Source organism: Numida meleagris, chromosome 2 (genome assembly GCF_002078875.1).
Source record: "Numida meleagris isolate 19003 breed g44 Domestic line chromosome 2, NumMel1.0, whole genome shotgun sequence".
Classification (NCBI taxonomy): Eukaryota; Metazoa; Chordata; class Aves; order Galliformes; family Numididae; genus Numida; species Numida meleagris.
The window spans coordinates 21159913-21232001 of NC_034410.1; the positions used below are offsets into that span (position 1 = coordinate 21159913).

A 72089-nucleotide genomic window follows, 5' to 3' on the forward strand; every position below is an offset into this window, starting at 1 on the left:
CAGTAAACCCGATCACATAAGAATTGTTTTATTAGTTTGTGTCGGTCAAGAGTATATCTAGAAATCTGTTATAAAAAATATGGGTCCCCTAAGGCCAGAAATCTATATATAGCTCTACAGACTAACCACTAACCAGTAAGAAATGGCCAATCTGTTACACGGAGGAGAATGTACCCAATTCGATAGGGTATACTAGAGCTTAAACCAATTAATCTGAATGGGTGATTTAAGTCCTACTTGTGTCTTAAGCATTCTTAAGAATGTGTCTCTACAGGGCAGACATTACTGCAAGATCCTATAGACAATGTAGTAGCAGAAATATGCTGTTTATAAGGGAAAGCAAAAAGGTAAAATCTTAACCTGAACTGAGGGGCAGATGTGAGCTATTTCCAAGCTAGCGTTTGCTACGATTTTGACAGACCTTGGGGAGTATAATGAGTCACTATATTGGAAGAGTTGATGTATGGTTTATGACAAAAATAAAAAGGTCTCAAATAAGAGGTTCCAACAACATTCACAAAAAGTGGATCTGTAAGAGTAGCATGTTCTACTTGAAAACACAATTTTTGCTAGAAGTGGTCTGTCCAGTCTGACACGCAGACTTCACCTTTCTCTAGCAAAAGTTACTCGTAAGCTTAGATTTGCTCTCATAACGATAGCTCCCCTGTTTGTATAATTTTCTTTGCTGGACTGCCCTGTCAGCTTTCAGCACCAACAGTACCTGTAACAGCCAGGAAAAGAATCAAATGTTTAATGATCTGAACAATGGGGTAATGTATATCTTCAGCAGGCTTGGAGGTGACACAAAACTGGGAGTGGCTGATAGGCACTCCAGAAAGTTGTGTGTGGTGGGGGGGCCTAAACAAGATAAAGAAGTGGAATGACAAGAACCCTGTGCAGTTCAACAAAGGGAAGTGCAAAGTCCTGCACTCAGGGGGGAAACAGCCCCAGGCACCAGTATGTGCTGGGGGCCGCTCAGCTGGAAAACAGCCTGACACAAAACCTGGTGGACACCAAGTTGACCATGAGCTAGTAACATGCCCTTACTGCAGATAAAGCTAATGGTATCCTGGCATGCATTAGGAGAATTATTGCCAGCAGATGATACTTCCCCTCTGTTCAGCACTAGTGAGGACACACCTTTTCTAGGCTACAAGTACAAAAGAGACATGGACATACTGGAAAAAGTCCAACAAAGCACCATGAAGACCATGAAGGGACTGGAGCACCTGTAAGGTGCTCCTGTAAGGAAAGACTGAGAGGGCCGTGGGTGCTCAGCCTGTGGAAGCAGGTCAGGTGGATCTCATCAATGTCAATAAATACCTGAAGGGGGAGTGCAAAAAGAGTGGAGCCAGGCTCTTTGCAGTGATGCACAATACCAGGACAAGAGGTAATGGACACAAACTGAAACACAGGAGATTCCCTCTGAATATCAGGAAACATTTATTTAGTGTGCAGGTGAGCAAGCACTAGCACAGGTTGTCCAGAGAGGCAGTGCAGTCTCTATCACTGGAGGCATTTGGGCATGGTTCAGGAACGCTGGCTGTATGAGACACCAAATCAGGGATTTGGAAGGTTTCTTTCTTATATAAAACCACTCTAATACTGGTTCAGAGACTGTAAGGACTTCCAGGAGCCCCCTGCCATCGACTGTATAGGCAAAGATACTAAAGACTAACTGGAAGTTGTGCTATGAAATGTGGAACAAATTGAACTCGCTGTTGCATGCACTTTCATGTAGTATCATACCTCATCTATTTTCTTTTACTTGCTGTGTAATATCTTTAGCTATGCTACTCTGTGATTATTGTTTTATTTCCTTTTATAATTATACATCATCACCAGTGTTCAATGGCAGAATAAAATTAGGGACGTAATTAATTCTTTTTAGGCAAACAGCTATATTGTCAGCTGCCATTTGGCCATCATACTAAAAGTGTCTCGGCAGAATGAGATAGTGCTATGTTGAGCTATGATGTCTGGTACATCAGGTCAGAAGAAAGAAGGAGGACCTATGGGGCAAGACTGGGCAGAGTTGCTTACTTATCGGGAAAGGGGAGCACCCAGCACCTGCCAGCCCTCTTCTGTGTGCTTGGATTTCAGTTTCAACAGACTTAGGCATATAAACATGCAGGATACAGATGCTCGGTAAGAAAATTTATTACATAGTGATGTGTTTGGAATAATCTTCTAAAATCAAGGATTCCCACCTTTGTAACTGAGAAACACTTAGCTCTGTGTTTTGGAAACCCAAGTAATGGATTTAAACAGCAGTAGTGTGTAGCCATTAGCTAGCAGAAACAAGCAGTCTCATAAATGATACTTTCTGTAACGTGAAGTTGCCTCGACATATTATTCCAGTTATAGCTCCTTATGCTGCTTTTAAAATAATTGGAAGGTCACATGAAAGGTGGGACACCTTAAGTAAATAATTTCTAGTTTTTCAGTTCTCTTCTGCCACTGCTTGGAAGGGATAGCTTTTTCAAGTCAGCAAAAAAAAGTATGATAAAACTGTCATCTCTTGGAATTGAATTGCCTTCATGGAAGATTGAACATACTGTACAAGGCTGATTAAAATACAAAAATTCAGGAGGAAAGCTGCTCTATGTCTAAAAGAACATGTGGTTTTGCAAGCGTGCTTTTTCTTTAATCTTAGCTAGAATGTGTTTGATGGAATAAATGCTGAAAGTTTGATAAAAGCCAGATCAATTTGGTTTTGTTTTCTGGCTAATAGTTCTCTGGAGTAGTCACTAGATGTATACACGCAGCTTGTTACTCCTGAATGTGCATATTGTGAATAAAAGCCTGGGAATTACAGTTTTTGAACTTCTGAGTGACAGGTATACATATTTTATCCTCATTGCAAGCAGAAGACAAAATTCTGACAAATTTGCCTGCAATTTGCAGAGGATGTAGTCTGTAAAAAGGTCCTTCGACATTCATATTTAAAGGTATATGAAGTTGTCTGTAAATTTAGGGTACTGGTAGGAGGATATGTGGGAGGAATGTCATTCTGGATATGAAAAGCTTAACCAAAGTCCTTGGACTCTCTTATTGCTGTGAAATAGAAATGTTTAGAATTTCAGGCTGTTCTTTAAGCATTCATTAATGAGACATTTAACAAAATGTTTTTCGTTCAATGAAAATAGAAATTCAGATCTACATAATGGAGCCCATCACTTCATCACTCTTCCTCCCTTCCCTACCTATCCTCCTGTGAAATTCATTGGTTAGTAAACAGACAGTAACCTGGATCATTGTGTAATTTCCACACTCTTCAGATTAAGAATTCTTCTGTCTGGACTGAGACGTCATCTTCACAGACACCTTAGCACAGAATAGAAATCAAATAAAAGTAGCTAGGAGAACAGAAAACTCTGAATGGGGAATCAAATTCTGCTTTGTAGCCCCTATGTAACTATTGCTTATACAGCAAGAGTCTCTTAACATACATTTAAATCTATAGTGGATCCATAATAAATATAGAAAATGAAACAATTTGTTTTTATCTATTTCATAACAGCACAAACAATTTCATATACAGTCTCTGAGACTATGAAGTAAAAGCGGATCCTTTCTGGAATATAACCCTTCCAGTTACCTGCACCTGCAGTAGTATTTAGGGAGAAGCCTGCAATAGATTAAGAAGCTGTTTTCTCTTTTTCAAGGACACAGAAAAGCAGATAATGGGATATACCACGCCACCACGTTACTTTCCATTCAGGGAAAGGTTGAAGCCCTGTACCCAACCTGGACGAGATGCAGCTGTCTCAGACCAGGACAAGGCGAATCACTGACCCCCTGCAGAACAGCAAGACTCCTACTGAACTCAACAGGAAGGCAAAACAGCGCTGATCACATTTGCTCCTGGGAGATACTGGGGTTCCAGTTTCTGTAGAAATAAACTGCAGCTCTGAAAACTACAAAAGGAGATAACAGCTGACATACCATACCGTACTAGGTATGTACTAGGTATGTGCTAGGCAGTACTGGGAAAATGTGTGGGGTGAGGCAGGTTTTTCTGGGGCGTCGTTTGCAGTACCCTGCCATTTGGCAGGCTCTGCCAGCCCTAGGGATGGCCTCGAGCAGCTCAAGGTTGCAGCATGCTCTGGGAAAATCTTGCCAGATGTCTGCACTGTCTTTGTCCAGCTGCAAGGGAGTCACACCAGCTGGTACCATCCTTTCACAGCTGCTATGAATATGCTACATCTACAACCCCACATAGGTTGTTGTGGAAGTATTACTTATTGTGAATAACCTTTTCAAAGACCAAACTAGATTTTGGATCCTAAGGCCCTGTAGTTATTTCTACCTTGTACTTGTGCTGTTTCTGCAGCACCACCACAAAACATGACTTGTAATACATGAATTTCAGCAGGATTCAGTGCACTATATTAAATACCGTACAGTCTAACTGTAGCTTGCAACAGTACTAATGCACAACTTGTTCAATTATTTTCACTTTAAGAAGTCATTATATCCCCAGTGGTCAGAGGGACTAACAGGACCCATCCTTCCTGTTAAGCCCAGGGCATTTACATACAAAAAAAATCTCTTGAGCAAGCTTGTAAGTCCAGTTTCCTCAAAATAAAGCATTCTTTTTCTTTATAAATCAACTATCTAAGACAGGATTTCACTCCTTTTCAAAAATAGAATGACATTCTGTGGATTAGCCTGGCAGTGCAAGTAACTGGACAGGATTTTTTTTTTACTTTGAGCAGTAAGAATTTGAAAGACTCAAGAGCCAAGCACCTACAGCAAAACAGAAGCAATAAATAAACATTTTTATCTACAGTATGTAATATTTAAAAATCAACATTTTGCAGGATATTAAAAATTATCTCTTTCTTCAAGCATGTGTGTGGCAGTAAAGGGAAAATGGTCTTTCACATTTATCCCATAAGTGTTGACTTTTTAATAGCAACCAATGGAACTACCTCTACCAGGGTAGGCGAATCACTCCCCCAGCTCCGGAAATGCAGCAAATCAGATGACATTTCTTAGTAATGCGCAGTGGTGTGTGTGCATATGCATGTACATACGTATGTAGATATACATGTATACTATATGTAGTATATATATATATATACTACATAGTATATACATATATATAGTACATATATATATATATACATATATATATATATACTACTATAGATATACATGTATACTATATGTACATCTACATACATACGTATGTAGATATACATGTGCATACATATTATCACTAACATTTTAGCTGTGTAACTTCTACTTTCTCAAGACATCTTAATCCCTACCTCAGTTAAATTAACTAAACTCTTATAGATAATATCTGCGTATTTAGTTCAGAGCTTTCAATGTCCTATTCCATGACTGGTTACTCTGCATATAGCATAGAACACCGAGTTGTCTTGTGAGTACCCCATTTGAAAGAACTTAAAGCACATTTTGGGGGAACTTTTTAGTATGCCCTCATATAGGGCTGGCTTTTCTTCTACAGGCTGTTTCCCACATCAAACAATATACTATTCACACCACTGCACCTTGCTGCCATTATTACGTTCTAATATCATGCATAGTTTCCCTGTTCAAAAGCTTTTCTAGTACTATGTTCCTTTCCAGGAATCCAGGAAAAGTCTGAGATTCCTTGTCCTAGGAGGATACCTCAGCCACTTCTCTGTACAAGGTGAACATAGAGAGGCTAGCATGTATGCCGGGACCTCTCAATGCTCCCAGCTGTGGGAGCTCCCAGCCCTTTCAGTCTCTCTGGATGAGCCCCATATTGTTGATCATTTCGTTTACTCTTGTAGTAGCTTCTTTAACTCCATCGTGTCTTTCTTGAGATGCAGGGGCCAGAATTGCACATGGCACTGAAGAAAAAGATTCACTAAGGCTTTACATCATGGCAAAATGTTGGTATCTGTCTTGTTCTCAATACCCTTTCTGCTGATATCCAATATTTTGTTAGCTATTTTAGTTACTGCAACACATAGAGACAATGGTTTCAGAGAACCATCAATGATAATTCCAAGATCTCTTTCCTGAACTGTAACTGTAAAAAGGAGCATTACTTCTCCATCTGCCCATTTTACTGAGGGTATAACAACAAAGCCTGAGAGACCTCGAGGGAGGGAAAAAACAGGTTTTTGTGAGCACGTAGCACTTTCTGTCTACTAGCACAAGTCTGTCTGTGCTGGAGACTTCTAAAGAGTAAGCAGGACTCCAGCAGCCCAGCTCTTCTGGGATGCGTTGCTGAAGAAACACTCCTGTGAGCAGATCACAGTCTGTAGCACTACCTCCAGCCTCTGCCCCTCTTACATGAAGTTCACTTACAGCTGCACCCATGAAACAGCATTACTGAGGAAGCAAAACTCTTTTCTTCAAGCTGTCTCTGTCCTATCTCAATTCACTGGTGGCAACACAGTCTGCCCCTATGTTTTATTATTCTCGAAGTTGCAGTTCAGCCTCTCATGATAATTATACAGCAAATCTTCCAAAAGTCTTGCATATGGCAACTGCATTATTAGCTTTCCATTACTGCCAAAAACTATCTTAATTTAGCAACTGTCTGTTACTGAGAGTGCTACTTGACAGCAGGGCTGACATAAATATTTATTGAACTCACAGGGAAAAAAAATCTACCAAATAGGATAGAGCATTCATTCATAGTGGAAAATTAACAACTGTTTCACTAACCTGCTTCCCCTATTGATGGCATTCCAGTTAGCATGTGCAGAGGAAATTAGCATGTCTAATGACTGCCACCAGTGCCACAGGGTGAAACCACAGCTAACAAAAATAATACTGGACTCAAAAGTCCATCACTTCTTTACAGGGATTCTTATCTAACTGCTTTGGAAATGGCCAAATTACAAGGTGCAGGGAACTTCAGCTTTTCACTTTTAGTAATCACTGTATGTGCTGCTCATACTATCCAATCTTTTCTAAATTTCAAACTTATGCTGTTGGATGACAGAATAAACAATGAGATAAGACATCTTTAAAGACAAAGAAGTGCTGAGTGGGATAGTATCCAAAGAACTAATATTATAGGAATCTATACAGGGGGAAAAAAATAAATGAACACAGTTTGACTTTTCCCAGAGTCAAAGAAAACCATCCATTAAGTCCTGTGCTGTGCTTCAGGGTAACATCCACCAGAAGTCACATTTCCACTTTCTCCTGGCAGGCATTTAATATAGTAATATTCTAAAAGAGCATCTTCATTAGTTGTTTTGGTTCTCATCACCGTAGGCTTCCACAGCAGAATATCTGTATACCTGGTTCAAGGGAGTAAATCCTTCCCTACAGAAAGAGGTCACAATGTCTTATGAACTGAGGCCAGTAAAAGTAAAACCCTCTCCCTATAAAGCAGAATTGCTTTCAGAGTATCAGCCTAGAGAATACCCTCGAGATCCACAGACATTAACTTTCTAGATACACATTATATCTGATCTGAAGTATTACATACTGGAGCAATCCACCAGAAGTGAAGTTATGCCTGCACAGTGCCTGAGTACAGATCTAAGGCTAAAAAGGTAATCCTCAAAAGCCTTGAATGAGTCCTCAGACAAATGATGTTTTTTTAACTATGAAATTTAGAAAGCCTTGTTTGTATACGAACACAGAATTGCTATCACCTTTCATAAATCTCTGCTCATGTCACAGACAATGCCGGAAGAGCCTGTTCTAAGTGACTCTACTTTAGCACGGGGTTTGGATAAGACCCATTCGGTCTCCACAATTCTGTGATTCTATGATATCACAGCCCAAGAAGGATCCTGAAGTTATCATCCCTATGAAGTAAATCTCTAAATGCCATTCAGTACGCTTTCTCAGAGTGGGCTTAATAGCCACTGCTGACAATACTGCAAGGAAAACAGAACTTTCTCCAGAAGCGCAGAGGAAGGATGCTGACTCAGTTTTAATAAGCAGTTCCGTGGTTTAATGGAGGATTTTTTTAAGATATGACAGATTTGATCTTCCTTCAGCTAAAGATTCATACCCTCCTCTTTGAACAGAGCCGCATCAGTAAAGCAAAAGAATACACTTCCTGCCGCTACTTGTGGCAAAGATCTGATCTTTAGAAAGACAAGGGTCAACTGCATGAAAGATAGAAAATGCAGAAAATCACTTTGCCCAGGTGACTAAGACCCTTAGTGTACAAGACATATCTGGTTCTGGTTCCTGTTCCTAGCCTACCCTACACATTGTGCCTAAGGAGTCATTGTTCATAAAAAGTCACAGCAGAAGAATCTGGAAATCAGGGCTTTATTTCTAAAACAAAGCTTCTCTAAACAAAGTTTCCAAACAAAGCCAGGGCCTCTGCTTTCTGAAGAGGCAGGCTCAGAAAATTTCAGACATGAATCTCTATCTGATCCCATACAACCAACCCACACTCGTGTGATTTGGTTCCCAAGAGGACTTCAAGCCTATTCCTACAGCTGCTTCGTCCCACCTTTCTGTTGCATGTCATGATTTTGAGACTGTCTTAATTATCCTGACACCTTACAGTGAGCAGATGAACCTCATCTGTGGAGCTACATGTTCTAAAATGACTCTTTTTCCTGCTGTGGATCCACAAGAAAATTTCAGGGTCAAGTACCAATCTTCAAAATGTGGAGGATGAAACACTAAAAAACTTCATTATTTCTTTGTTCTATGTTTTATAAAAATAAATAGTTAATGAAAATAACTAAGGTTTGCAGGATTTAAATTATTTATCAGCTGTAGCAGTTTCAAAATGCTCAGAATTACATCAGGAAAATAGAAATATTTTCTAGGTTATTATTGATGCTTAGATTTAAGCATGATAATGGGGGACGTACATCTCCCAAAACTACAGCAGCGGTATTTTCTTTAGCAACATGAGCTCAATTTATTTTTAACTCTAAAATGTGTATGATTTACTCTGCAAGCCACAGCCATTATAAAGCATTTAAGGAATTTTCATCCAGTTATCCCATCAGATCACTCGTTTGGATAAACACGCCTAACACTATAATTTTGAAGATGCTGAATCTTTCTGAGTATGTAACTGACCGCCCTCAGACTATCCACTTTTAATGCTTTTTAAGGACCGTATAATATTATAGTCAAGTTATGATTTCCAAAACACACACAGACCTACAGTGCTGTCTCCATTTTCTCTCCCGCTGGCACTGTAATCTCCATGTGAGCTCATTTGCCTACCGGTGAGTATAACGCTAAAGACTTTTCAAAGACTTACTGTAAAAGGAATGAGTTCCTATGTCACAATTCACTGCAACAGTTGTGACTTCTTGATTGTTTAGTGAAACTGCTAACAAAGATGGATCCAGCTGAGATGTAAAAAGATACACAACAGTAGAGTTCTATCTGCGCCCTACATCCCTGGATAAGTCAGGGAAAAGACTGCAGTCTCCTATGTTCTCTCCATGTTGCCTTACACCTCTATAACGACAGGTCAAATGCTGAGGTGTTTGTGAAAGACTGATGTATTTATTAAGGCAATAAATGTCCTTTAAATAACAGGAAAAATTCAGGCCTTTCTGAGCACAGAAAGCAGTGATGCTTCCGCAAGGAGGCTGTGGCAGTTTCACACCGGTAGGCAGCTCAGCTCTCCCATGCTGCTCTCGCTCCCCCTCCTCAAAAGGTCAAGGGAGAGAAAGCACAACAAAAAAAGCCCATGGGTTGAGACTAGGCAGGGAGATCCTCACCAGTTACTGTCACAGACAAAACAGACTCAGCGTAAGGGAGATTAAAGTGATTTATTGCGAATAGTAACAGACTTAAGTAGTGAAAAACTAAAAGCAAAAAAAAACCACCTTCCCCCACCTATCCTCTCCTACCTACCTCCTCTGTTGAACAACACATGGGAATGAGGACTGAGGGCTGTGGGCAGCCCAAAACACTGGTCTCTGCCCCTGCTCCACAGGGGGTCCCTTCCACAAGATGCCGTCCTTCCTGAGCTGATCTCGCATGGGCTTCCCACAGGCTGCATCTCTCCAAGCACCACTCCAACACGGCTCTGTACCACAGAGCTCACCCTTCAGGCACTGCTCCAGCACTGCCCCACAGGCAGCAGCTCCCCCAGCCCCCCTGCCCCACCATGGGTTGCTCCCCATGGGCTGCAGCTCCGGCCTGGGTCTGCTTCCTTGGGGGTTCTTTGTGGATTGTACCTCCTTCAGCCACGTCCATTGCTGTTCTATGGGTTCCTCCATGGCTGCACGTGGAAGTCTGCTCCGTGTGCTGTCCAAAGGGTGCAGGTGGACAGCTTGTTCCTCCATGGGCCTCTCCCAGGCTGCAGGGAACTTCTGCTCAATGCCTGGAACTGCCAGGGAACTTCTGCTCACTGCCCTCCTCCTGCGCTGACCTTGGTGCCTCCTGGCCTGCTTCTGTTTCTCACTCTTCTCTCCCAGCTGCTGTTGTGCAGCAGCTTTTCCCTTTCTTAAATCTGCTTTCCCAGGGCACAACCAGTGTCACTCATGGCTCAGCTCTGGCCAGCAAAGGGTCAGTTTGGAGAGATATGTATTGCAAAGTGATGGGAGCTCTGGCTCTCACCTGACATGGGGCACCCACTGGGCTCTGCCCATAGAGATCACCTCTGCAGCCCCCTTACTACCAAAACTTTGCCATGTAAAACCAATACAATGACACAGCTCTAACCTCAGTGAACCACAGAGATAAATACACACACACACATGCACATATATACATATGCTATAAAACAGACAGCAGTAAAATCCAGACCTTAAACTCTGAGATTGCTGAATGATGTATGGTTCTTTCACAGACAGGGAGCAGGCAGGCAAAACAGAAGTTGATGACATTAGAAGAAGTATATAGGACTTTGGACTTATGTTCATCATTTTCATTTAAAGATGGATTTGCTTGCCTCTGAGCCCTCGTGGAACTTGGAAATAGGCTGAACTTTGTGCTCAGACCACATCCATAAATGAAAGGTTGGCTAAATTAGAAGGCTGTGTTAGAGGCAAGATAGAAAAGAAATTCACACATAGACTTTGTGAAACAGAGGTGAAAGGAAAAAGAAAAGATGCTATTCTTGCTGCAGATATTACAGTGTCTTTTTACCATGGAGAGATACATTTTGCAAAGCCTGTCTGTACATACATTTTTCCTTCTTTGTTCTTTTACAAAGTAAAAGCCAGAGCTACTTGTGTCACACCACAAGCTATTTTTTTTTCTGAATTTGCCTTCAAGGCCAGATGTATATATGAATAAAGACTATAAGAGAAAAGATTAAAATATCAATAATTTGAAAGCACTGTGCATGTTTAATTCCTGCTCTCAAATATTTCAGCTTACTGCATTCTGAAGTTAAGGATGAGACTATTGATTTTATCAGCCTTCTGTTGTGGAACATATTTTTCTCTCTCCATTCACTACAGTATACATAGACTACCTGAATTAAACAGAAAAGAAAAAACTCTCTCAATATGCAATCTGAAGCCAAGGTACAGAGACTTGATTTCTTCGAAAAGGGGATAGCCTCGAGAGTTTCCTATTCCTAATGCACACCAAACACAACTGCTTCATAAATTCTACTAATCTAATTCCTACTTAAAGCCAGTGGGATGCTCTCCATTGACTCAAGTGGAAACTGAAGCAAATCTAGTGAGACTGGTACGTCCTCTGATTGGCCCCACTAGGACTAAAATTGCCTTTAAAATACTGTGAGGTTTTTTGAGATATTTCTTTCAATTCATCTCACAGGTAACAAAACTACATTTTCAGTAACTTTCCAAAATATACTGAGATATATATCCAGTGCAACTCTTGAATTTAGAAAGCAAGGAGATCACTGAGGTATACACCATTCCCATTCCACTGTTTTGCCATGAATTCTAGCCACATAAGTTGTTTAAAAGAACTCTTCATGATTTTTCAACTTTCAGAGCAGCTGTTCTGGAAAAAAAAGTGAATAATCCAAGCTGTGAATTTAAGTACATAGATATAAAAAACCACCATATCACTAGATATACTACAGGTATCATTATGAGAAAATGAAGTAGAGTGCATAGACCACCAGAGGAATTACTGTATACAGTTTATGCAATCAGTGCTTTGCAAGCATGAAAACAGATCTTTCTAATTTTTAAGTAATTCTGGGATATTTTGAATAGTTTTGCTACTTATTCTTCATAAATTCCTGTGACCAGAAAAGTGAAATTTTGTCAATTACTTTACATTCATGTTTCCTGCAGTTTGAATAGAGACAGTGAAAACTGCTGAGATTAGTCCACTGATTGTATAAGACAAAATAGTGCGGGATGAGTATCTGTTCTCTGAATTATCTGTAACTCCTGTAGCAAAAAACTGTTTTAATTGGATGAGGGGACTCTATCAATTTTTCTTTGCTTGTGCAAGACAGTTTGGGTTATTTTACTAAACAAGTAAATGTGTACCAGTTTTTGTTTCAGCCATGTTTATTAACATTGCCTGTCTTTTGTGCCTGAATTGCAAAGGTACTATGGTCCCTTATTCTGAAATGCCATCAGAACTCAGCGTGAAATATTTGACATTACTGGCATCCAGTATATTACACAGCTACTGACCACAAGACTTGGAGCTACCATGGAAAAATGTTTAAAACCTTCAATCTGCAGTCCAAATAAGACCATGCAGTTCTGTATGACTACCTCAACCATATCTAAACTTTTCCAAACAATTTCAGCTGCAAATCAGGCAATGAAACAAAAGTGGAACTGGAATTACAGTTTATATGTAATTCCATTCCTCTAGAGAGCTACCCTTAGCAAAAAGATCAAAATTTAGATCTGTTTTGGATCTTCTCTGATTTTGAAAGATTTGTTATTTTGTATATCAGTTTGTCCACGGTTGCATAATAATTTTCCTAAGTATTATGTTTCTATCCTCATCTTGATGCCTAAAAGAAATGGGAACAAACTGAAAATGATGAAACCCATTCTACTGGGAAGAAAAAAATAATGCTTCTGAAACCTTAAAGAAAATTAGTTCCAGTTTCTTTCTATAATGTGAAAAACATCTAATTAAAAAACAAAAACTTTTCCCTTTTAGAGGGGCTTTTTTTTAATGCAAGTGAAAAATTATCTTTTCAACAAACTTCAAGAAATGTTAACACTGTATTCTCTACCTGAATACTGACAGTCTTTGAATGTTGAAGTCACTGAACTACCTAAAACTCTGGTAGAACTCTGGTTCTGGTTGGGAGCCCAGCTCCCGGCTTTAGGTGATGACACACATTTTCAAGTGAGTGTCTGCAAAAATGACAGATTGTATAAGGTGTTTTTTCCATGTTGTCGGTCTTTACATCCACAGGACCACACTCTTTGTTCTATAGGAAGGAAGAATTAGGAGAGCACTGTCATATTCACCTAGAATGAGTTTTATCAGTTGTGCAGTCAGTCTTAGACTGTAGGACTGCAGAAAGGGGTAATGGTTTTAAACTAAAAGAGGGTGGGTTTAAATTAGGTATAAGGAAGAAATTCCTCCCTAGGAGGGTGGTGAGGCACCAGAGAACTTAGAAACTATGTATGCCTCATCCCTGGAGGTGTTCAAGACAAGGTTGGATGTGGCTTTGGGCAACATAATCTAGCAGGAAGTATCCTTTCTCATGGGTTTTGGAACGAGGTGATCAAAGACCTTCAAAGTCCCTTCCAACCAAAAACATTCTATGATTCTATGAAAACTCCAAATAATTAAGGTTTCCAAAGATATTTGGTGGAATTTGTCAAATGTAGGAGACTAATAAGTCTTATTCTAGTATGTTTGGCCCATTGATACACTAAAGAAAACAAAGGGCAAAAAATAGCTCACACAGAATCAACCTCATCCATGATCTTGAGCCATGGTCAGATCAGGGAGATCTGATCTAACACAGTATTTCAATACGCTAAATAGAGCTGTTCTTATTGCTGTTGAGATCAAGACAAGAAAGATGACAGGTATTCCAACTGAGTTCTGCTTTCAGGTTATATTTACTCAGAAGTCACCCTTGTAGGAATAGGAGTCAATGGATTAAAATTGCACTTGCTGAAGCTTTTTCTGGTTTACAGGATTAGTGATATTATGCTTCAGGCAGCAGGGGAGCAGATCCATGTGTGGATTGGAATGACTGAATGGGCAGTGTGTGCAAGAAGCAGTGTCACTGAAATTAATGTGCTCACAAACATCAACAGAGAAAGAGGATCAGGGTCACACTGAAGGAGTATTGCCACAAACACATTTGATCTGTGAAAGCTGAAAAGTTTTTTCAGTGCATGATTTTGGATGCCAGGTTTGTTAATCACACATAAGGCTGGAATCAGTTTGACAAAGTCATGAAGAAGACATCAGGTATCAGCTGCTCCTATTTAAATTTCAGTTTGCGTTCTTATAGGACTGCTTCAGAGTCAGATGAAGTGTTTGACCCCTGGAAGGCCTTGAGTTTGGGTTCTTGGGTGCTGGGACCCAAATTACACTTTTCAAATCTAGGAGCTTCATTGAGATACCTACTATTAGGCTGTAGGAACTCAGACCTACTTAGCAGCAGAGAACATGAAGAGGAAGAGAACAGTTGGAAGGGACCTTCAGAGATTAGGCCAACTGCCTGACCTCTTCAGTGCTAATACAAAAGTTCAAGCATATTAATGAGGTATTGAAATTGAGGTTTTCGGAGAATCTTCTCTTGCTAACCGCTAAACCAGCTCACATAGAGAAAAGACTGCATCCTAGTATGGGCAAGTTTCATCATAAATTACTGATTTTATGGCTGCATTATTGTAACCAAGCACTGAAGTCTATTAATTGCTTACAATGTGAGCATGTTTTAGACATTTATTGCCCATCTGATCTGTTACACCCATAAAGCTGATTTCTGTCACTTAAAACCATTCCCAAGTCTATCCTTTTTTCTCCTGCATGTTTTTATCAATACCTCTTCAATACCATGTCACTGGATAGAACACTTTGAAATTACTTCCACCTTTTTGCTGTTGGACTGTAATACAAACTCATACCCAGGAAGCATCATACTTTTCAGAAAATAATCAATATCAAAAGTACAAATAATTCCTAGACATTCCAAGAACCGTGGCAGCTTTTTCTGATTTCCCTGTATCCTGATCCTGCTGAATATGCTTACAGATGTTAATAGAAATTGAGAGTTCTCAAAATGTACACAAGTAATCAGTGTCCAAATGTTGCAAACTTGTGTTTCTGATGAAGACAGGTGACAGATTTTCAAGAAGCTTAGCAGTTTAGACATTCTGTCAACGGTTTACGGGCGTTCGGTCCGGTTCCATGACGAAGGGGACGGGGGATCCACAGGCCCACACCCTGGGAAAAGGGAAAAGGGAAAAAGGGTAAGGAGATGGCCCTGAGAGCAAAGAACAGCAGCAACAATCTGAGGAGAAACAAACTAATTTACTAAATAAGATATCGGAATGCAAAACAACACACTATAATACAATATAATTACAATTTAAGCTGATAAATCCAATACAGAGAATGTCCCAAAATCAAGGTAGGCCTTACTCTACTACCAACGATAAGACGGCTGGAGAGCGAGGTGCTGCCAAGACGAGAAACGGCGGAAAAAAAGGACGAGGTCTCGTGATCTGCAAGTTTTTATACTGCGAGCTTTTATCTTTTCCCTCCGACTGGAAAATGGTAACAGAGGAGAAAAGTACCGTGGGGACTGTGGTAGTCCTTCTCTTCTGAGAACTAGGTACATCCACTACATGATGTTATGATGTGGAATACCAATAACCGAAAATCACAAAACCATGACATTCCACCCCTTATTCCATATCACTACGTCATGTCAATATACGTATGCAAACAAACAATAATTAACATGCATTACACACACAGAAATGTATACCTATATATAAATAGACTTACTGACTGCACTCCCCCAGCATCAAATTCCCTTGTGGTACACACTGAACATCCCCATTCTTCTGCATCACCCACCAAGTGGACCCAGGTCCTTGGGCAAAAACAGTGCCACGGAGAGGTTTGCCCTTCCCAGAAGCTGGAAAGACCCAAACCGCTTTTCCCAACATGCTCTTTACATGTACTACAGGGACCTTATCTCCCTCTACATTATGTAGAGAGCTGGATTGAGCAGGACCATCACGATTGATTGATCCTCTAGTGTTGACCAACCAGGTGGCTTCTGCCAAATGCTTCTCCCAATTCTTAAATGTTCCGCCACCCATTGCCTTCAACATGGTATTTAACAATCCATTGTATCGTTCAATTTTACCAGAAGCTGATGCATGATAGGGGATATGATAAATCCACTCAATACCATGATCTTTGGCCCAAGTAGTTACAAGAGAATTTTTGAAATGAGTCCCATTATCTGACTCAATTCTTTCAGGAGTGCCATGTCGCCACAGGACTTGTTTCTCGAGGCCTAATATGGTGTTTCAGGTGGTAGCATGGGGTACTGCATATGTTTCAAGCCACCCAGTGGTTGCCTCCACCATGGTAAGCACGTAACACTTACCATAGCGGCTTCGTGGCAAGGTGATGTAATCAACCTGCCACGCCTCCCCATATTTATACTTTTGCCATCGCCCTTCCTCCCAAAGAGGTTTCATCCTCTTGGCTTGTTTAATTGTGGCGCAAGTTTCACAGTCATGAATAACCTGTGCAATAATGTCCATAGTTAAGTCCACTCCTCGGTCTCTAGCCCACTTGTATGTTGCATCTCTTCCTTGATGGCCCGAGGTCTCATGGGCACAGCGAGCTAGAAATAACTCACCCTTGTGTTGCCAGTCCAAGTCCATTTGAGCCACCTTAATTTTGGAGGTCCGGTCTGCCAGTTGGTTATTTTGTTGTTCTTCAGTAGCCAGACTCTTGGGCACATGAGCATCTACATGACGCACCTTTACAACCATATTCTTAATTCGGGCAGCAATGTCTTTCCACAGTTCAGCAGCCCAAATAGGTTTACCCCTTCGTTGCCAGTTATTTTGGACAAAGTGGGTGTAATTTGAGTTATAGAGGTCGGTTATCTTCTGTTAGCTGCTCTCTCCATTTCTACAAAAGGTCTTTAAACTTGAGATCTTTAAACAATTCATTATGAAGTTTCAATATCTCTGTGTGTTATACCTGTTCTTTTTCAAGGAACCTTTAATTCATTCCGTAATTTTTTCTTTTTTTTAGGACTCTCAGGAATACACCCTACATTTTCTCAAGGTCTGGTTCCGCAAAGTATCCACCTCTAAAACTCTAAGGGGCGTATCTTTCTGCACAGTTAGAAAGCCTCTTTGAGCCATGTTTAGCCATACAGATATCTGTGTAGAATACAGGTATGATCTCTCCATTCTGTTATTTGGTGCATCTAAAGGACAAACAACAGGAACTGGAGATGACCTATTCTCCCTCAGTCCTTCTCTTTGGTTTCTCTCTTTGGCTTCTGATAGCCTGTGGCAAACCTCCTTACTAATTTGTTTTAAAGGAACCTAAGTGAAGAAATACATGTTTATTAGATTTCACAATGACACATATTATAAAGCTGCTGCTAGAGAAAATGAAGGGTCTATTAAAATTCCCTGTTGAGAATAATACTAAAAACACTCTAAAATGATACAGAGATAAAGAGCAACCAATTGAAATTCCTCCAAAAAGAGTAATTCTAAACAGTTTTCTAAGAATCTGTGGCTTATGCAATCACTTTCTGTGTCTATGTTTCTTGCCTTCTCTCTCATACATTCTTATTAGGTAACTTAAACAAGACTTGCAAAGGGTTTCTGATATCTTCCCAGTAGCCACATGAAAAACGTCTGTCAAAATGAAGCATGAGGGAAATTCAGAGGTGTGCGGTCATCTCTTATTATGCACTGGAGAACTGATCAAGGGCCCAGACCAAACTTCTTCCTTTCAGTGCTTACAGAACTATTTGTTCTTTCCTGTATTCTTGTTTAAATAATTGGTAAATTTTGCTTTGTAAATATCAAGGCTGTATAAAGCAGCTAAGTGAACATCCCCAGGGTTTAGTGGAGTCTATCAGCACCTTACTATTGACTTTACTCTGGTCAGGATGTGACCAAAGACCTTTATTTCTAAAAAGACAAAACAGACAAAAAGGTGAGAGGGCAGATCTATATGACAAATAATTTATTCCCTTCAGATTATTCTTACAGCTTTAATACATACATAGGTCACTTCTAAAGTAATACCTCCTATTTATTTCCATGGAAGCTACAATAAAGAGCATAATAACTCTACTCGATAGTGCAAATTCTCAGCTATAAAGCACTATTTTTCAGCATAGCCACCACCGCTAGCTATGCATTTTTACCAGTAATGAACAAGAGCCTGCATCCTGCACTCATAAAAATCAGCATGGCCATCCAGAACATGACTAGTCCTTCATGTCACTGTTGCCATTGGTGAAATGCACCACTCTCCATCTCACTGTGCTCACATCCACTGTTTTGTCTCCATAAATGTTCAGTAAGTGTCAATGAATGCCAATTTTTTCCACATGGAGTAATTAAATGATACATCTTTGCTTCATTCACTCTTCCACGTCAGGCGCCATTTTGTCAGAGTGCGTCTCTGCTGCCATCTGTTGTATGGCAACAAAACGTAATGGAATACTGGTGGGAAGATTCAATTTCTACTGCCATACCACCAACTTCCACCTCTGACATCATGGGCCAACATAATAAAATAGGAGGCATTATTTTTTGGAGCAGTGCTTGTGGTGTCACCATAGCTATACTTTGCTCTGAGAAAAGGTCATCAAGGACACCAGTAGGAAAGCTAGCAAGGATGATGATTTGAGAAGGAAAGATTCATGGGGTTTTCCTTTCACCACATCTTTTCAGAGGTTGTCAAAAACAAAATTAGTAATCATGCACTTTCAAAGAGAATCTGAATGAGCTCATACATGTAATAATTGTTTTCAGGCTCAAAGGCATCTATTAATTGACTGCCTGTAGAGCAGGAGAAGTTTCAATACTAATTTTGAATCTCCTATTTTATGTCCAGTGACTGGATTTCAGAAGGGTGTCCAGCCAATGCTTTGTAGGCTAGAGCTAGCCTATGGGACAGTTGTCTCTTATCTATTGTCATGTTTACACCTGACAGGTCTGGCACATTGGGTGAGGAGGAAACCCCTTGCCAACAAAGCACAAGCCAGATTACCTAGCCATCACTCAAAACCTCTGTTTTCTAAGCCCAAAAGACAAGGATGTGCCCCCTTGGAGGAGGCTGCTGTAGTCCTGGTATTCCAGAATTGTATTTTCTTTTGGCATACCCAAGTCCTAAAATTGGTATCCAGCCACTGATAAGGTCCAACTTCTTTTATTTACTACCTGCAGGGAATCAGGTTGATTTCAATCAATACTTCTGTTGTGAACTCTGACTGGAATACACAAATTTTACAGAGAAACATTATACAGAGTGTGGTGTCCAAACCTCTACAATAAATACTTACATCAATTACCCAGTGCTCCTCAGTAACAAGTAAAGGGAGGGAAAGCAAAAAGTTTCAGTCTACTTTGTATCAATTCTAGCTTGCTCATTCTGTATGTGTTAAATATCACAATGCAATCCATTTCGCCAGATTCAAGTAGCAATTTTGCTTTTACTTTCTAGGCAGTAATGGAAAACTGTCTAATTTAGCCATTGTCAGATATTAAAAATGATTCCTGACTTCAGAGCTGGCACAATATAAATGTTTACTGAGTTTGCCTGAAACAATCTGCCTTACTTTAGGATTTGATGTTAACTCCTGCTTTGTTGAGAACGTGTCATGGTAAACCGTTGACAGAACGTACTCTCTGGTGTTGGCTTCCATTGTAATAAAGTGACATTCTAAGCACAGAAAAAATTGCACAGCACATAAACAAGCTTTCCTTCCCCTTTTCAGTCCTACTAAGAGAATATCAAAGGGCAATTGCTATGCATTCAGTCATATTCATTGAGTATATAACCCATAAAGCTATCTCAGGAGACCTCAGTTCTTATATAAATGCAAACAAGGCAAATGCTGTGCCCAAAATACCAGGGAAAACACTGGCACAGTTATTAAGGGAAAGGTATTGATGAGCCTACCTCATCAATTTGCAGTACATTGTATATTGTGGGATTCTGAAAGCCAGTCCTAACAATGTGTGTATGAAATTTGAGGGTTTACCTTCACATTCATATTACTCTTTTACTTCAGTGCAACACTGGCAGGTGCTTTAATACAAACTACTGAGAAATGAAAAACCTGTATTTGTCCAAGCCATCTGAACTAGTGAAGGAATAATGAGTAACCACATTCACTAATTACCTTAAATGATAAACAAGTCTAATGGCCCATGAATATCATCTTTCCTGCAACAGAAGTTATGGTTTCTAAATAGGAGAGGTGAGGCAACCTGTGCAAACTTAATACTGAAGTAGTCTGAACAACATGTTACGTTCTCAGTGTTTTTCTGCTACTACTGTAATTGATGGTGTTCCAGTAGGCACCTACAGTGTACAGGCACAATTTTAGTTGTAAAATAGAAAGTTCTGAAGGAGAAATTGTGTTGAGATTTATAGACAAAGTGTCTAAGTGGGTACTATCACATCGCTGCTGAAAATGCATCCTTTGGCCACGGCATAAGGTGCAGGGGAAAATGTATTTGATCTGCTTTTCTAAATCACCAAATTTTCATCAAAATTTGCACTGCTGAGCAGGTATGTGGAAGTCTGGAACAGCAGTGTTGAAGCAGGTCTGAACTGAGGTGCCTTGGCAGACAAGACTCCATCTGAGCAGCTAGAGATAACTCCTACCTAGGCTTTTGGGTGAGTGCACTTCACAAATTTGGGAATAGAGAAGGGGATCATTGAGGTTATCTCTGGAAAGGAGAGGTGAGAGCCCACCTTGCAACACATCTAAGACCACTCAGCGGGTTACTGCAGGATGCTGCAGGAAGACAGAAAGCTGAGTTCTCTGGCTTCTCACTCTCTACAATGTCTCACCACAGCCAGACATCTGCCCACTCTAGCAAAGAGGCAGATGTGGCCTCCAAATCTCACAGAACGGGTTACCCAAGAGCATGAGCGGGACTCCTCAAGGAACCTCAAATAAGGGACACATGGAAAACAGAGTGGGGAGTCAACACCTAAGCACAATAAGGAGCCCTACTAGCTGCAAGTCAGTAGGATAGATGCCAAAGTAGTGAACATGTATTTTAAAGCTGCATTTGTTGTTCATCTAGCTTGTTCTTGAAATACATGAAAATTACTTTGAAAAATAATAGCTGTAATAATAAATAGTCGCTGGTAAGTGGCACTAGCTGTTCTGTTCTTGTAAATGGTGCCATTAGGATTTCACTTTTGCAGAGATAAACAAATGCATTCTTTGTGGAGTCCTTTGGTCCTTCTAAATTCTTTGCTGGCAGTTAGTATTTCATGTTATCAGAAAGTCTTGGGAACCCTTGTTATAGCCCAAGATCCCACCACAGAAAATCTCCATAACAAAACCATACAAATAAAGCCACGACCAATTTTCCTCACTGGTTCAGAGAGATAATTCAAGTGTTTTTATTTATTAATATAATATCCCACTTATTTACTTGCATTGCTTCTTTGTTCAGCAAAAAGCATTAAAAATGAGTTCTGTTTTCATTTTAAAGTACCTGAGCTTGCTTTGAACTGAAATTACCCTCATGGTCCTTCTGCCTGCAGAGAAGTGCTAGCAAGTGCCAGTTATGTTTCAGGACTTAAAAGCCACAGGAGTGTGACATGACCTAACTGATGAGGTAAATTATGCTGACTCAAAGCATTCTAAATTATTAATATCCTTACCAAGTTCAGCTTGCTGACCTCTTCTGTTCACTGGTGAGCTCACCTCCTGAAAGGCCAAGAGCTCAAAGGTTTGACATTTTCTTTCTTCTAACAAAATAGATACTGTTTATTCTTATACAAAAAGCCAAATGAACACAAGAAAAACACTGATGCATACATAATTCTTATTAAGCACTTTCTGAAAGAAGTTCTAGGTCCCTTCTACTTAACAATTTCATCTCCCACAAAAACTGCAGGCTTCTTTTTTTTACTAGGACATCTCTTCAAGTGAAGAAAAGCCCTATCAATTCTACTGATCACAGACTTTTTCATAAGGAGACCATATGCACAAATTTGAAGAAATAAGTTTTTATACCCTGTAAGATATCCCACCTGTGGAGTTCTGAGCCCATGCAGTACCATGAGGAGGTGAGCAGAACTTGACTGCTTACCCTGTTGCACCTTCACAACTGGTAACATCTCAGAGGAGAACCTGATCTTGCTGAACCTGTGCTATGCACGTCCCTTTTGGCACTGACGAAATGCACCAGAAAGCAGTATTCTTTTTACCAGATCCTCTGGGACACAAAATAATGGTTCTACCTCTTTTTCGTCTGGTACATATAGCTTTCTAGGGTATACCAATTTCTGCTTTTTAGCATTCTGATATAGACTCTCCCCTAAAACTTCAGCCTATGCTCTTGCTCATTTCTATTGAGTGAGACGAATAATTTGTGAAGAGTTTGAGCTGAGCCTTACAGTTCTTAGTTACGGTTTTCTCCCTAGATTAAATAAGTTACTAATGAAACCCTCTATTTAATTTAACCAAAAGATTTCTCAGCTCTCCACCTGACTTCTTTTAATAACTCATCTATCATATAAAATAGTAGATCACTTCTGTTAATTCTAGAAGACTGCAATATGTGTAATCTTTATATAAGACTGTTCATTTGGCTATCAAGAGCAACGTAATTGACTTTCATTTCAATATCAAGGGTAACATAAGTAATTTTCTTATTGACAAGGATAAAAAATGTTCATCTGTTCTGAGACTCAGACTGAAGAAAGCAGGCATTAGTTTAGATGATGGATTCATCTGACTATTGATATAATATGGAATAAGATTATTAGGCAAAGTACATTCATGAGAGGTGTATCTCCACTTGGTAACAATACTTTTATCATAATCTAACCCACAAAACTTGAGCTAGCCTTTACATATTCTTTTGCACAGCATCCCTGCTTCTATGTCTAATTCTTACTGCAACAATGCCCAAAGTCAAAGAGAAAAGCAGAATTGGAAGTATTGCTTTCCAGAGACTGCCCTAGGAGAAAGCTGCCTTGTGTTCCTGGAATGACATGAAATGAAATTCACCTCACAGGAAACATATTGCCTTCTGTTCAGGATCATGTAGGAGGCAGGTTGCTACCTCTTAAAATGCAAAGAGAACTCTCAAGTTGTGCTGAGGGACCATTGGTCTCTCGGCAGCAACAGCATTTGACTAGAAAGATTTGCTCCTCTGGTGAGTAGAAAGAGTAGTTTTATACTCAAAACTATTTCAGTATATTTTCTTATATCATAAAATACTGTTTTAATCAAAATCACAGCTTTCTTCAGAATGCATTAATTTTTCTCAAAAGAAGGTCATATTTTAATAGAATGCCTTAATGTTAGCTTTACAGATTGTCATTAAAATTCTTCATATTCTATCATTCTTCTGATGATGATGAATTGTGTAATTTTACATAAAGACATTAAAATTGAAAAATCTCCATAAAAATCAGGAGTTTAGTCAAATGACTATGTAACAATATATGTAGGTCAATTTCACTTTTCTTCTGAAGTAGAATAAAATTGGAAATTTCAACATTGTCCATAGAGCAGAAGTCCCTGGCTTTAAAAGTTCCTGTATATAGCAGCCAAGCTTTCATCTTTAAACTCCAGAAGCAGTCTGTTTTGCTTCCCCTCATCTTCAACAAGTTATTTTTCTTTCTAGTCTTCACTCTGCATTACACAGGCCTCAGTGAAATATGCAAAGTGACTATCTTCTGATGAACCATGATTCTATTTTCAGTGCTGCAGTTATCATTGAAGTCTGTCAAAACCAAATTGCAACACTTTGCAAAACAAGTACAGGAATACAAGCACAATCCTCAGCTGCATATGTTATGTTGGCACAGCTTCTAATCCAGAAGGTATAGACTGGCTGTAAATTTCAAAATGGAGCAGTAATTTCTGAAGCACATTTACTATAGCACACTCTCTACCAAAATCTTTAACGTGCAGTTCTGTGCATTTCTTAATATCTTTCTTGGTTGATTTGTAGATGTTACTGGGTGAAACACTACCTCATGGCCTGGCTGACAAATGCACAGTTGAATACTGGTTGTCTTGCCTTTGGATACACAAAAAAATTTTCCAAGCATTGTGCCACTGGGTTATGCATTACATTCTTCCCAACAGATTCATAAGACTGTGAAATAGCCTTTTACCAAACACAAACCTGCTAGTAAGGGCAGAGTAATGGAGGTCAGTTTCCGGCCAGCTTTGAATGCTTTGCTGGTTACAGTGTTTTATGGCAAAAATAAATCCAGAAATTCTCTCTACTGCATTTTGATTCCAGTTCTCTGCAGCTGAGGACTTCATTACAGATCAGCTTTCTAACACTACTCATTTTAGGCAACTTTGCTTTCCTTGGAAAAGCAAAAGTGTGCATAATGAAGACTGATTATATTCATTTTAGGCACTCCATGACCTTTTTCATTCTTAGAAGTCAATTTGCAATAACTATAAAGACAATGATAGAAAAGATGAGCTACTGCATCTGAAATGTATTTGTTTTCACCACTGAGCCACTTTGTTTTCAATGCCTTTTGACACAGGTTCTGGTATTCTCCTTTAAAACAGTGTTGCAGAGACTGATAGTACCAGCTGGCCACCTTTTGTCCCCCCTGCTGACTCTGGTGTGACAGATGGTGCAAACAGCCCGGCATATAGTTCTTGGATCAATATAAGGGACAAAATACCTGCCAGATTGCTGATGACTGAAATGTTACATATTCTGGAGCCAATGGACAGCTTAGCAACAATGGCCCTAGCCTAAGGGGAAAATAACCAAGATTAATTTTTTTTTTCCAGGGTTGTTCCAGGATAACTATTATATTGTTTACAATTTGGGGAAAAAAAACTCGGAAAATCAGCTAGAATTTTGTCTCAGTAACACAGAATTATACTAAGATTATGTTTCAGTAACTTCTGTTTTATTGCAGCTGGCTGCCTTCTCATTACCTCTTCTCAGCTCCACTTCAAGACCTTAGCTACGCTTTGAGAACTCCCAACAGTTCCAAGACCGTTCCATGCAGAAGCTTTCCACTCTAAATATGGCCTGGAATATTTTTATTTTCCTCTGAGAATTTAAACAGAAGTCTTAATTCCTTCCTCTTCTAAGTACTGGATGACTCAAAAAAAAAAAGTAGATGCTTGGGGGATGTTGGCTTTGTTTGGCTTGGGCTGGGTTTTGTGGACATTCAGCAGTACAGCTGGCAATGCCAAAGTTGGCAGACACAACCTGTTCTCTTCTTGACAGCTATCCAGATGCCTGGCCACAGATTTGTAACTGCATCTTCAAAGTTTGCACATGGCTGGCATAAAGAGATAACAGGTGAAAAGCAAGAGTCCCAAACTGAGGCTTTTGTGTAAGGCTGATAATTATGTGAGATTCAAGAAAAATACAGAAGCATGCTTAATGAGGCATTTTCCATTGAAAAGAGGAAATGAAATGGCACAGACTTGTTGGAGGCACAGGAATGGGAGAGGGAACCAACAGCCATCAGCAACTGAAAGCAAGCTGTGAAAGAGCACATGACATGTTCTCATCCACCCTGTCCGCATGTTCCTGAGCACTGCCAGTAAAGCTCAATTCTGCGTGAGTTCAAAGGCAGCTGAAAGCGCCTGGCAATTCATGGCATCAGACTTCCAGAAAACCCTCTTGATATTTCATAAGGCAATTAAATATTTTCCCTTTTGTGGAAGGAAGGAAAATCATTCCTGAATCCTGAAAAGAATGCTGTTCACTGGTTTAAATCAATGCACACAAGAATCATAGTTAATTATTGAAACAGAAGGCTACTTTCCTCATTCCTCTCCCTTACATACTTAATGATGTGTTTGGGAAGGTCATTGTTTTATAAGAAAACCCTAGAGTAAATCAGAACCACAGCTGGTTGCTCCCTCCAGTGTGGTATATCCAGTCACAGTGTCATCCAGCTTAAGTTACACAGATTTTCCATATTGTAGCATAGGTATAGTGAGTTCACATCCACCTGGAGACAGAAGTCCAAGAGCAGCTAACGATTCGGCCAACGTGTGCTCTCAGCCTCAGTCTCCCTACTAAGTCAGTAAAAGTGGGAACATTATACTTGAGTTAGAAGAACACTGCGAGTTTGAAGTGTCTCCCTTCTCCTTCTTTTTCCTAGGAGGAAAGCAAGATCTGGATAATAGGAGGCATGAATTTCTTGTATTGCTCTCCAGCGTTGATTTTATAGCAAACAATCCAAACACAGCCTCTGGGATCAAACTGGTTACTGCTATGGGGCTTTCAAAGCTGCCTTTTCTGTTTCCCTTGACTGGAGTCAAGCACAGCAAATGGTGGGTGCAGAACTACTGCCACTGGCTGCAAGAAGCACACAAATAGTAGCTGCAGAGACCGATGCACAGATTTTAGCAGTCAGTAAGAGGGAACACATAACAGAAAGGATGTAAAGCAAAAGAGAGATGTGTGCAAAGATAAAGGAGAAAGAAAGGTAAGGGCAGAGAAAGTGAAATGTCCAGATGACAACAAAAGTAACAGGAAAAGAAAGCAAGAAAGCAAAAGGTGAAGAAGATTTTGAAAGAGAGGAGTCTTTATAAAACAGACTGTAAGCTGGTTTCTGTACATTTCAGTGTACAGAAAACTTCCCAGGTGCCTTTTTTTTTTCCCTCCTGTTTTCTGGTTTGAAATTAAAGTTTCCTATGAAGTTAGATTCCACTTTCCCGAAGATTTTTCTATTGGGTAGCTGTATTGAGAAAAGTATCACCTCCATAAGGATGACTGATATTTAAAATCAACTCCTATATTTTTTGCTGACAGCGTGTCTTATGATATGCATTTCCTTCAAGTCCAAATTCCTGGAATTTGTGATTTGAAGAGAATCTCATCGTTGAGTCTGAATGAAAATAGTAAATTGTCTAATCTCATTGTTACATTAAGAAACTGAAAGTCTTTCAGTTTGAATATTATTAAAAAGAGTACATTTCTTTTCTTCTTTTAAATATCATATTCTTATTTTACTGCCATAAGTGAGATGTTAACTTGGCTATTCTGAATGTCATAGAATGACTTGGATTGGAAAGGACTTCAACCATCACCAAGTTCCATCTTGAAAGACCACACAATCGTAGCTTAGAAGGCAGAGCCCTGTTCCTGAAAACAACATATATTCTTATGTAGCACATGGATTTAGCTTTTTCACACAGTGCACAACCCACTAGCCTGGTTCCACCACTTAGAAATTCTGTCAACCTCACTTTCACATGCAATTACATAAATTGATAAGTATTCATGGATTCTTGTGATCATGTGCAAGCTCACTGGGCTCCAGACTGAGATAATGTCTATTCACACCAGTGCAGACCACACTATAGACAAATAAATCCAGCTTTCCAGTGTGGTATATCCAGTCACAGTGTCATCCAGCTTAAGTTACACAGATTTTCCATATTGTAGCATAGGTATAGTGAGTTCACATCCACCTGGAAGACAGCAAGTTCAGAATTGCCTCTGCTCACAGTATCCAGCGTAAACACATCCTAGTCATAATGAAAACAAGAACTGCTTCTACAAATATATTAACAGTAAGAGGAAGACCAAGGAGAATCTCCATTCTTTACTGGACGCGGCTGGGAATGTGGCCACTGAGGACAATGAAAAGGCTGAGGTTCTCAATGCCTTTTTTGCGTCTGTCTTTAAAAGTCAGACCAGTTGTCCTCAGAGCGCTCTACTCTCTGACCTGGAAGTCTCGGATGCGGAATGAAATAAACCCCCCATGATTCAGGAGGAAACGGTCAGAGACCTACTACTCCACCTCGACTGCCACAAGTCCATGGGGCCAGATGAGATCCACTCGAGAGTATTGACGGAGCTGGCGGAAGAGATAGCCAAGCCGCTTTCCATCATCTATCAGCATTCCTGGTCAACTGGAGAGGTCCCAGAAGACTGGAGACTTACCACTGTGACTCCCATCTACAAGAAGGGTTGTAAGGAAGATCCGGGGAACTACAGGCCTGTCAGCCTGGCCTCGGTGCCAGGGAAGGTTATGGAGCAGATTGTCCTGAGGGAGATCATGCAGCATTTGCAGGACAGATGGGGGATCAGGCCCAGCCAGCATGGGTTTGTAAAGGGCAGGTCCTGCTTGACCAACCTGATCTCCTTCTATGATCGAGTGACCCACCTGGCAGATGACGGAAAGGCTGTTGATGTGGTCTACCTAGACTTCAGCAAAGCCTTCGACACTGTCTCCCACAGTATTCTCCTGGAGAAACTGGCAGCCCATGGCTTGGACAGGTACACTCTTTGCTGGGTAAGGAGCCGGCTGGAGGGCTGGGCCCAGAGAGTGGTGGTGAATGGAGTTAAATCCAGCTGGTGACCGGTCACGAGTAGTGTTCCCCAGGGTCCGGTGCTGGGGCCTGTCCTCTTCAATATCTTTATTGATGACCTGGATGAGGGCATTGAGAGCACCCTCAGTAAGTTTGCAGATGACACCAAGTTGGCAGGAAGTGTCGATCTGCCTGGGGGTAGAGAGGCCCTCCAGAGAGATCTGGACAGGCTGAATCTCTGGGCTGAAACCAATGGGATGAGGTTCAACAAGACCAAGTGCCGGGTCCTGCACTTTGGCCACAACAACCCCAGGGAACACTACAGGCTTGGGGCAGAGTGGCTAGAAGGTTGTGTGGAGGAAACAGACCTGGGGGTATTGGTCGATGCTCAGCTGAGCATGAGCCAGCAGTGTGCCCAGGTGGCCAAGAAGGTCAATGGCATCCTGGCTTGTATCAGGAACAGAGTTGCCAGAAGGAGTAGGGAAGTCATTGTCCCTCCGTGCTCAGCCCTGGTGAGGCCACACCTCGAATACTGTGTCCAGTTTTGGGCCCCTCACTGCAAGAAAGACATTGAGGCCCTGGAGCATGTTCAGAGGAGGGTGACGAAGCTGGTGAGGGGTCTGAAGCACAGGCCTTATGAGGAGCGGCTGAGGGAGCTGGGATTGTTCAGCCTGGAGAAGAGGAGGCTCAGGGGAGACCTTATTGCTCTCTATAACTACCTGAAGGGAGGTTGTAGTGAGCTGGGGATCAGCCTCTTCTCTCTTGTAACTAGTGACAGGACGAGGGGGAATGGCCTCAAGTTGCACTACTTGAATCAGGAAATACTACTTTTCTGAAAATAGTCAGGCGTTGGAATGGGCTGCCCAGGGAGGTGGTTGAGTCACCGACCCTGGAGGTGTTCAAGAAACATTTAGATATAGTGTTGAGAGACATGGTTTAGTGGGGTTATTGGTGGTAGGCGGATGGTCGGACTGGATGATCTTGTAGGTCTTTTCCAACCTAGCTAATTCTATGATTCTATGAAAATGTAACATGTACTTTAAGTATGAGAACAGATTGCTTATAACCAAAAATATTATTTGAATGGGTTAATTGTAAGCTTTCTTTTGCAAAACATCTTGGGGTACAACCAGGACATCTAAATGTTTCTTCATTAAATAATTAAAATACATTCAAATCTCCCTATGACACGTGTACAGTGCAATGGAAAATGTACTTCTTTTAATTCCTTTAATGAATATCAGTTTCAAGTCCTATTTTAGCTTTGAAATCTTTTCTGTTCTTATCCAAATGGATCGGCTGGCTTGATTAAAGATACTGCTGTGTTCATATCCTCACTAATTACAAGTAATGTGACATTGTTATTATAAATATTATGCTACCTGATGTTTTTCAGATACTTTCAGATGCCAATGATTTGCAATGAAGTCATGCATATCAATATGAGAAGACAGCTCTTCAAAGCATAACAATTCTACAGTAAGAGATACTTATGTCTCTTCACTCTCCCCTTAAAGTAATGCACTGTGTACATTCTTAATCTTTCTGCTTCTCTTGCTAGTTAACAGTGACCTGCTGTCTCTGCGCATAAAGATTAAAACTTGAGTTAAAACATTATTCAGGGACTTCAATTACCCACGATGAATTTTCTGCCCCTGGACCTGACCCACTCCCCCAGCAAAATATACTTGCTGTGGAAAAAACATCAGGCTGGGACAGGGCTGCCCATTTGGTCCCTAATACCATCTGCGAACATAATGACTCAATTCATTCTGCCCTCAGATTAATGGAGCAAGCTCAAGTATTATAAGAAGCACTTTAATTCCCTCTGATGTTTTCATTATGAATTCCTTTGTGGCAGAACTCATTTGCAATAATGCATATGTAATTTTGGAACCAAAAGGAAATCCTGTAGCCTTCAGGACATTATTAACCTGCAGAAATGCTGAGGCACACATAAAACTCAAATATGCTAGCATGAGCAACCTCTCAAAACACGTTAAGGATAAAATTGGTAAGTTAAACTGCATCCTTCGACTTGGAAGTTAAAAAAGCTGAATTAATAACACTTAAAACCCTATGATATTAGTGACAAGCTGCCTGTTCAGATGGTTTCTAAGAATTCAGAGATAAGCATTAGAATGGTCCAAAAAACTTCTAAAAGCTTATTATCTACAGACGTTTGGAAGTTAATTGCTTGCACCACTTATAGCATTCCCCTTTCTCTCTTTATTTTGTGTGGTCCATTGTATGTTCCCTTATTTTACAGCATTTACGGGCCATATGTAGGATACTTGATTCTTCTGTGCCAACTCAAGACACTGACTTTTTTGAGCTAATTTGTCTAGAAGTGCACTGCTATATTTTGATGCCAACATAAATGTTGCAAGGGGTCCAAGATGATTGTCTCCAGCAATTTTTGGAATTATGTAAAGTAGACAATGACAGATTTCAGAAAGGATCATCTTGCTTTCAGGTGGTGGTATAGCTCTTGGATTGAATTCTGCCTGCTCCATGCCATTCATAACTTTTCTGTCTTCTACTGTATTTCCCTAAGTCATTTCTTCTCCAGACCAAAAAGCCCTAGCTTGCACAGTCATTCCCTCTGTGACAGACAGTCCACACATTTGATTGTTCTTGTTACACTTCTCTGAACCTGCACCAGTTCTAATGCCTCCTTTCTGAGCACACATTATTCAGTATAAAGACAAACATGAACGTGTCCAGTGGCATAATTCATCTCTGATGTTCTGTTTCCAACTGTACTATCTAAAACTGAAAATTGAATTATCTCATGGGAGAAACGGGTGAAAACATTTGTCCGTCACCTATTACACTTTATTCCTGATAAAATTCAGCTCTCAAGTGTAAGTTATACATGATTTTACAGTCCTTTTGCTAGCATAGGTTGCAAAAACTACTTTTACTAATAGTAAATATTTTATCTCATTAGGAATGTCTTTAAGTTGTTGTCTACAAGAAGAATATGTACCAATTCCAGTTAGTTTTGCCCATGTTGTGTGAGAAAGTATTTCTAAATACTGATTTTAATTTTTACATTTGTCATCATCACTGAAGGATTGTTTATTTCTGTATTATTGCATGTAATGTGTATGAATATGTTTATACAGGTAGCAGTTAAATATATATAGATATATATAATATTTAATATCAGGAAATAATTATAATTGGATCTTTCCTAGAAAAGAGCCTGATTTTAGCACCAGCAATTACTTGAAAGAAAGCATTTACATTGGAATAAACTATTCTTGTTTGTTCCATTGGTTGTCATTTATGTTACTTGTTATTTGAAACTTCTGCAACATGTAGCAGAAGTAGTTACTTTTGTTCTGTGTGGGTATGTGTTAAAGCCTACCCTTATTAAAATGTGTTTCAGAAATTCCTAACGTAAAACATCACAATACCATGAGATATAAAATCCACCTCTGAGCTGATCATAACGTCAAAGCTCTTAAAAATACTCAAAGCCTATTTTAACTGATCTGAAAATAATCTCAAATATTCATAAATATTCATTTTGTGACACATGTTTGATGCTGTACAAGCATCACTTGCCCTCCTTCTTTATAACAAGATATCTTTTCCAAAGATATATTTGCTGGGCCTAGCTCCACAATCCCAAGTACAGTCCAGAATTCTTTTCTCTGACTTCTTCAATAAATTCAAGAGATTAGCAGCAACCATCCCTGAGGGTTCTTGAGAATCTCGAAAGGAATTTGTGTCAGAACGTTCTGAAAATTGTTGGTGTAAGAGACCGGGAGTGACTTCTGAAACTCCTCCAGTTATAATTCAAAACAGTGAATACAGTGGCATTCCTGGCATCTGAAGGCCTGATACAACTCTTGCACTGCTTTGGACAAATCACTGCCAATCCTTGCACCTGTAACAGAAGTGGCTGCTAAATACATGTGTTAAATGAACTACTACAAAAAGAAGTCCAAAATCTTTTACAGGAGGTCAACATTAGGCATGAAACTGTAAATATGCACACGTTAAAACACTAGGATAAGAGATACAAAGACAAAGGAGCCTAATTAAAATCACTGCACCATTTGCATTTCTGCAGTACGAGCTGTTTCAAAGACTGGTTGATGAAAAATAAACAAGGCCTCACCTCCAGAGTTTTGTGCTATGATTAGTCATTATTAGTGTTAGTATTAGTCATCTACAAAGATGATGTAGATTGTTCTGGTCAAAAAACTGGTGTTCTTGTTCACATAAAGCAACATTTTCTCAAAAAACAGTTTAATTTTGACATCCCAATGAAATGGAAACTTTCCCACGCTCCCTCTGAACTGAAAGCTCTCCCAATTCTCAGCTGCTGAGCACCCTGCAGGCATCCTCGGTAACCACGGGGCCTGGACTGGCAATCTCCTTTCAAGCACTAGTAGGTCATCCATTCTCCCTTTATAACCAGTGGTGGTAAATAAGTAGCCCAAGACAAGTGATGCAGATCTACCTTGCAAACCACTGCTAACCTGTCTGGACCCACCTCAAGCCTCAGGCCAGGCTGAATCCATTGTGAGAGCCTAACCTGAGGCTGCTCTGCCCAAAAATCCACCTGTGGGCTGCAACAGTTAAATGATGGATCCTGTAGACTCAGGCAATCTGTATCCACACCAGCAAGAGATGCAGTGCCACTGAGTGTTCCGAGAACCCAAATATTTGTACTGATTAACAGCGAGGAATCATCCATGGCATGTTTTTAACTCTAACTAGCACTTCCCCAAACAAATCCCAGGAAGATGTGACATCCAGTACATGAAAGAACTGCTCACAAACAGGCAGCTGCTCAGTGCTAACGCTGAAGGAACAATTAAACTCTCTTCAGGATGGTGTGGTAAACTATAGAAGCAGTTTGCCCTAGAGCCAGAAAAGGCTCCTGGGTCTGTTTAATTCACTACACAGTCGCAGCACACAGACCAAGCTGGATCCTCAGATCCTGCCCTGGATTTATTGAGGGGTCACTGAATCCATGACACTTCCAGATAAATATTTCAAGCTGACACTTCATTTCCCAATGAAAGCAGAGTTTGTCAGACATCCAAGCCATAGCTAGTGTCAGATCAGTCACTATGACTTGGAAAAAATTCTCTCTTTCAAATGCGAAAACTGAAATTTATCTTAATTCTGATAAAAGAGACCATTAGCAGTGATTTATTTCAGTCTCTCGTGTTCACTCAGTTCTTGATCCTGTCTGGAAAAGCCAGTACTGTCAGTCAGTAGTTAACTGTCCACTAGAGTTGGAAATAAATTCCTAAATTATTTAATATCGAAAGCAAAGGCAATTGAGCCTAGCTAAGCTGAAGCTGATACCTACAAGCAGTCTTTGTTTTGCTTCACTCCTTTCATTTCAAGCATCAGTTTTAAATTGCTTTATCTTAACTCTCTTTTCAATACACTGAATTTCAGTCTAATTTTGACCAAAACACTACATCACTTCGATGTCTACTTGTTATGATGTTTATTCAGGTTTAGTTCTATATCAATTAGTTCAGTCTTCAGGGATGCTGGAGCTGAGACTAAAGACAGCTTTTTAAAGGTCAGCGCACAGCAGCTCTAAGAATTATTTATACAGAACATTCACAGCTAATTAATTGCCTAAGTGCATGTACTTTTAGTAAATAATCCAATTTACACTGCTTTGAGAAATGCATGATTGACATGAATACATCTCTTGATATATTAATCTGTACTGTATAAATACAGGAAGTTGCATTTGCTGGCTTAAAGTGGCTGCAATACGGATAGGAAAAATATACTAAGTAGAAATCTAGTGTCCATGTGTGAAAATTTGTTCCTCAGAAGTCTCAATCTTGACATCATAGAAACCATGCAATCCCTTCTGGATACAGCTAACAACGTTAAAGGCAATACTCTTCCCTTCTAATGGCAGAATTACTTTCCTCTAATATTTTAGGTTTGGCTTTATTTTTGATGTATCAGTGTCTTTGATCTTTGGATCACTTTAGAGTACTTATTATGAAAAAGGAAAGGGTTTTCATTTTGAAGGAGCAATATGTGATTATCTGTCACTGGCCTCTAATCCCACAGAATAATGCTCTGGAGAGTAATGGTTTAGGGGATTTAAGTACATTGCTTTTACACTGCAGCCTAGGAGGGCATTTTAAATACAAGAAAACACTTCTAGATTTCTAGTTGGTTTATGCCAGAAAACCCACTCCAGAATTTTCTTCTGCACGCAAGCACAATAAGGTTGATAAATGCTTGCTGATATTAAGATGGCTATTTGAAGTTTAAGGCTACACATCAAATAAAAACCAGGGGACAGAAGAAAGTAGGAGATGATAGATAGATTGATATATATATATATATAAAATATTGGCCAGGGATTGGAGGCCTTCATAGAAAAAGAACAGAACTTGGAATCATTAGGATGACAGTAGATGGCATTGATGTGCAATCATCTGGGTAGCTCCACCTTCAAAAGGGCATTTTAGCTGTTCTTCCTTCAAGCACTAGGAGAAAATAGTAGCGTCAAATTTCCAGTTCTACAGAAAACGCAGCTGCCGTGTGATGATCATATTACACTGGATTTAGACACAGACTAGGATCAGAGAAAGCATTCCCCATTCAGTCTCCTCTCGTGTTATATAGAAGCATCTTCCCCATGATGTTATCACTGCTCACACTGAGGGCAGACTGGCTGCACCTACATCTACACACCAGAGGGACCAAATTTCTGCAACACAGAGTCAAAGCCATCTCCTACATCTAAGTCATACACCTGCAATCCAGCTGTATGGTACAGGACATTAGATCAAGAATTTTAACCCCTGTCCTCGGGCAGCAAAGGTCTACGCTGTGCCCTAGGCAGGGCATAAGTCATACTCTCACTCTTAGAGAACCAAAACCGTGTGCACTAATGGAAAGTAGACCTGGTACAACGTAAGAGGCCATCTCAAGGTGGTTTTCAGATGCTGACTGATCCATTCATAATGAGGAGCTTATACAGCAAGGAAAAAAACAAATAATCAGAATTTGAGACTCCAAAGCACAATCTGCAAAGACCATACCACTTCCTTGCAATTACATGCTGGAACTCTTTGCATGGCTGTGGTTTTCTTACACTATTCATCAGTGGAAATAAAGGCATAACAGATTCTGGAAAGAGATTTATTGTTAGGGTAGGAGGTTTTCACAAGATTATATGAAAAAATACAAAATAGAAGCCTTAGCTACTTGGCAGAATCCTTCACTGACAAGGGCGAGATTTATTTTTTGTTATTGCAGACTGAATCTGCTGAATGTTTAAGCACAGCTCATCAGCTTTTCACTTCTCCAGTCACTGGGTAAGCTGAGCACCTCAGAGTCATTTACCAAATCCATCCCATAACAGGATTTCCACTGGTGATACAAACTCCATGCTTGCAGCTTCAAGGTAGCATTAGGATTGCCTGCTGCTTAACAGTCCTGCTCTGGGCCAGGGCAACAGGTATCAATGTTCTGCTCCATGGGTAAGCATTCATGCATGGCAGTCCCAAAGCCACAAGGCTGAAGGAAAATAGAGCTCTGTTACTTTGGTAACAGGAAAGATGTTCACTTCAGAAGGCTTCCTCTATTTGAATTGTGGAAACGGCCCAGGGTTGATAACCAGAACACTACAAATGAAACTCAGGGACTGACACATGCCCACCAACCCATGCTCTCAGCTACTCTGCTTTCTCTGTGCCCACTCTCTCTATGAATACTAGTTCATCAGGCCAAACCAAACTGCAAGGCCAAAATAAGTGGTGAATCAAAATAGGTGGCATACTGTAAGAAAAAAAAAAAGCCTCAGGAGTTAGAATGGCTAGCTGTATCTTTCCTAAACCATGGACCTGATAAGTTTTAGCAAAATTCAAATAAAATACCATATTTATTTTCTAAAAGACCTGCAACTGAACTTATCCCAATTACTACTACTGAAACTATTATACATTATCATACAAAATATTCACACATTTTATGCTCATTAACTTTAATTTGGAAGATGCCTAAGGCTTCTTTCCACAGAAATAGGATAAATATATTGGGAAATATATGGTGAATGGAAATATATGCAAATATATTTTATTTAATTTTTCAAAGGAATAATATATGTAGTATTTGCTCTGTATATTTTAAACGTATGGATGGATGAAGCATAAAGTCATGGATAGTCTCTATTCTTACAATATAGCTTTTTCTTTGAGGCTGATAAGCAGTCCTCATGTTCCTGACTTCAATAGTATAGCAGTTATTCATATCATCATACCAATAAACACTGAGTAAACTTGGTCCTTAAATGCACCCCTCAAACACATGAAACATAAAACAATCAGTTGCATATGATCAAGCAGATGTTTAGTATAGACTTCAATGGCAGCTTACATCTCCAGTTGCAAGAAATCTTTGATCTGTACATCAAAGCACAATGGTAATGAGTGCACTCACTGCACTGTACCTTGGTACATCAGGTACATTTTGCTCCTCTGAATGTTGACGCAATTAAGCAGAATTTCAGTATTACCACTAATTAGAAAATTGCTCAAAGTCTTGACTTTTAACTGCTTGTATTAGTTCTAGAGCATCACCAGCTCTGCTCCCAAGCACTATTTCCCAGTTCAGCCTGACACACTGATAGCTAGGCATTGTACCACTCAGACTTGGGTACAGAAAAGGGAAGAAAACATCTTGTTGCTTCATAGTGATCAAGCTAGCAGATGAGAAAGAGCCACTGATAAGTCTGTGAATATTTAATAACAGTGAATGAATTGATCAGAGGAGATACCAAAGACTCCCTTTATATTTTACAGTATTCAATTCCATTGTTTAACCACATTTGCATAGTTCAGCAGTGGATCAGAAACCCTGTTTGTTTTTTTCTTTTCCAGGGAGACTTGTGAGTGGGAGATTTGTATAAAGCACTATTGAAAGATTTTGCTGTGGCAGCACTAAGAACTTACATGAATTCTAACACCAATCAAACTGGCATAGCATTCTTGACTTTAGAGTAAGACTGAGCTTGTGTTCTTCATAAGTCTGCACTTCACTGCCTCTGCACCACCTAATATGATGCCAATTTGCCATTTTTCAATTCCACTAGCACCCATTGTAAGGGCAATTTCTCCAATACTAATTTTCTTCATTTCTTCAGTATTTATATACACACATCAGTTTTTAAGCTCAGAATGATTGTTCTGATCAAAGGTTTTCTGATATTTTTCTCCTTGAACAGCATAAACGTCTTGAAGTTGCACAGTCTTTCTGACAGATATTTCTTTGTATCTAATTTTTTACTCTTGAATTCTCTAGTCTTGCTATCAGAAATCAAAGTGACACATTTCCCTATCACTAAAAAGTCCCAGAGTCTTAACAACCATGATTCTAAAGGCAACAGTATATGAAATGTGAGCCTCCAAGTCCTTTAAAATGAGAAAAGCATAACAGACACTTCCCACATAGCATTCCATGAACCTAGTTGAAAAGAGCAACTTATCTGCTGATTCTATAAGAAGGAATGTATGCTTTAACAGGTGATGATTTGTAAGGTTACAGTGCTGTACTTGATTTCCAAAGGTTTCCTTCCTCTTGCATTTGAAACCTATATTCAGCAAAACATAGTGATATATAAAATCAAGAAAAAAAAGCAATTTGCTAGTGAATAGATAACAATTGTCTGCTACTTCCAAAAGGAAGAGAATGACTTGACTCTTCTGTAAATCCTTAGCCCTGAGGCAGAATAAGAACAAAACATTATGGGGGACTTCTTCCTGCTCCCTCCAGATGCAAAACCTGTTTTGCCACATCTGTTCTGTTCAGACATCCTCCACTGCAAGTCAGCAATGGACAATAAATTCATTTGACAAATAGCTGAGCTGTATACCTACCCTGCATTTCCCAGAATTTCATCTCAATGCAATTCCTGTGTATTTGTATTTATAATGATGAAAATAAAGAATTTGGAAGACCCTGCTAACGAGCATGAACTCTAAGTTGACTAAGTAAAGCCTGTATCTGTAGAACATAATGCAGTAAGATTGATTTCAGAAAAGTGTTTAGAATAATTGATTTTTGAGACAGAAAATTAGTTGTGCAAGACTAATCATCACAAAATATAACTAAATTTCAAAATCCACAAGGAGGAAAATAGAAGGCATTTATTCTCAAACAAAACTGTATGCTGAGTAGTCCAGGGTTATTACATGCATGGTCAAAGAAGATGAAGTAAATTTTTTTTAAAAAAAAGTGTGTCTTAAAACTATGAAGATAGTTGAAAAACTACCCAGAAAAAGATTTCTTTCTAGAAAGATGTCATCAAAAACGTTGGATGATATCAAGAGGTCCCTTCCAACTCCTATTATTTTGTTATTCTCTAGAGATCTGAAGACAGTCAGATTTTCAGTTTTACATTGGAATGCAGCATATTGTAAAGAACAACCCAAAACCTTGCTTATAGCCATTTTCAATTGTAAGGATTGGTCACTGACAGCTAGCTCAAGCACCCTCCAAAATTACTACATTTTATATTGTAATGAAAAGTACATCACGCAGGATGCTCTACAACTTGTTCAGGATAAGACTCCTGCTGCAAAGAAGTGTTTCTAGCTGACAGATACAGCCCCAGGAATGTTCAGCAACTCTTCCTTTTTTAAGCTGTAACTTTGATACTTCGCCACAATGAAGAAAAATTAGATGTATAATTTAAGCAGTTAGAAAAGGAGGCACTTAAAGCCATTTCATTTCAAAAATTAAAAATAAAAGAAATATATTTTTCTAAGTGTATGTTAGTGAAAAAATAAGCTTAAACGGGTGTTTTAGTCAACAGCTATTTAAACCATAGGAAGACATGACATTTCCATGAGGAAAGTTTCTCTGCAGTCAGCCACTCATTCCTTTGCTTTCTTGTCAGACTTCTGATGATCTAACTGGCACGCCCATAAATTATACATGGGATTAAATGTGCTATGTATTATAATAAGTGCTTTATTGTTTAAGATGACTGCGGCAAATGAATCTCAGCTTTGTAAAACTCAATTTTAAATTGACTTACTGATCACATTTTAAAAGCTTCATGAAAAATATCTGCTTATTGTCTGGATAGTGTACCTTTAATAGCATGTGGCACATCCAGTATTCAAGTCCAGTAAAATGAAGACAGTGTGGAAAACAGAGAGACGAAAAACACTACAGGAAATGAGCATAATACTTTACCCCCTGAGTTTGCATTCAAAATCTTGCAATGAAACCATCAACCCATTACATTATTTGAAGCACAAGGCTGCAAAACTTGACACAACTTGCCCATAGAAGAGGTCTGAACAAATAGTGCAAGCACTTCTCATCAGGGCTGAAGCTCCAGGTTCAGGAAAGCTAGAGCACCTCCTGCAACTTGAGGGTTGATAGAAGAATAGAAAAGTGATATGAACAATATCTTAGACTGTTATTCATGACTTAAAACTAAACGTAATTATGATGATATGTTAGAAGAGTATATTCATGTAAAAAGTCCTTCAGCAATCATATATTGAATAAAACTGGTTGATGAATTTTAAATCTGCCTTTTTGCAGAAGTTTCAATGGCTATATGAATCACTCCTACTCTATTACAGAACTACAGAAGCCTTATCACTCTACTACACAGAATTGAGAAATATATTAAATGTAGAATACAACACAAAGGACTTAGGATACCACAGGAAAAATACTTCAATTTTTATGTTCTATGAAAACCACTGTAATTTCCTTTATATCAATGCATTTGTCGGAAGGAGTCAAAGGAAACCAAATTTCTCCAAATGACCTATTAAATTTGAAAGATTCCTAAGCCACTGAAATTTGGACTAGCAAACTTCTATATAGGTCCCCTGATTTTCCTGGTAGTTACCACAAAGTTAAGAACTTATGTGGAAGACCAACTTACGAGGAGTTCAAACAACAGACCTATTTATGAGCAAAAGGCTGATACAACATAATAACTGACCACACTGAAGGAACCAATGATTCTACATTTTAAGTCCTATGTTGCAGATTGCAAAGTAATTTAGTTAGCTTTTTGTATGTGAATACCCAACAAGTATTCAAGTATTACCTGAAGCAAGCTGCCAGACTGTGTTCCTTCTCCTCTAATTCCATGATGAAATATCAACTGTTTTGTTCACTGGAAAAGTCAGAAAGCAGATTAGAAGGGATAAAGGTGCACAGCTGAACACTTGGTCATTAAGACAAAAAGTGATGCTAGCATTTTCACCACAGTTAACCAAAAAAATTTTTTTTTGTAAGGCTAAAAATTAAGCCTTCTGGCTATACTGCAACACAATCCCTTTTTAATGTGCTCATCTTAGCTAGACAGCAGCATTGTAGACTGAGATCATTGTGTGTGAGCATGCACTGAGTTTCTCTTTCTACTTGCATGCACTAGAAAGTTTTTCCTGGAAGCAGAACTACATCTCAGCACCGGAGGAAGTGATTTCATAAACTTCCCTCAAGGAAAGGAAAGAACAGTGCTGGCCAAAAATTGCTGGCAAATAGTAAGGTCATAAAATAAATGTAGCATGATGTCAGTCTGGATGGAAAGAGCTGGAAATTGCCTTCATTTTACATTTGGAAAATAGCTTTAGTTGAAGACTGTTGAGAAAAGGAGATATTTTAGAAATGTTGACTCATTCTGTTTTGACATTTCATTTAATGTCATCTTTTATTTTTATTTTTGGAATGGCATTTTTCATTCCAAAATTGCCTTTTTCTAAAGGGAAGGTTAACAAACATTTCAACTTACATCTCCAAAAATGTAGTTGTTTGAGGTTCTTTTCCTAAACAGACATCAAATTAAGTAAATTTTTTTCTCACCATAGCAAAAAGTCTGTTACATCAGCAGGCTTGGAAAGTCAGTGCATGTGGAGATCTTTGAATCATCACATCAGAAGATTACTACAAGAGCATGATATTCAGTTATTACAGATTGTTCAGAAAAGGACTCGTACTCTCCCGTATTTTTTCTATTCAACTTCACCAACTTTCCTCTTAACTCAGATACATTTCTCAATTCTATTAGTAAGCAGGAAGATCTGCTTCCAAAGAACTCTTCAGTTGATATCTTCCTTCTCTCACAGTAGAGCTGTTAACTCCTTCCACTTATGTTTCCTCCATTTCAAACTCTTCCCTACTTTGTCTGCTGTTTTGGCCTGGTGGACATCTGGCCAAGAGACCTCTCCCAGGCTTATGTCAATCCCACAGCTTCTCTCCAAGTGAGATCAGGGCCCAGTTCAGTAAGATGTTAATTGTGAACAATGAAAATAATTAAGCAGTCCAAGCATCCATACACATACCCAATTAGTCTAGGAGAATCAAGAAGCAGACAATATGTTCTGAACAAGTTATATTAATGAAGAATGGTCTGACAGAGGCAATTCTAATTGCAGCATGACATGTTTAATCTAATTATGCTAATAGTTTACTTGCACTCTAAATCATTGCTGTCAGTTGAGACAGTGAAATCTGAAGTATCACACAGAGCCAGGGAAATCTAATGTGGACATCTCTATTCTGTATATATTTGTTCTATATGAACATGACTATTATGTTACCCTGAGTACTGAGCTGGTAGGGAATTCCTTGATGAAAATTCTATTTGAAGTAATTCCTTAGAAAAGATCAGTTCAAAGCAAACTCTTTGCAAGAACTTCAGGTAGGAAGTGTCTCTTACCAACTTATTCCCTTTCTGGAAAGTACTATTTACTTAGCTTTAAGTAAATCTGTTACAGCCATGACAAAAGCTGTATCATTTGCATAAGAAATATTCATCCCTGCCCTGATTACTTTTGTTGAAAATATACTCAACACCAACTCCAAAAACATTTGTTCTTCATTGTATTATATAGCACTACCTCAGTAAGAGGGCCAACGCAACATCTACCATACTCAAAGCTGGTGGAGAGAAGTATGCAGTACTTGAAAGACTAGCTCATGATTATAACAGAGGTAAACAATTAGTATTTATAAAATTTCTCAGTAAATTTTTGTATCCCTTTGATACGACCCAGATGATTACTACTTACTGCCAAAGACCAGGTTGTTTGAGAGGTACAGTGGCACATGTTGATACTTGGAATTCCATCTTCTAAATCAACTTACAAAGGGAGAGAAAGCAAGTCATGCTACAAGATTACATTCTTAATGCATAGATTGGCTGCTACCATGCATACAAAAAGAAAATCAAAAGCAAACTTCACTATTTAGTGACAGAAAACATTCTGAAATAATTCCACAGGTAGATCTTGGCAGACAAATTCCAAGAAACAGAGTTCCATGTCACGGAGTTATCTCTAGATCTGTGTCCATGACAGGGTGTCAGCAGGCCCACTGGCCCAAAAAGGGAGGGCAGGGTGTTGACAGTTTACAGGACAGTTTGGCCCAGTTCTGTGACTAATGGGGTAGGGGACCCACACGGGTCGGGGAACGGGGAAAAGGGGGGGGAAGGGTAGGGAGATGGGCCTAAAAACAAAACAGTGCCAGTGACCTGAGGAAGAAAGTTCATTTACTAAATATGATATTGGAATGCAAGATAACACAATATAATAGGAACTGAGGCTAATAAATCAAATAAAATATGAGAGAGAGATTGTCCGAACCTGACAGCCTTACTCTAAGAATAGAAGACAGAACAGTGGGGGAACGTGCATTCCCAGGCAGGAGAAAAGAGAGCATCTCGTGACTTGGAAAGAGTTTTATCTTTCCTTCCAAACGCAAGGTCCTCTGGGGTATGTAGTTCTTCTCTTCTGAGAACCAGGTACCCGGAGATCAGCAGTCCACAGAACTGGAGCACTAACTTTTTAACTCCCAGTGCACTGCATGATGTTATGATGTGGAATACAGATTAAAAAATCATAAAACCATGACAAATAATGAAACGTGAAACATAATCCAGATTCTTTGTGTCCTCTGATGAAGACATAACAAGAAGAGAATTCTTTTCACTTCAGATTTTGTTTTTGATACTTTTTTCCTGGTGCTCTGAGAAGTTTGACATACCACTAACATAATTTAAAAATAAATGAAATGAAGCCATTTCTTGGCTTTATACCTGCTAACATACACACACCAGTATACAAGTGTACTTAAGCAGTTTCACCCCCTTATCTTTTTTAGGTAAAACTTTCTCTGGGTTATCTTGAAAATTTAGATAACTTAATGGCTATCTGGAGGCATATGCAGAAAGTCTTTAGGAGAACAGACCATTCAAGGTCTTGACTATAGCGTTACTTACCAAAACTCTTCAGGCCTTCAAAATCCTTTCTGCTTAGCTTGCATATTTTTGCAGGCAATATTTTAGAGTGGGGAATAATCAGTAATAACAGGAGCATAAATAAAATCCCTCTGCATTGAGATGCTGTATTTATTCATCTTTGCAGTTTATTTCTTTATCTCTACACAACATCTGAAACTAATAATCTGAGTAAATCTGATAAAAAATAACAATTTCACACTAAAAATGAAGGCAAAATAAAAACTTCAAAATATTTCAACATCTCCAAATTCATGCAGCTGTTACTGGAACACAAGTCTCTTTGTGTTTATACAAATATCACAATCCTCAGTATTTACCAGTTTTAAAGCTGTCAATCCACATTCTTGGTTATCAATAGATGCTTATTCCTTAAGATACTGTTTCTTCAGGTTACACACCTGCTTAAACATTTCCTTTCAGACTTCACTGATACAAGTCCTAAGAATTTATTAGGAATCTCTCCAGCACAGGACAACAGCAACGAGCAAGCTGCTGTGCTCAGGAAGAATCCAGCCAGGAGTTTCTCATGGAGTACTGGAGTATTCAGAAAGATACAGATTAAGTTAACTGAAACATGAGCACTATGCCGCTACACACACTTAATAGAATCTTGTTGGTGTTTTTAGCCTTCCTTCTACTTAAGGGGCTGATTCACATGGATTGCAAATAAATGACCAAAAGCTTTACAATCCAATTCACATTACTGCTGTGGCACCATAGCCATGCACCATTCAGTGATATGCTGAATACACTGTGCAACTTCCCATTCTCTTACACACCAAAATACAAATTGCAAAGAAATCAGTGATTAGAACAGACATTTGGGTTTAAACTGTTCTCAGCCACCTTGAAAACCTGTCCATATAATAAAAAAAATGAATGATACTGTAAAGCTTCAATATTCAGCGTTCTCCCAGAACTCTTAGGCCTCTCCTGACTGTCACAATACTCATGAATTCATGTGGAACTGAACCTCAGAAACAAGTTGTATTTTGCAGATTTAGGCCTTGATTCTGCAAACAACTACTGAAGTTTGCTCAGAGAAATAAGTAGAACTACATTTGGAGGTAAATGTGCTCGCATATTTTCAGAACTGAAATTTCACTTTCGTTTTTAATCATTGTTGGCTCAAATTTTTCTTCCACAGTTATTTGATTCAGATTTTCCCCTTCTTATACAGAAGGAGCAAATATCAGAAAGCCTTTAGGAACAGCTTTCATTCTAAATATCTAGGATTGCTGCTGCTGCTATGAAAAATCTATTTCTGAGAGGGGTGAGGTCTTAATTGGAAATGGTTTACATTAATTCCCTCAAAACTTCTCATTCACATAAGTAATTTCAGTGAATTGCTGCCTCTGTTTAAAGAGGATTGACAGTAGATGAGATTCACATTTTGGTTACTTACAGTTTCACTAATGGTAACCGTTCGTTTCAGAGTCCCTCAGCACTTCTATTGTTTTTAATCTCAGTTCAATATGTCTCAGCATTTTCATGGAACAAAACACTTCTTCACATTAATAACATTTTCTAGTAATTGTACTGAGAATTGTTAGAGAGTTTCCTGCTGTGGAGAAGGGAATATTGTCCTTTGCATCAAGGACATGAATTTTACTTATGTAAAAATTCATGCAAGTTTTCATATTTTAGCCCACTCTCCCTAAAACCAACGCTTGCACTGTCTTAACACTAGGTAAGCAATATTCAGCATCTCATTCTTTACAAGTTCCACCATGTTAACACATTTCTTCTGCCACACATTTTACCAGAGAATATGGGAGTTCAACTTCATGAAGACAGCAGGATGTACAGTCAAGGAAATTTAATAATATCTGTTCATTTAGGAGTTCCAGAGTCGAGGCAAGGCTCTCATTTCCTCTACTAGCTACAAAATATGCTTCTATGCTATTTTTCCAAAGGATTCCCTGTGGGCAACAAGATGAACACACATCGGGTAATAGGATTTGTTTCTAGGATACTCGTCATGTATTATAGAAAAGGGAGTACACACTGAATGAAAAGGAAATAAAAGGTTAACGGAGTAAAGTGGTGAACTAGGTAACTAATTCTACCCATATGCCTATTACAAATGCCAAGTAAACCATTTCTCATTGAAGTGTTTGACTTGCCACCATCTTTCTTTGACGTTAAGGCTCAATTTCAGACATTAAAGACAGGGCTTGCAGAAGTACTGAATGCTCACAAATGCTACAAGTAACTCATTTCTTAAAATTTAAAAAGTATTCTATATTTCAACTGCCCTGGAGAAGAAAAAAGTCCCCATCATTTAAGAAGTCTACAGAGTATTAATTTTATTGTGTCCAGTTTATTTTGACTGTGGAGCAAGGTGCAACACCCACTCAATGGGATCCAAATGGGTCAAAATAGCGAGGAGAATAGACTCTAAGCGGTCTTTGTCTCCCCTTGGCATTCTCAAGGTGCACAACACAGCTTCAGTTGTATTAACTTTTGCAGAGTAATTTAAATAGAGAAAGAAGAAAAACTAACAATGGAATCTGGAAAAAAATCAGGGGGAATAATTCAAAACAGGAAGACTACAGGGAAGCTCAGTATGTTAACAGTCTACTATAAATCATTACTCTGCAGATGTTAGAAAACTAATTCTGGGCCATAGTTCTCATTTTAACAATTTGCTGTGGGAATTGGTAGAAGTCAGCTTAGGACTATGAATGACTTTTGAAAATTTGAGTAATTTGAGTCCTATTGTAACACCTGAGTTACAAACAGACTTGATAGTGAAAAAATTCACCCACTCAATATTCACTGAGGAGCTGAAGCCGGTGCTTCTGTGGCAAGAACACTGACCTCCACTGCTTTGCTTCAAGAGAACTCAGCTTTCTGAAGCAGTAATAAGTTCTTTTCTCCCTCTGTGGAATAGTCACCAGAAAGTAATATATTGCACTGCTTCATAAAAAGGAGCCAATACACTACACCATCCTAAAATAGCTGTAGATTGAAAGCTTAGCTGGTAAAAAAAAACATGAAAAACATAATTTCCTTAAAAAATTATTTTCCACAGTAAGTGTCTTGACATTTATTATTTTTTGTCCCCTATTTTAGTTAGGGAGAAAGACTTATTTAGATTTAGTTAAACCTAAAGATATTTCTGTTGTCAAGCTTAACTACTATTTATCTACTTTGATATACTACCCATTTTTCTACAGATTGAACTCCCTGGCTGTTGATATGGAAGACCTGTTTTCCTCCTGTTGCAGCTGAAGGAGAAAAAAATTAGAATCCTTATAGGTAATTGAATACTTAAATACAGGTATTTTTGAAAAGCACAAGAACACTTACTCGTGAGTTGTTTTTTTTTTTTTTAACATTCTGTACTTAAATTGGTTTTTATATTTGAGTCAAATGTTTCCTTTCTGATGTTTTCTAAAATTTAAGAGTTAATTAGGCTATTTGTTTTATTTAATGTGATGAATGGACTTCCTCCTCTATCTGTCCATCTGTTCTCACAAAGCTTTGAGGGGTTATCTTTCATGCTTCTATCTTTTTAGAAAACTTGACTGAAGTATTAGGGGAGGAACAGCCAGGGGAGGCAAGCAGAAAACTTGGATGAAATGGTAAGATAAACGCTGTGGTCAGAGGATAAGTGCGCTCCAAAACAAAATCCAAATCAAATAAAATCTAGCTAAGTTCCATGCATAATACATTACATCAAATCTGCAATGTTTATGCTGAAGAGGTAAACATGTTTTACTAAATATTATCAGATAACATGCTGAAACAAACAAATGCATTATTCATGAAAAACTGCAATGATTCACATGTCTCTAAATCATATTGCTTTTCCTTACAGGTGTAAAGAGATGAGTTTAAATGCATGAAGTGTAGCTTCACAAAGTTTACTAACTAATTTTAAATACATTTGACTTTGGAGGAGTCAAAGTTTCCCTTCACCATGGCTCCACGCTGAACCCATAGAAGTTTGCTGATGTAAATCAATAGAGAACACAATTTACACGGACCTGAAAGGCACAGCAGGTAACACAATTCTATTTTCAGGCAAAACCACGGAAAATCTTATTTAAACTACAGGCTACTATAGTTTGGTTCAGCTGTACTACATAATTATGTTCTTATGGTAGGGAACTTAGATAAAACAATACAAAAACAGACCAGGGCATAGACACTACCTGAGGCCTTTAGATGTTATTAGGGCATTATAACACTAAACACCTTAGCATAAGCACATTCACCTTCTAGTGTCCTTTTTAAAATTATTATATGTTTTTCCCTGAGATCACAGTCATGTAATGCCCAAGATGCAAACCTGACCAAGCCCATGGTGTTACAGTACTCCAGGCAAGTACAGATAGCTGTTCTATGTTTCTGCTCATCTGTATAGGCCAAAACTTTAGAAGCAGTCTCAGTTCATCTTAATTTAAGAGAGAAAATTCAGTCTCCAGCCAGCCACCACATTTCCGTACCTGCAGGTGGCTGTTCAGAAAGATCACTGTTTCAATAGATGTTCTTCACGCAAGTGTTCCAAACCCCTGAGCAGGATGTTCTTAATTATTTTCTTTTAAATACAGTTTCATTACATCAGCCTGTAATTTCTAGACACAGTGAATTCTTCTATAGAGTCTTCTATATATGTGCTGTCTCTGCCTAAATTGACCCTTTTGCCCAGCATACCAAGCCAAAAAACACAGATATACCATAAAATATTAAGTTTGTATCCTTTCCTTTAATTCACAAACAAAATCTACTTGATTTATCCTTAGTAATCTTTTCCCCCCAACTGAAAATTTACATTAAGTCACATAAAATCCAAGGGTACCAGTTTGTAATGATATTAAGGTGACTTCCAAGTGAGTTTTTCAGAGCTTCTTAATAGTATTCCAGGAAGCAAACATACAGTTTTGTCTTTTTCATTTCTGAACTCAAGGAAAATGTGATGTCTAATGACACATGAACTGGATTCAAGCAGTGGTAAAGATGTACCACATTACACATTACAGTAGAATGTTTATTGGCCTCACAGTTCTGAGGCTAAAACTTGCGTTTTAGCTCTGTTGTCAAGTATTCTGAAAGCCCAGACAGCACTGACATTGGCATGACCTATATTTCAGCAGGTAACTGGTACTGGGTACCAATAAGTACAATACAAAGTGAGGGCAGCATTACTCCTTGTGAGCAGCTGCTACATCAACACCTGCACTTTTCTTTGAATAGGTGAAGGGTTTTTTTTTTTTGTCCCTTCAGCATATGTTCTACAAGATAAATTGTTTCCGATCATTACATTGAAAAATTAATTATTCTTGAATAATATATGCATTACTTGACATTTATTATTCTATGAAATTTCTATATGCAATATCAAAAAACACCAGGATATTTGCAAATGGTCATTGGTAAACTATCACAGAATCATAAGGGTTGGAAGGGACCTCTGGAGATCACAGAGCACAACCCCTGCTACAGCAGGTTCCCTACAGCACATCACACAGGAAAGCATCCAGGCAGGGCTTAAATATCACTAGAGAAGAGACTCCACCACCTCTCTGGGCAGCCTGTTCCAATGCTCTGTCACTCTCACAGTAAAAAAAAAAAGTTCTTCCACATGTTGTGTGGGATTTCCTGTGTTGCAGTTTTTACCCATTGTCCCTTGTTCTATCATGGCGCATTACTGATAAGAAGAGTCTGGTTTACAAGTCACTGGAGTTCCTCTGTCTACTGCAATACTTTAGATATCTCTAATGAAAGTTGTTCAGTATTTACCTTTTTCCCCCCTCGAGACTGAACACTAAATAAGAAACCTCCACTTCAGAATATTTTCTTCTTTTGTGTGTGTATGCCATTGTGCAAAGGCAGACATGTACTGTGAAGTTCTGAAACATTTTCTAATCCCCTTGCCTCATCCTATGACCCTTCAACTCCTCAGCTTTCTATCGCTTAAAAATAACTGAGGGGAAAAAATTTTCTTCCCATCTCCAGCCTCCTCAGCACCACTGCAATTATACAAGTGTCATAAGACAATAAGAAATATGAAAGATAAGGTGGGCCACATCTTTGACAGAAGTAAGGAATTTTAACTGTACTTGAGTGTATCTAGTTATCAGGAAGAGCCAGAAGCAGGAAATAACAACAGAAGTCCAAGTCAGGCCATAAACAGTTTGAACAGGTACATCGATATTACACTTTATATCATTTGTACCAGATTTTGGCCATATGAACCAGCTCTCATGTAAGGTTTTGCATCTCAACATGAGACTCCTTTAGAACATTTCTCTCTTTAAACTAAACATTAATGTAAAGCACCAGTGGAAAACTTTAACAACAAAACAAGGCACAAAAAAAAAAAACAGAACTATTAAGCTTACTTCTTCAATTTTACTGCTAAATATATATATTTTTAAACTTTCTCCACTACTTAATAGATGCCAAGGAAGTCTTTTCATCTTTCTAAAGATTAATGAGAAGAGACTGAAGTGATAATTATCTCTTCTCTGATCCTCCACCAATTAAAAATAAACTTCTGGTTAAAAGTTTTCTTAAGAAAGGTGTATAAAGTCCAAGCTAGTTCTAAATAACATCCATAGATAAATAACAGGAATTTAAATCAGATCTTTACCTAACTGCACTAAATACTCTTTCCTGCAGGAAGAACCCCACTAAGAGTACAGTTGGTGCTGCTATACTCTAATCTCAGGAAGTTTCCTCAATGACCATTAAACTGCAATTGCTGTTTAATGATCTGTTAACGCTTTTGTGAACTTTGCTTGAGTGCAGTTTTCTGGAACTTCCCCAAGAAGTGCATATAAGATTACAGTAATGAACTGTTTGAGGCCATATCTTAAATCCATTCAGGAACTAAAACCATATCAAAAGCTCTTGGGAAAAAAATTGTTGTCACAACATACCTTCACCAGAATCTGCAAATTATTTCAAATCAAAATACTTATTGTCACTGTATTGAGTTTTATATAGCTCTGCCAAGAGCATAGAAAAATCAGGTGGGTTTCCACTGACAGATTACTTAGCCTCAAATTAGGTTATAAAAGTCTACAAAGCCTTATAAGTAGCCAAAATTCCTAGTCTTGTTGCTCTAGCAAGATCTCTTCACAGTTCTATCAGGGCTGTTGCAGAAGTAACGTCTCCCATTTTATTTTGTTTACCCACAACATCAGAGGTGGATGCTGGTGGTATAGCAATAAAGGTTGAATCTTCCCATCAATATTCTGTTACATTTTGTTGCTGTGTGACAGATGGCAGCAGAGGAGCAATCTGACAAGCAAGTGTGGATAAAGCAGAGGTGTAGAACAGAACACCCTCATGCAAAAAAAAAAAAAAAAAAGCACCCACTGACATTCATCAATACTTGCTGAATGTTTATGGAGACCAATCAGTGGATGTGGGCACAGAGAACTAGCAAGTGGTATCTTCCAGCACTAGTAACAGTGGGTCACCTCTGCTGGTACAAATTTTGAGAAGTGTAGCATGCAGGCTCCTGTTCATCGCTGGTGAAAGTGCATAGCTAATGGTGGTGACTATGCTGGAAAATAACGTTTTGTAGCTGAGAACTTTCTATTTCAAATAGTGCTATTGTACTCTTTGTTTCTGTTGCAACTTCCATGGAGCTAAATAGAAGGCATTACCTCCAGAGCAACTTACATACTTTTTCCAAACTGAAGTAGCATCAGTGATTGAGATCTCAGATTCCATGAATTGTACGCAAGCAGTGTGCTTTGCAAGGTATACTACTGTTCAAAGCAGTGCATCAACTCTTATATTTATATCCATAGCCTACTCCCGACTTCCACAGCAGCCTCACCTTCAAAAAGGAACATCCTTTAATTGCAACTACTTGTCCATTTCCAGTATAAGATACGGAACACAGAATTAATTAGCTCCACTATTTTCTCCCACCTTGGCTACACTTCTCTCGGCTCTGTGCTCACTGATTGTCAAAAACATGAAGATTACACTTTCCAGCATTTCCTAAAGCTCTAAAAACATTGGTTTTCTTCTTCACAATGAAGATTTTAAGAGTTGGCAACTACCAAGTATAGTTTCTCACCTGAAACCGTACTCCCCACCACTTGAGATCTCTGAAGTGGATCAGTTGGCTTTGTGATAGAGTTTTGTCACAGCTTCCTCAGTCTGTTTTCCTATAGAACTGGAAACATAAGTGACTTGCTAAGCACCTGGCCACCTGAAAAAGTTCTTTAATTTGGGCCATGAGGGACACAGCTGCATCCAATGAGCTTAATGATTGTAAATAGCTATTTTAGTACAAATCTGGCAAATAGCTTAGGGTTTTGGTAGTGGCCTAACCATAACCCCCTCCCCCCCTGCCCCCACACACTTCTATCACTCTTTTAGATGTAGATTCCTTGTGTTACAGTAAGGGAATTTTTGGTACAGCCTTAAATAAAACAATCACTTGTTTACCTAGAGCTGATTTTAATCCAAAATTAAAAGTCAAACTAAAATGGATTAACATAGCTGTAGCCCTTGCCAGAAACTGAATGGCAGGGACAAGATTCAAATCTGAGTCACCAATGAGGCATTGATTTAAAACCCTATCTGTGATCCTGCAAAAACTCAGCTAAACTTCCTGATGATCAAGACATTAATTTTCTCCACTATCAAGCATCAATCATTGCATTAACAAACCATATTGTATAATGAAGAAAAAACAACCTGGTAGATAAGCAGGGCATTATTCAGCGGTGCATAGGAAAACAGACATTATCTCATAGAAAAATTAAACAGTTTTACAGTCTTCTCTTGTTGAAGAGATTGCTGAAGCTAGTTGCTTTTTTCTTCCCACAAAAACGGTATCTGTACTTGAGAAACATATGCTGCCTTGTGCTACCTGCTTCACCTAACTCCATCAGGTTAGACAAGTAGCTTCTACAGTCTTCTCATTACTGCTAAATATCCTGGTTAATCACCTTAACTTCACTCATTTCAGATTTTAACAAAATTACATATAACATCAAAAACTACCACTTACCTGCAACTTATTAACCTATCTTTCTGTTTCTTAGCTAACAAAACCCTTAACTAAATGTATTAATGAAAACCTTCTATAAGGACAAGCAGCAGATATAATCACCTTTGACCACTTTTTTGAGTCACCCAAGAAAGGTATCTGTCACAGTCCAGTAACAAAGAAAGAATAACTTACCTGTTTCTGAGTGTCAAGGCTTGCTAGAAACCACCAAAGAAGGCAATCTCCAAGTAGAAACACTTCTCCTTTGGCTGCCAGTCCTTAAACGAGGTTAGGGAGGGATGAACTCTGGGTCCACCCCTTCTGGTCACACATGAATTGCTTCCACCTGTGCTCCTAGGGCTGGCCATGCCCCTTCACCAGGTGCTCAATCATTAGTTTCTGCCACGACCTAATGGTCCCCAGGCACCCTCCAAACGGTTTCATTTTTCAGCGTGCAGAACTGAATACTATATTGGTTAGGACAATCACTTATTTCCATCAGGAGTTTCAAGACTGTGCACACCTCTGGTTTAGCGCATTTCCCATTTTGGGAATTCTCTTTTTCCCTGGAATACTTGGAGTTGGTTTTGCTTTAAATTACAGACATAGCTGCTAGTCTTTCACACAAAATATATATACAGGCAAATATTAAAGTATATAACAAGTTGTATGAGTATTATTTTGAAACACATTTTATTTCCCCACCTGAGGGTATAATTATTCAGTGACTGGTAGGTCACCAAGTCCTCCAATCAGTACATATTATTTCAGAAGATGTATCAACTGGTGCAATTGAAATATGAAAGTGCGTACATGAGATTATGGGAGGGGGGAGGGAAGAGGAAAGTTATTAAGCTTTTGGGAAAGAAAAAGAAAAGATACTGAAGACCTTGTCTCCAGGTACTCAGCAGCAAAAAAAGAAAAAAGAAAAAAAAAAAAGATGAAAAAGAGACTGCTAGAACAGAGTTTTGGCATTAGGGAATTCTATCTGCAGCAGGGTCAGCTCTGAATGTGAGTAGCACACGGGAATGACAAATCTGAAGGGAAAGGAATTATTTTTAACTGAAGTGTCTGTGATAATAAGTTGAGGGGATATTGAAGGTTCTGCTCTTAACAAAGGCCAGAGCCTGACTGCCACAGCTATTGCAAATAATAGGCTAAAATCATGCCACGAGAAAAAACTCTCTAATTTCAGAAAAATTATGTCAGAACTTCAGGAGTCACAACAAGACAGGGAGGCAGGAAAACAGCGGCTGTGTATGTCCTGTTGTTGTGTGTTTAACTCACAAGGGGAAATGCAGGATGTAGTGAATGAGCTTTTATCCTGCCACAGAGCATAGCATTTGCCTCTGGCTGCACAGTGTAGGCACACAATATACCCTAAAGTATGACATCTATATTTCTTGCACAAGCCCTGCACGGGGATTACAGGCACAGCACTGCTTTCCTTCCTTGCCAGGAGGCGCAGTCAGTCACTTGTTTGGGTGAAACATAGAATCATAGAACCATTTAGGTCGGAAAAGACCTTTAAGATCAAGTCCAACCATAATGCAACACTACTAAGTTCACCACTAAACCAAGTCCTTAACTGCCACATCCACATTGCACGGGTCTCCTCTGTACCTAAGCCCTATCCCATTTCCTGAGCATGGCATACTTACATAGCTTACAGAGCACTGGTGCAGCTTGGGAGACCTTTGCTTCCCTTGTCTGGGGAAATTTTGTTCCTGCATGTTTTGTTCTCTGCAGCTGTTGCCCTGTCAGCCACTAGGAGGTCACATCCCCACATTGACCAAGCCCCAAGCTCTGGGTCTGTCCCTAGGGAAGGGTGGCAGCTGTCAAATGGGAAATGCTGATTGGGAAATGAATGATTCACCTGCCAAAGCCAAGCAGCCAGCTGTGCTGTCCAGCAGCCTCTCTCCTCTGCCAGTACTCTCAAAATGAGCACAAAACTAAATGGGAGGATCTCTGGTCTTACTGGCATCACAGTGAGGAAAATCTTCAACCACCTTTGAAAATCCAGAATATTCAATTAGCGATTAGAGCGCTGAGTTGGGAGTTACTGTAGGAAATACAGGTATTGCATAGGAGAACTGCAATCTTATACAAAGCTTTGCACCCTCAAGTTATTTTCAGCTTTTCCTGAATAATTCTTTTCTTATATCTTCAGATCTCACTACTGGAAAAAAAAAAAAAAAAAAAAAAGTGCAACAAGGACTAGAGCTTCTGCGTGAAAGCAACTTTAGTAACAAGAATGTTCAACCTTAGATTATTCTCCTATTTAATCATTAACCTTTGTTTTCCTCTGGGGAACTGTAGAATATTTTTTAAAAAGTGCTCAGAGAATTAAAGGGGATTTATTTACAGTTTAAGATAAGATAGTTGACTCAAGCTCAGGCATGTATGGAGGTGTGAAAATTTCTGATGTACAGTTCTGTCAACAATATTGGATAAAATGGCGAGAAGGAACACCCCATGGAAGACATGCAGTGACAGGAGACAAAGTCTCTGGAGACTACATTGCAGCAATGGCCCCACTGGAAGACACTAGCGGAAGAGCTAGCATGAAGTACGTTCACAGGACTTTAGGCTTTAACTTGCCGTCGCTATAGAAGACAGTGTTTTTGCATGAAATACAATCTATTTCAATTACAAAGAATAGTATTTAAGGCATGCAAACACAGGATATGAACTTCTTCACTTTAAAAATGAGTAAAAATCTAGTGTCAAGTTACAGTTGCTAAATGAAGAAGCAAAATCTCCTTTGGGATATTAGTTGCTGCCTATATAAGACACAAGTTTAAAGGACAACATCCTACCCAGCGTCAGGTTACAAAATAAACTGCAGTAGCAAGACCAGATGTGAAAGTGGCATGGTTATTAAAAAAAGGTTAACAGGGTGAGGTACCTAAAGACCAGTGGCAAAATGTCATGTTCTGCGTGACTTATCTTCCTGAGAAGAAACTTCCCACTCCTGAGAGACCTGATTTTCAGAGATGTGGTCACTAACATGCCCATCACTTTAAAGGAGACTCAGTTCCCAAAGTTAAGTTACCAGCATTAGACCTCATGCTCCAGTTCTTGTCTGACCTTAAGTCTCAGACACTGAGGAGAAAAAAAAATAATATAGTAAATAAAAATAATCTGTGGTATGATATTTTTTGATCAAGTACATCACATGTATGATGCATGAAGTACAACAGCACTTTCTTTTATTCATAGATTAAAATACATGACCTACATGCAGATTTGCTCATTATTGTATCATGAGTAATCCTACTTGACCCAGCTCCCTTCCAAAATACAGTAAATTTCCACACTTTCTGATTGTTTTCTTGTTTTCTCTTGCCTTTGTTTCTTCTGTGCAGATTGAATTGCTTTAAGGGATTTGATTTACTTTAGATGCTAAAAATTTTAAAGTGCTTCAGAAGTAAACTTTGTGTTCTAGGTAAAGGTAAGTTAGTGCTAACTAAAGGCAATTAGATTTTTTATTGATTTCAGAAGCCTTCTATAGATTGAAAAATGTTCATGAGGGTGCTACTACTGACTGCAACTGATGCTGTAAAAATAGATATACTGAAGTTTTCTGTAAACAGTAATATTTCAACCAGCTTCTTAACTTCTGATACAATAAATAAATAAATAAATAAATCCTGTGTAGCCCAATCTAAAAGAATCTATGCGTGTCTGACAGAAGAAGCCATCTCAAGCAGCTGAGCTAACAAACATTTAATTCAGTTCAGAACCAGTCCTGGCTTGCGAAATGCTTTTGAGAGTGATCTGCCCAGTTTCCAAAACTTTCTGTGCAAGGACTGAACAGGAATGAGGGGTGTGAGAAAGTTCAGCTTTTGAGAGCCTACATTTGGGTGTCCAGAAGAAGATACAGAAGAAGATATTTGGAACGTGTGCCAGGTGGTTAATCTCCCATCCTAGCTGGTGGAGCTGTAGCCAGTACAGTCAGCAAAGATACCTCCAACATAGTGCATGAGATTAAGAGTTCTCTGGACTCCATTGACTGCAGTGATTTCGTCTCCAGTGACTACAAAGGGACCAGAGACACCTGCTTCACATGTAGATATCTCCTCAAAGCTCCTCAGTGTAGGCCCTCCATTTGTGAGCTGAACCCTACAGTAAGTCTCCTTCCTTCTGAGTTGTGGCACTGTGCAGCTGGGCAAAGATGAAGCACTGCTAAATAGAGTACTTCAGCATCTACTTCCCTCATCTAATTTCTGTGTGTTCCCTGACTAATTAACTTTTCTCCTTCAGAGCTTTCAGGCTGGTACTTTCTGTGAGGAACACACTGACTTTCTAAGTAAGTCATGATCCTTCTTTCCGTTGCTTGAAAATGTGAAGTGTGGCTACATGTGACAGAATAAGTACTTCTCTATGCCTAATAGCAAGATGCCTTTCAAATCATGTGTGCCTTAAAGCTGGTTCTCTCCACTATTAAATGAGAAAACCTAGCAGGAGAGTTTAAAAAGCATTTAGCATCCAGCCTCATCACCATCTGGTCAGATCTGATTATTATACAATCAAGCAATCTCCTGCTAGCTGCACCACAGGGGAATTTCTTAAAAGGACTGCCGTTTGCCATTTGTAACTGTAGCAGGGAATAAGTGGAATATATGACTTGTGTTCTGTGCCAAAATCAGAGGTGCTTGCTTTGCTTTAGAGACACTGATGATTCCGCATCTAAACCAACAGATTTGTGTAGATTAAATAATTCGCATAAAGAAAAACAGCAGATTTGCGAAGTGTTATTAAGGCACCTGAACCAGGCAGTACATTTACACCTGCGCTTTAAATTGATCACAGGAACTCCCAGTACCAACACGTGTGAAAAATGGTTCCCTTTAAGAGAACAGATGCTTCATTGTTAATAGGAGTTTCACACATGAAAAATTAAAAGTTGTTGAAGACTGCCTGTTCAGCCCCATGTATTCACAATGAATATTAGAAGCTCTTAATTAAGCTCTATCTCATCAACTTCAAAACTCTATTCTTGTAGAAAGTAGACATTGCAAGAACACAAAAATAGGCCAATGTTTAATCATTGAGGTGTATAAATAATTTCAGTAATTATTTTGGGAGAAAAAAGCAATAGACCAGTATTTTCATACATGGTTAAATAGAAAAAAGAACATCTGTGACTATCATATATTTGGAAAGAAACAGACATTGGCTATAGCATAGATGAAAAACATGAAACAAAACACAATGTGCTTCTGTATTTGACTACTTAGGAAAGCTCACAAGCACTGAAAATCATTAAAAAGAGTGATACCTATATCAAAGTATAATAATAGATAATATGCGCTATACTTTAAAAGAGAAAAGTTTAAAGCTCTTGAAACTAGGCTCTGTTGTCACTGGAATTAGAGTAACCAATTAGTAGCAGTGGGTGTTCTTATCCTGCACAGATAGAGGGCATTAACAAAGTAACGTTCTCTTTCCCTCTCATTTCTATAACCTTCTTAACTAACAGTATTATGGTGGCTTTTTTTCTTATGGTTATGCAAAGTTAATGGTTTTACCTGTCAAGTTCATAATCTAATTTCTCAAAGAGCCAATGTCAATCACATAAAACTTAATGATTTATAACAAATCAAAGTCATCTGTATCACAAGATCATATATAATAATATGTTGAATTATTATCTTCACGATCTCACAAAACAAGATCCAGTACAGGCTGCCCAGAGAGGCTGTGGATGCCCCCTCCCTGGAAGCATTCAAGGCCAGGCTGGGTGGGGCTTTGAGCAACCTGGTCTAGAGGGAGGTGTCCCTGCCTATAGCAGGGGGTTGGAACTAGATGATCTTAAAGGTCCCTTCCAATCCAAACCATTCTATGATTCTATGACTAGAAGTAGCTGCAGACATTATAATAGATATTGATATATATCACTTCCTAGTAGTTGACTGTTCACTTACTAAAATGTCAAAAGCATCTAAAATTTGTTATCTACTCTATTAGTTACATGTTCCACTGTAATTCAGACTTCTTCACATGGCCAGGCAAGTGTTCCAGCCAACAGTCATGTAGGAATGGCATTACTCTGTTCTGTGGATTAGGCTTCTGCCATGGGAGATGAATTCTGGGAGATTAACAGCTGCAGAACATCAGGACTCTGTAGCACTTGCTAGGATCCATCTGCAAAGGCAGGAGAAATTAGGTGGTGATTAGGAATAGTAATGAGACTCTTCACATTTCTCTGGTTTAATATTACTTCATAGATAACTTGATATTTCACATTTTTTAAAAAATTCTTCTCATATACAAAGTCTACGTGACAGTCTTGAAAAGAGCAATTACTGTGATTCCTATTAATGTCATTCTCTGATCCTCGTATACTTTCAGGGCTCTGGGCTTCTGAAGAAGCAAGCAATACAAAGCACTGCCTTGTTCCCAGTGTTTTGTAATTGTAAAGAAAAAAATACCAAATGCCAAAATAAAGGTTTGGAAATGTTTATCATTGCATCCTTAATTCTGCAAACCATCCAAGTCATCTGATTTTAATTTTTTCTCAGTGATAGCATCAGTGACCTTTTCTGTAAGAGCAGGAACAAGACAGGTCTGGAGCATAAGAACCTCAGAACTTGTTTCAATATCCTCTCTCCAGCAGTGTCCAATATCAAGAAACCAAGAATATGCAGCCAGGGCATTGTGACACTGCCATTGTGTTCTCATAGCTGCTAGTGCTCATTGACTGAGGGAATCACAACAGGGATATTTGTATTTAGTGGCATCTGATATATTACATTTTAACTGAATTGGTCTCTTAACCTGCTTAAGCTTTTCTCAGCTTGATTTTGGGGGGCAGAGGGAAGAAGAAAAAACAGATTAAGGATATAGATTTGTTTATTTATTAATTTATTTTTAAGAAGGGAATAGCTCAGCACTGATAAATACTACCCACAGAAGAATTGCATGCAACCATGCTTGGCCCCCACTGTTATTTCACAAGGCAAAAATACTACCCAGGAGAGGACATAGAAATAGTGTAAATAGAAAACAGAAACACCTCTGTACTTTTTGTAAGTTCAGAGTGAACTGTAGATCAAGGATTTCCTGATATAGGTGTGACGTTTTATTCTGAATAATAGTCCTGGACTGACTTTCCCATGAGTTTGTTCCTTTGCTTTTCTGAATTCTGAAAGCTTCTAACATCTACTTTTTAGTATGACCAACTGCCCCTCAGCTGACCAACGTGTGGTGTGAAAAGTTACTATCTCCTGTTTTGAAACAGACCTGATCATTCCATTCAATAACTCCTAATTATTTCACAAGAAAAAGGGACCATGAATTCACCTCATTTATTTATTTCCTCTGTTCTTCCCACCATGTCCCTACCAGTTCTTGCTGGAGAATATCTGGTCAATCATTTCCTCAAATGATTGATACCTTTGTATTTCATACCATTGATCAGCTTTTCTTGCCTACTCAGTACCTTTTTTCCTTCTGACATCCCATTCTGGTATTATGGAAACTACTACTACATAACAAGATTCATAGTTTGGAATACAGATTTAGCTACAAACATAATGTTCCCTTTTCCTTTCCTTCAGTTTCTTTTGTAACAATGCCTGACGCTTTGCTTCATCTGCAACCAAACATTAAGCTGAAGGTTTTGAAGATATATTAGATATTCAAAAAATCACCCTCCTAAGCAGTGATGGCTAGTTCAGAGATCATCATTATTCCTGTAAAATAAGGATTGGTTGTCTCTCATATACATTATCTTTGGTCCATCAGCATTGAATATCTCGTGTCTCTTCATCATATGTTCATTCAGTACTGTGAAATTCTTCCCAGTTCTTTGCAGTCAGCTTTTTGTTTTTCATCAGCAAACCTTATTCTATCCATACTTCATATCCAGCTGTCTCATCATTTCATCCCATGTTTCATTTATATTTTAAGGTAGTTTTTACAAGCCACTCAGCTATGTATTTATATTAATATCAACTGTAAATCAATAGTTACTGACACATTGTAGACATTTTGTACCTAAATTATGAAATGCCTGATACTGAGACCACATGACCTAATCTCAGAGTTTGATTTTGCAATCTACAATGAATATAAAATCATAATTGACTATCTTTTACTCTTTTGATAATACGCTATTAACTCTTTCAGAATATCCATCAACACATTTCAAGGAGTTATACAGGTGTATATGGTGAAACAAATATTGATCACTTGCTTTGGGTTAAATATTTATATATATATTCTCAATATAGAATCCCAGAATGACTGAGGCTGGAATAATGCCCAGAGAGGTGGCGGATGCCTCATCCTTGGAGACATTCAAGGTCAGGCTGGACAGGGCTTTGAGCACATCAATCTAGCTGTAGGTGTCCCTGTTCATTGCAGGGGAGTTGGACCAGATGACCTATAATGGTCAGTTCCAATTGAAACAATTCTATGATTCTATGAATGTTCTGGCTAAAAAACTTTGATTTTCCCAACTTAGGCCAATTTAAATGAATTCAAAATAGAAATTCAAAATCTCATTTGTTAAACATTAACACTTTTTCACATAATTTTGAGTAAGTTCAAGTGTTATTATAAACATCTAGTAAGTTTTCCTTTACTCTTAAGACCCCTGTTTCTCTGCTTTTAGAAGAGTAAAACCAAAAATTAATTAACTGCAGAGCTGTATTCATGCATTCAAATATTTTAATCATTCACTTTATAGGTACGCTGCTCAGACATTTGATATCACAGGCAATAAGAGTTATCTCTGTGAACATAGAAGATCAGAGTAGAAGACCAGGAAAGACAAATGTAGTGTTTATCTTTCAAAGAGAATATGAAGGAGCCCAAAGACATGAACCCATTAGATTTCAGGTCTCAGAAAGCTGCTTGAACCGATTCATTTTAATAAAGACTTAGGAAAAAACATGAACTGCAGAGCCAGCATTTGTTTCTCTAGAAACAAGGTATTATTAGTGTTGTTATTATTGGTATTATTATTAACAGGTATTATTGGACTAGGCTTTGAGCAACCTGACCTAGTTGTAGATGTCCCTGTTCATTGCAGGGGAGTTGAACTAGATGACCTTTAAAGAGTCCCTTCCAACTCAAAAGATTCTATGATTCAATGATTACGTGCATAGGTTCTGGGACACAGGTAAGAGGGACAAGGGTACTTTAAGTATCCCAGCTTGAATAAGGATGGTGTCTTTACTTCTCATGCCATTGTAAAACAAACCATGTTCTGGATGAAAATATGATAGTGTTTGTGAAAACTGGAAAAATTGCTCTTGAAGGCTAATTTTCAGTACCTCCTGGCAGAAACAGAAGATCACAAATTAAAAAAAAAAAAAAAAGAGATGCATGAAATTTTGCTGATGACTCCAAGCTGGTTAGAACAGTCCACACACTAAAGGACAGGCTTAGGATGCAAAACGGTCTCATACAAATATGTGATATGATCTGCAAAGGATGATACTGTTTAACAAGGTCAGGAGTTCAATGTTGTTCTCAACTATGTGTAATTACTTAGATGAAAGAATGGGTGACAACATTTCTGCAGAGGATAATCTGGAGTCACTGTGGATTGCAAAGGCTTCCATCAAGGTTTCTCAGTACAGGTGAAACAAACTTCTGTCAGGAATAGCACAGTTAAAGCCGGTCCTGCCTTGGGACAGGTAGATTTCAGTCTGGAGAAGAGGAGGCTCAGGGGGGACCTTATTGCTCTCTATAACTACCTGAAGGGAGGTTGTAGTGAGCTGGGGGTCAGCCTCTTCTCTCTTGTAACTAGTGACAGGACAAGGGGGAATGGCCTCAAGTTGCGCCAGGGGAGATTTAGGCTGGACATTAGGAAATACTACTTTTCTGAAAGCGTGGTCAGGCGCTGGAATGGGCTGCCCAGGGAGGTGGTTGAGTCACCGACCCTGGAGGTGTTCAAGAAACATTTAGATATAGTGTTGAGAGACATGGTATAGTGGGGTTATTGGCGGTAGGTGGATGGTTGGACTGGATGATCTTGTAGGTCTTTTCCAACCTAGCTAATTCTATGATTCTATGATTCTATGAAATGAGCCTCTTGGCATCCTTTCCAAGATAATGATTATGTGACATATTTGTTATAGAATATCAGAAATACATCACTTGGCTAGAATTTGCACATGGCCATTCCAAACATGAAATACTGCTAGTCAAGCTTCAACCTTGATTCATGTGGAAGTAGTTCCATGATTGAAATGCAGGTGGGATTAAGTGAAGAGCTATTAAATGCTACATTCTTGGCTGTGATATCCAACACTCCAGAGCACCTATCTGCTAGCCATATGGAGATAGATGTTTTTAAAGAATGGAAGGGGATGATGGTGAAAGGTTACCCTTTACGGTATACATGCACCCGCTTACTCATTAAAAACAAGCAAACAAATAAACAAACAAACATACTCAAAACTTGTTCAAAAATTACACTTATCTCATCAGAACTCAGTGGCCATCTGGTGTGCTTAATGAGCTGATGGTAAAAATAAATTTAATCATTAACTGGACTCATATATATTTCTTATCCACTAAAAAGTCTGAGACCTTCTCAATGCCATGTGATTACCAATTTTAAATATTTTCATTAATCCAGTTTGCATACCATTTACTAAGCATCTCAGTCCTTCCTAACGATTTTTTTCTGGGTTTGATCTTTTTTCTCCCCACTGTTCTCACATCTTTTCCCTAATTGCTGCTGATTCACTGACAATTTTTAGATTGGAAGGAAGAACAAACAACTAATTTTAAGACAATTTTGGATCATTAAAAGAAATATGGCCAAATGTCTTAAGCTACTCCTGAAGCTCTCCACAACAGAGAATTAAGAAATATTAAGTGTATTTTCTAGCATGTTTTGAATTCTTAGACTTCCTAGAAAGTAGGTTGACATACTGGCATTTAATCTCTATGTTAATTTGGGGGACATACAGTTTTGCCATGCTAAAATTTTCTTGCAGTCCTTGAAAAGATTATTAAAACATTTATGAGATCTTCTACATTTTGCTTTTCTTGATGATAATTTGTCTGGAAATTGTCATTGTTCACTACCTGTTGTCAACCAAAAATCATTTTCTGAGAGCTAAAAGCAATTTATCTCTTTTGCAGCAAGATCAGGCAGAAACGTATTGACTGGTTTAACAAGAGCAGAGGCAAGCCTCTAAAAAAGACAGACTTCCTTCTAAGAGTTGTAGGTATTTGTATTAGATAACTGAATAAATTGTTTTATAATCTACCTGCCCTTCTTGAGTTCCCCAGTTGCTGCTTTTTTTCTCTTACTAGAATCACGGAAGCTAAAGGGGGTCTTGTCATTTACTTCAAATGATAAGACTGGTCAGCAGATTATTCAGTCCATCAACAGATAACAGAGAAGATAAATGTCTGAGAAAAAAAACATGTATAGTTAAAGAAAAGAAACCATCTTTTTCTGTATCTCAAAAGGCTAACAAAGGTGCTGTTTTTCAATTCATGAACTGAGAACTACAGGAAACTAATAAATACGAATTCAGATTTTCTCAGAAACAGATGTAGCAGGACTGACAGCAAAATTGGCTGCAAGTACCTCGCCTAGATAAAATTACAAGACTATTTTGCTATACTGCTACAGAACATAACATGCTCTCATAAGTCAATAAAGAAATTTCCATTGACTGAAATGATACAGTTTTAGGCTTTATCTTTGTGCAGAACTCTAATGGCAAATGAAGCTGTATGAGTGCAGGAAAGAATAAACCTATTAGTTTGCTTGGCAGAATCTTAAATGAATATCCTCTTTTTAATAAGATATTCTATGCAGAGCTCTATTAAATTGCAGTCTGTTCTATATTTTTACAGAATTCTGCACTGCATATCTGGGACATTCCAAGCACTGCATTTAGCTTAGGAGAAGTTGCTGTTAAACTAAATACATGAGCAACTAAACTTTACCTGAGCATGAAGATTGCCAATAAGTATTTTAAAAATTGTTTACCTAAACATTAAGAATAGTTGTACTCCTGCCTGCTCCTATTTGTTGATCACGTGTTGCTACTGATAGCAAAGATATATGAGCTGTAAAGGCTCATCTTTTCTGAGCTGCTTCTACTCACAAATGCTTATTCTTGTATCTACCTTATTCACATTACATTTGTTTGATAATCTCCTAAAGAAAAAAATGAGAGCAACCAAACCATGAATGAGTGAAATAACACATTACTTTCATTTATTTCTTTTATTTTATAAGAACTTAAAATCCCTCATTTACTTGTCAGTAAATCTAAGCACATTGAATACTAGAGAAATAAACATCACCAAGACTGTACATAGGAAAACCAATAAGAAAAAGTATTCTATCTGATGTTTTGCTATTGCTATTTAGTAATACAGTTTAATCTATGTAAAACCTGTATTCACAGCATAAATAATAAAATCTGAAAGTATTAAGGCTGTCTGTAGGCTGAGATAACTGTCTGTCATGGTGACCAGGGTTGTCTCTGCTTCCTTGTATTCTCATGGCTGTCATGTGTTTTCTTATTTGGAGGCTGAAAAAATCTTGAGTCTGTTTCTCTACTGCTTTAGGCTGAAAATCTGTACCACAGCTGCACCTGAGGCTGAACGTGAGCCCAGTGCTCCTTACTGTAGCTGGGGCTCTTTATCATACAATAAGCTCCCCAGTACGGGTGAGACTGGTGCAGCACCTACCACCACAGAGCTCTGGCGTCCAGAGAAGGGCTCTCAGGTGTTATCAGTGTGAAAGGAACAGCCAAAACAGGGGCATTTTGTGAAGCGTAATCACTATTTAATTTCCCAAATGCTTTGCTGATTTGGGAGACTCCACTTCACAGTGCACTTTGCATAGCTGCTTTTCTCTCGAGCGGCATCCTCCACCACTGGTCCCATCCTTGGCTAACTTGTTAATTAACAGTTTTTTTCTGCTGACAACCAGAACAGGCTCAGAGAACTCCTTAGCATCTATAGCCTAATTTGAAAACTACTGATCATTACAGTCACTGCTAGCAGGGAAAAGACCTGTCTGCGGCCTTTGAATTCCAGCCTGCCATAGAAACCAAGACATATTTTGACATAGATGTAAATAGTTGGCATTGTCCAAAAGATATCATTGACTGTATTTTTTTTCTTTAAAGTATCGATATTTTCACAGAGGTTTTTCATTGAAAACAAAAACAAAAACAAAAAAAATCTTAATGGAGAATTCAAATTCCTCAAAAACAGTTTTCTATCCAAAAATTATTAGTAAATGAAGTCATTAGAGGAAGATACTGCTTTTTCCTACATTTACCTCAACTCATTCCTTGCAATCTCACTTACAGATCACAGATGTGTTTATCTTAAATGTCTTGTTTTTCTTCACTTTAAGAGATTCTCAGCAAATACAGAATTCTCTGTAGATTGTAATAGAAATTAACTATTTCTTAGACCAAACGTTGTACAAGTAATACTTTGAGATACTGATTATTCCCATTCCTAAATGAGGACAGCAAGACAAGAAGTAAAAATTCATCAAAGCTGTAGTAAGGAATTTCTGAGTCAGCTGGATTTAATTTACAATGTGATTGATCTTTGTAATTCAAATAATTATTCTTTAAACCTTTTGAATTTTAATTGTTGCTTCTCTTCCTTTCATGCATCACTTAATTGCTTTTGGAAAGAAATAGTCAATGTGAAAAAAAAACAGATTTCATGACTAATAAAAATGTAATTTAATAAAGATAGTTTAAACTTTTGTGAAATAATCCAACTTAAAAATAATATCTTTGAAGATATCTTTGAAGAGTGAGTCTTCACTTGAATGAAAAATTCTACTGCAGTCATGGGCTTGCTACTATGACCAGAAGGAAAGACAGCTTCTACCACATTTTCAGCCCTCTCCCTTCTTGTCCTTGAAACCAAGGCATTCAGTCCAAACCCTCACTTGTTCCCTGCTTTCCTTTCCCTGTCTTTCCCCTATAGAGAGCTGTTCAGTCCATATTTGTCTGAGCTTCCCCCACCCCTCACATCCCAAGAAGCTTTCCGTGCTTCTTTTTTGACTCCTTGTTTCCCATCCTCTGCTATGCATTCATATCCCACCCACTTCCTTCCCCTAAGGGGCTCACGGCTTTGGCTCTTCATTTCAGAGCCTAGAAGTGCTCTGCTTGGCTGTCAGGGCTGCCATCAGAACTTCAGAGCAAAACCCGCATTGTGCTTCTCCCGATCATTGAAACCCACTGAAACCTTCCCATTGACTGCCATGGACAACCTGGCCTAGACCATATTCTCCCTTCATCCTCTTTTACAAGTGTGTGCTTTTCTCTTTAATAAAAATCCATCCAAGTGGCATTCGGAAGGCAGAAAAATGGCATATACAGGGAAAAGCCAAAGGTAAAGCTCCTTATTCTTGTAAAACTCCTGGGAATGCCTTGTAAGTCCCATAGTTTAATTCCACCAGGTATGAAACAGTATTTCCTTTCCAAGTTTTGAGATTACTGTATGTCAGAAATATATATTTGCTTTTTTATGAGGTAGTGAGAGCAGAATGTTTTTTATCTATCATCTCTAAACTATTTGTTTAGCTTTTTCTCCTTGCCCCTTGCACAGGTCTTCCTAAAATAGACACTGCCATCTTTCTGGCCTTGTCATTAGAGAGATTTTCAAATACTAATCACGTTCTAACCTTTCTCTGATTGCCCTTTAATTTAACAATGTCATTCCTAAGGTAGTATGACAAGCCTCTGTGTAGTAGTTCAAGTGTGGATAACAGCAGACATTAATTTCTATGTTCTTCCTTATCCACCTTTGTACCTTGTTTTCTTTTATCATCAGAGGCAGAGTGAGCACCAGTCCTCATTAATTTGTCCACAACATTATGCAGGTACCTTCACAAGAGCTGTGGTCAGGTATGTTGATAGGGACTTTAAGGTGTCTGAATGGTTTCAGAAGTGCTCTTCTGAAAATGTGTCAAAGGCAAAACAACTAATTAACCCATCAGTAAGTAGGGATCTGTCTGCCAAAGGAAGAGGTCAGTGTGGCTGGGTTAATCAGATTCAGGCTTTGACACCTTATTTCAGGCCAGTAAGCTGTTGTCCTTTTTCTCTTGGGTGTATATTATTTTGCATTCATTGACCTTGTACTTATTTCATGTTGTATAATTCTGACTTTGGTTATTCTAAATAACTGTGTGCCGCCTGCAGATTTGACTAATGGCCTGATCTCTGACCTTTTCTATGTGTTCCTTATATACACACCTTAAGCAAATGATAACTTTGGGGCACACAGCTACTAACATTGTGTCATGACAGAATTGGACAAAATGGGAAAGGCTATGATTAAACCACATCAGATCACTCTGAAGAACGTAACCATGTAGTTTTACTTATTCTAATGGTAACACTTTGATGGCTATTAAGTTATTTGCCTTTGAAATATTATCTATAGCAGAAGACAGGAAATGAGATTAAAAAGAGATAGTGGCTGATCAAGACGACCTAATTTAACTGGGGAATTTCTACAGGGATTTAATGGGATACAAACTATATTCAATCTTAACTAGCATTTTGTCCCCAGAAAGAACCCATCCAAACACAGGATCCCACAAACCATACACAGTTTTGAGAACTAGATGCTATTTTTTGTAAAACAAGGGTAGGAAATGATTATCAGAAGACTTAAGTATATAGTTTGTAAGATTAACCCTGAGTACACCCTTGAAAAGATCACTAACATATATTTTGAGGCAAGGAGAGGGAATGCTAGACATCCCTCAACAAAGACAGTGAAGGCACTGAAACTGATGCAGGAGGAAATCTCAGCATAAAAGATTTAGCAGGGCTACAGCTAAAAAGGACATCATGAAAAGGTTCTGTAAGGGTGGGGTGGGAGGTGAGGAGGAAGTGGCCACCACTAAAAAAAAAAAAAGCATACAAATTGGTAACAGGGTTTAAATACATCACGCAGTGTGAGAGAGCACAAAAAATAACCAGCTGTTCTCACTATAGAAATATATTGCTGCCAAGCGAAAGGTGAATGCCCTCTGCCCTGCCCTTCCTCCCAGAGAGGCATGCAAGGAAAAATTCCTGTAAAAATGTAATCCAGAGCCTTTCTACCATAATATTTAGCTTATTAAGAACTTTAGAAACTATTTAGCACAATAAAATGAGACATGATGGATTGCAATTAAGAGATTGAAACCCTTGCTGAATACAGAAAAGGAAAAACCTGTGTGTTTGTGTGATCTGTTACTCTGTGGGACAAACTCTTAGAATCACAGAATCACATAATCACAGAACAGCCTGCATTGAAAAGGACCTCAGAGATCATCGAGTTTCAAACCCCTGCTGTGTGCAGAGTCGCCAGCCACTAGACCAGGCTGCCCAGAGCCATGTCCAGCCTGGCCTTGAATGCCTCCAGGAACAGGGCATCCACAACCTCCTTGAGCAACCTGTTCCAGTGCATCACCACCCTCTGAGTGAACAATTTCCTCCTAATATCTAACCTAAATCTCCCCTGTCTCAGTTTAAAACCATTCCCCCTTGTCCTATCACTATCCACCCATGTAAGCAGTCGTACCCCCTCCTGTTTATACGCTCCCTTCAAGTACTGGAAGGCCACAATGAAGTCTCCCCAGAGCCTTCTCTTCTCCAAACTAAACAAGCCCAGTTCCTTCAACCTTTCTTCATAGGAGAGGTGCTCCAGCCCTCTGATCATCTTAGTGGCCTTCCACTGGACTCATTCCAAGAGCTCCATGTCTTTCTTGTGGTGGGGGCCCCAGGCCTGGACGTCGTACTCCAGATGGGGCCTCAGAAGAGCTGAGTAGAGGGGGACACCTCCCTCTCCCTGCTGGCCACTCCTCTTTTAATGGAGCCCAGAACATACTTGGCCTTCCGAGCTGCCAGCACACACTGCTGCCTCATGTCCAGCTTCTCATCTGCTTAGGAGCAGCCATACTTGCCTAGGGGTCCACTGAAAACCAGGCCAATTCTTGGAAGAGTGTACAGCAGTTACTGACTCCATACTGACCCAGAGAAGTGTACAGTTGTCTAAAATACTCCTCCTAATCTAGACTCAGCGTTCTCCTCTGTGAACCAGTGTGAACAAACATCTCATCTGTTCCAAACCTCTGACAATTGGTACAAATCACTAGAAACAGATGCTCCCAAGACATGTTCACGTGTTTTTTACATGTTGTACAATTCAGAGGCCTTGTAGATGCTTAATGACATCATATTCTGGCTAATTCTCAGAGGGAATTAAAATCTAGTTCTCCCCCAGTGCTGGGCTTCATGAAGATAGAGGAATTTTTGACTATAAATGAGTTAAGAAATTGAAGATGGAAAACTAGTTCCATCGAAGAAGTGTTGGGTATTGATTTATAGTCTCTTAGGCTCCATCTGTATTAGTCCAGCTAAAGTTGTACTATATGAAGGTATTTAAGTATTTGCAGAGAAAAAAAAAGAGGTATTTAAAAAAACAAACATGAAACAAATTTCTAATACTTTCCCTTTTTCAAAACCCTTACTAATTTCACTAAAAATCCAATTTGATTAAAATAAAATAGCTAACTGAAATTAATATATGGCACTTTGTTTTGCGTTACATGTATGAATTGCTTTCATTTGCAGTTTAATTTGTTAGGAAAAAAGTCCTGATAGAGCCTACTAAAGGAAAATCCACTCTTGCACTCACTCATTGTGTTGTTAGAGAAAAAATTGAACAGCAAGTATCTCAAGAATGCTTTAGGGGAATACAGGCTTTGTTAGAAAGATAATCCACTGCAATATGATAAAACATAAGGTAGCTATTCACTCCGCTATGGCACAAATTAGGACTTTATTTTAAACCCATAGTGATGGAATTTTTTGCATGTTGCTTTCTTTAAACTGCCTTGCTTAATCTAGAAATACATTAAAACACTCATCTGCCAGCTGTACTGATTTTAGCTGTAGCAAATTGATGATTAGTATCCCCCTGCCATAATTTTATTCACATGGAATAAAAAATGACTGTCACAGGATTACCAAAAGGGAAAAAATCTAAAGTTCATTATGTCTTGCCTTTTGTTTTTAATCTTACTCTTGAATTATTTTAGTAATTAACAGATCTGCTACAATAAAGCAGATCTGCAAACATCTTTAGTACAGAAATGAAAAGGCTGTATTTTCCAAGTTAAAAAAACCAACCACTAGCATTTCAATCTCACTGATTTGTAGAAATGCCTTTCACAGCAACCCAAAATGACTGCAGTCAGTGTGACAGCTTGTGATGTTCTGTGATGTGTTGATGGTCAAATTCAGCCCACTGACTTCAAAAGGAGCCAGGCATTTTTGACTATGTCTGTTCTTCATGCTTAGTCTCCAAGGTCATTTCAAGAACTCCCAGCATCATTTTGAGAACTAGACTGATGTCAAGTGCAAAGTGTTCAGTCTGCTAGGATTCTTTCTTTTCCTTTGATATAGATGACGCAGGCATCAAAACTTCTGAACAAAGTGCAAGCAAAAATGTTATTTTTTTCATCTCACGTCTAAGCACATACTGCATGCAATTTTTTAGAATAGCTGTTAAATATATATCTCATATTTAAAGACCTTAGTCTAGTTAAGCTACATCTAACTTAGCAAGCAGAAAAGAGCAGAACAGCAGAAGTGACTTTGTAAAGTGAAATATTGTTGGGGACATCAAGTCCTCAGTAGCTGCTCGTATTGCTTGTACTTTTCTACACTGAACTAGCTCTTCTGCTCGCACAGAAGCACTGCCAATGTGCCACAGGTGAACTCCTGGAGAGCGTCTTCCAGTTGAGTTTCATGCAAAGGGAATCAATCCAGTTCATGCACTTTGGGACTGCTCCACAGTGCAAACCAAAGCACGCTACACAAGTACAACTCAGAGATCCAGAGGATTCCTTGGGGATGCATAGATATCCTGTAAGACTTGATCCCTTTCTTAAGGCTAGAAACTCCCAGAATCCTGCTCTATATTTCTGATGCTTGTGCTTCATACATAATGAGCTACACTGGATCCCACTTCTCATCACCCCAGCTGGCACTACAAGAAAACAAGCTATTTTGTCACAGCTAGTCAGGATTAGGTTTCCACCAAAAAAGATGATGCTAAACTGTGTTTAGCATGTCACTTTTACCTTTCACTTCAGAATAAATGGGTGGGATTCGGATATCTTATAAAAATAGCTAATCCCAGGTGAGCCCCCTGCTACATGCGGCCTCCTGACCTAGCTTCTTTTTTCTCAAAGAAATTACAGGTAGAATCTCAGTACAGTGATAGAGGGTGTATATGTCCATCACTACTGACCTTCAGCAACTGCCAGAAGGAATTTGCAGTAAGTGGAATTCCCGTGCCTATTTTGTCCTTGGCCATTTTGCCAAGCATCAGCAGTGGGGCACAACCAGGGCTGACTCTGACAGTAGGTTTGCAATGTGGGCACCTCTCTGTTTGATTATATTCCATTGTCTCTCTTCACATATGTCATCAAA

The 72089-nt window shown here is 38.8% G+C and overlaps 1 long non-coding RNA gene across 1 annotated transcript; it reads right to left on the reverse strand.

Annotated features, from left to right (window-relative positions):
• On the reverse strand, positions 38531–52905 carry LOC110394396. Its single transcript, XR_002435591.1, has 5 exons — positions 52822–52905; positions 51706–51804; positions 41219–41299; positions 40461–40529; positions 38531–39760 (listed from the first exon to the last, which is right to left on the reverse strand). It is a non-coding gene; the product is annotated as an uncharacterized LOC110394396 (long non-coding RNA).